This window comes from Camellia sinensis, chromosome 9 (genome assembly GCF_055761805.1).
Source record: "Camellia sinensis isolate YWXY chromosome 9, ASM5576180v1, whole genome shotgun sequence".
Lineage (NCBI taxonomy): Eukaryota > Viridiplantae > Streptophyta > Magnoliopsida > Ericales > Theaceae > Camellia > Camellia sinensis.
In genome coordinates this window covers 15,167,263-15,239,351 of record NC_138969.1, presented here as the reverse complement: position 1 = coordinate 15,239,351, position 72,089 = coordinate 15,167,263, and the positions used below count along the sequence as shown (strand labels likewise).

Sequence of the window (72,089 nt, the reverse complement as noted above, 5' to 3'; positions counted from 1 at the left end):
AATGTTGTAGTTTCAATGAAATTTCTAGGTTTCAAAACGAGTAATTTTATAGTTTAAAAAAATTGAGATTTCTCAATCTTTTTTTACAAATTTTCATATTGCATTTGGATCTTATTTGATAAATTTGGTCATATAAATTTTATCAAATATGGATGTTTAGAATGAAAGTTTTTGGAATTATAAAATTTTGTAACCAAATAATAATCTTAATCTATACTATTATAATAAGTAAGGCCCAAATTTAGTGTAGTGAAACTTTTGCCATGTGGAATTTAATTGATTAAAAAAAAAAATCTATGTTTTTCATCCCAACTAACTCTATTCTCGTACAATTACTCAAATTTTTCATCCCAACCAACTCTACATTCCTACAATCACTCAAATTTGGCATCTTGCAAAAATAAAAATTTAAGAAAAAAACAAAAACCCCATGTTTTCCCTATAAATTTTCCTATCTCAACTTACTCTACACTTTCACAAATCGTCAGTTACTTTCATCATTTTTTTTTCACTTTTTGATTTCTTGCTCTCTACTTTCTGATTTCTCCTCTCTTTTTACAATGGTATCCAATGATAATTGCAACTAATTGAGAATTCTGAACCGCAAAAACCTTTGTCCCTTTCATTCCAATCGTTTCGAATCACGATTGAAGTATTGATGGTGGTCCTAATCTGTGAGTATTCGTCGACAAAAAATTTGTTTCCACTAACAACAAGTTCCTTTCTAATTGTTCAACCTGTAAGTGTTGTAATAATAATAATAATAATAATCTAACATGTCACACAGAATTTTACGAGCGCAACTAAAAATTTCAAAACAGAAAAAAATAATATTCAATGCAATTATATCAAGAAAAATAAATAAAGGTTAACAATAAATTCTAGATCTAGAAAAAACAGAAATATTCTGCAAACACAATTTTTCAACCAAAAAAAAAAAATAAAAAATCTAAAATGTTATTTGCCTTGACCATTAGTAAAGCCACTGCCAAATCTTTCTTTCATCCTCCATTCATTCATTCGAAACACATCAACAACAATATATGTTTGGTGGGGAATATAAAACAAAAACAATTAGTAAATAATTTGAATTCAAAGAAGACTTGATATACTAATGATGCGATAACACACCATGACCAATGACCAAACATCTATAGAAACATCAAATCATATCATGTGTATGATTTGAAGGATTTGAGTTAGATAAGAAGAAAAAAGAAAAAGAAAAAGCTTAAAGCATGATCATGATCATGAGGCTTAAAGCTTAATAGGTCATTAATCTTAATACTTTGTATGTAAATAATGTATTAAAATTTTAATTATTTTAACATTTTCTCCATGTTAGTAACAAGGAGTCATTATCTGCCATTTACCTTGTTTGAAGCAGCTTTTAGAGCTGTTTATGACTTTTTGTTTTAAGAGTCTTTGTCAAACTATTGAATACAATTTATATAGGTTTCGTTTGGATAGTGGATTGGTTTTTTAACTTTTTAATTATTTATGTCTGGGATTAAAAAGTTTCATTTGGAAAGGACTCTTTGGTTTTTTTGATTTTTTGTGATAGAAATAATGTAATGATTATGGGTTGAATGTGATATTTTACTAAAAAATCTATTTTATCTTTTTATGGCTAAAATAGCCCCAAACCCAACCAAACTCCTCTTTCCAAACTAAGCCATGTATAATTTACAAAGTAAAAATATCTTAAAGAAATTAAAATTTTAATTTTTTAAAAATGGACAAATTACAAATCAATGGTAACCTTTTAAAATAGTTACATATTCATGAAAAAAATGCAACATTTTAATTATTGAAGTTTGTAAACTTTATTACTAATTTGAAATCTTTTTTTTAACTTACACTGAATGGTTAATTCTCCTTAAAAATTAGAAAAGTAATGTTAAAAAACAAAAGAACTTACATCAAACATACTTATTTTGTGCATATCAACAAATTCAAAAGTATATTTAGTTTCGTCTTCATAGAATCATTACAACTACAGTCTCTCCAATAAACTCAAGTGCCCAAAGATTTCAATACAACACATAATGACTCTAACCCCCATCAATCAAAAAAATGAGGTAACCCATTACAAAACAAACTTTAGACTGTTCTTTTTCCTCCAAACGAAGTGACTTCAATTGAAATGTGTTTTGAATTTTTTTTTTTCAATTAAAGTTGATGGATTTGACAGAACTTAGGGTCACTGTGCTTTCAATAAATTGCACAGAAAATTTATTTCTATAGACCACACAAAGTTATATGAATTTTCAATCATTTTGAAGGCAATTTCTGACATGTATAATTAATATGTGAGAACACTTTGCTATAGGGTACCTCTGTATTTCTTCTTCATGTTCATCTACAAGAAAATATTTTTATCTAATTCTTTATTTATAATTGTCTATCGAACCAGAAACAAATGTTGAAAAAAGTACATGAATTAACAATGTTTTATTCATGTTCAGGACTTGTTTGGTAATAAATTATTTTAATAATTTTTTAACCTTCTACAAAAAGATATAAAGAAAAATAAAGAGAGTGATATAACAATTTAAGGTAACTTTTTAATTTTTTGACTAAAGCATATAGTTACCAAACGAGACCTCAATGTTTTAATTACCTATTTTTTCAGTAATTTTCCATCTTCCTACTAAAACCAATACTCTGTCAAAATTTGATAATGCCTTCGTTTGACATAAGTTAAAATGAGATTTTTTGGCTAAATAGCTATAAAAAGATAAAATAGGCTTTTTAACCCAATAAAATAAAATATCACATCTAAACCATAATCATTTTATTTTTTCTTTCATAAAAGTCAAAAAAGTCAAAAAGTCTATACCAAATGAGACTATTTAGCCCCAGACTAAAATAGGCAAAAAGTCAAAAAGCTAACCCACATCCTAAACGAATATATTTTTCTTTTCATTAATTTTATTTGTCATGTTGGTATCTTGATAATATTAACAATCGAATCCTTTTTAACCAACTAGGCTTAGCTTAGTTGGTCACCATGCATTTCTTTGGGCTTAGTCCCAAGAAGGTCATGGGTTTAATCTTCCTTCTGAGTTGAATTAAGGAAGTGCAATCACTTAGATATTTTGCCAAAGGATGGGGGGTTTTTCTCCCATAACTAATCTAACAACTAACATTTGCCAATTAAAAAAAAAAAATCAAATCCTTTTACAATAAGAAAATGCTTAAGTTTTTTAAAAAATTAACCAAAATTTAACCGCAATGACGTGAATTTTGCATACAAGTTATTTATTTATTTAGGAATAGGAATCAATCAATTAAGATTAAATCCCTAATCATGTCAGTATGGATAAATTTATAAATGATTTAAGGTATCTAGCATTGCATTTTTAAGGGAACACATAATGTTATCATATCTATAGCATTTTAACCTCAAAATTCATGCCTCAAAAAAGTAAATTAAATTAAAAAATAAAAACCCTCAAGATTCATGTGTTCCTTCAAAAAAAAAAAAGAGTACTAATCATGTGTAATTGTGTATAAACCACATGACATAAGAACAAAATTTAAAACACAAACAGTGAAATATTAGAACCTATAACTTAATGATACAATGGAAAAGTGAATATTGAAATATTGGAAAGTACAAAAAAAATAAAAATAAATACATACACATTACTTTAAGAAAAGCTAATGAGAGTTTTTTCTATAGGGGTCTTTCATAGGGATTATCCACATTTCTATAGAAGCTGTTTTTATTTTATTCAACTATTCAAAAATTATTTAAAATTATTATCTTATATGATTCAGATTTATTCTATCTATAAATCTTACACTATACAAGTTTAATCTCCATTACACAATCATCCATTTAGAAAATTCTGGGTGATTTGGTCGAGTTTAACAGACTTTTTCCAATTGATTTCCCAATTAACTTGCTATTTGCGAGATCTACCAACAATTGAAGATTTCCATATAAAATATCATTTGCTAAATCAAGTTTTCAATTTTTTACTGAAATGTATTATATAAAAATGTGAGTGGTAAAAGATATAAAATCATTTCAAAATTTATTAACCCAAAATCCTTGCCATTTTTTGGCTAGACCTACCGAAACTTCAACTCTGATGGGCTTCCAAATTCATAGTCCACTTATAATTTTGTCAAATTTATACGAAATTTGGTATAAGGTTTGGTATCACATCAACTGATCTGATGTCATGATAGCGAGAAAGGGTAAATGATAATTATGCCAAAAAGTAATTTGGAACCATTAGATTTACGTTATCAAAAAAAATTACAAAATCACACTATAATTTATCTAAAATGACTTTGAATTTGCTAATTTAACTATTAGAGATGCTCTTGTCATTTGTTTATCAGATAGACTTTAGACCGCAGGTAAATTACACTTTATTCCTTTTTTATTTGGCTATTTTCTCACTTTGATCTCTAAATTTTTTCCCCTCAATTTGACTTTTATATTCCAAGTTTTTCTCAATTTATACCAAAACCTAATTTATATCCAAAATTAGACAAAAAAAATGATAGATTAATAGCTGCATGACATAAAAATATTTTATTATATAATTCACACCGCTGACACAAATCTAAATGTAAATATAATAATATATTTTCTATGTTATGTAACAACTATTGTAGTATTTTTTTTTCTAATCTTAAATAGAAATTAATTTTAAAAATAAATTGAGAAAAACCTCAAATATAAAAGGTTAAAAAAAGCACTTCAAAAGTCAAATAAAAGGGACGAACTGCAATTTATCTTTTGAAAGCAACAATAAAAGACAAGGTAGGATATTAGCTTTTCTATCTCTTAATAGCAACCCTATTATGGATAAAACAGTTGAAGTTAAAAAAATTCAAAATATACACAAGTTGAATAGATTTATAGTACTAGGAACCCAAAGCTTATACATACATATCCTGCTTTACGCATCGCTAGAAAAGACTGATAAGAAAAGTCATGCTTCTATATAATATTTTTTTTCTTCCCATCTCTTGTCATCTTTCGTGCCCGCGGTGATTTTTTTTTTTTTTGGTTCATAATTTAGTTTTGAAGATGCTGTTTGAATTCATAGTGTTAGTATAGGTTCGTTACACTGATTTGAATGGTTCATTATCAACTATACAAAAAATTACATTAATTCATTAACCGTAATTTATTTGATTTTTCTCATTAATTATAAAAATAAATAAATAATTTATTTTTAAAAAATATAATTATCATCTGTTTTTTTAACAAACGTAATAAATAATTAAGGCTAGGTTTGACATCTTTTAAAAAAATCAAAAAATCACTATCATATTTAAGTCACATCATATTATTTAAATCACACCTCTCTACCATTATTTCAAACATAACTCATATTTCATAAAAAATTAAAAAGTATACTTATTTAGAACATTTCAAACAACCCTTAAATCAACTTCTTTTTTTATATATAAATAACATACATAAAATATTTAACAAAATAAATGATTCAAATATCAAAACATAATTCACGATAATTCTCACAAATGCAAACAACACTTCCCAATTAAATTATGAGCCCGAGGAATCTACCTCGTTTCAGCTACAAAGGTTATGTTTGGCATAAAAAAATTTGGATTAAAATAGTTAACAAATAAATAATATAAAATATCACATTTAAATTATAATTATTTTATTTTTTTACAAAAATTAAAAAAATTAAAAAATTTATCTCAAATAAAACTTTTTAATCTCAAAATAAAATAGTAAAATTTTTTTTAAAAGAAATTAAAAAATCAATTTACATTCCAAACAGAAACTAAAGCAAATAAAATTTTAAAAATAAAAAATATTTTGATATACCCACATGGGCAAAGTGGGGTCAGGATTGAATAATTTTCCGCACTCTGAAAGATGAGAGAGGGAGAGAGAGAAAGGGGTGAGTAGAAAGGCCGAGAGTCCCATCTTTACATCAATCTCTCACCATTGAGCTTTCCAGTCATGTCTTGTAGATGTACTTGTTTAACTGTTGAACCTTCTGTTCCTCAGCTTTCTGTCCCATCCAGCAATATTCCCAAATGGAATGTGGGACTCCCAATCAACCATTACTCGTTTTTTGTTTATTTTTATTTTTATTTTTAACTTCCCTTCTTCTAATCTCCTGACTGTTCTGGTAAATAACTACAAGAAAAGGTGATTTTAGAGAACTTTCACACTTCAAAAACTCCAACTGAAATGGGAAGGTCTATAAATTGTTAAAAAAAAATTAAAAAAAAAACAAAGATAGAAATAAAGAGAAGATAGCATGACGATTGAAATTACAACTATAGTTCTAAAAACTGGTTAATACGCTATGTATCAATTAATTCGTATCGAAAAAATAAGGCATCACGACGACTATAAACCAGTATGTTGCTGAGATTGAAAATCATAGGAGAATCGGTCGAGTTCTGATATGTATTGGTGTGTAACCATTACACAAGCCATTATACAAGTCGCGACAGACCGACACTCACCGGTTTGAACCGGTACAGGAAAGAAAAAATTGAAAAACTTGTGAAACATGGTTCTAAATACCGGCCGATACATATCGAAAAAATGGGGTGCCGCGACAGATAAAGGCCGATATACCGCTGAGATTGAAAATCGCAAGAATATCCGCCGAGTCCCAGTACGTATTGGCCTGTAATCGTTACACAAGCCGCGACAGGTCGATATTCACCGGTTCAGACCGGTACAGGAAAGAAAAAGCTAAAAAACATGTAAAATGATTTTTAAAATTTCACCGCCGCGACACCCGATCTCTGATACGTATCGATTGATACTACCGATACCGATATTCCGTGACCGACACCGTTATGTTACCTGATACTGCGATTTAGAACTTTGCTATGAAATGATTTTTAAAATTTCACCGCTGCGATACATGATTCCCTATACGTACTTACCAATACTACCGATACCGATAGTCCTTAATCGATACCATTACGTTACATAATACCGCGATTTAAAACCATTTGCAACCCAAAAAAATAAAATAAAAACCACCATTAACGAAGTGTTTCGCATTGATGATGTTTAAATTGTAGCTGCATATTTTTTACGGTGGTGCTACATGCACCAATGAGTGTACTAATCAGTATACCAATACTAGTTATAGCATTATTATTGACGTCACTCATTAATCACATTACAAATACCAAAAATTTTTTAAATTATGTCACATCATCAATTGGTACATTAGTTAGTACACTAATTAATACATATAGCATTATTCTATTTTTTTTTACCCTTTTTGTCTTTTGGAATTTATTTTTAAAAAAATTTTGTTAAAAGTTTTTTTTTGTGTTTTGCGATTTTTTTTTTTTAATCCAATATATTAATTTATTTATTTTTAAGGTTTTTAGTAGAGTAGAATCCAAAAACTAAAAAGATTACTAAAAACAAAAAAAATAATAATAATAAGTAATAAAAAACTAATTCAAAATACATTTACCAAAACCAATCTAAAAATATAGAATTAGAATACTGAATAGAACACAGACACTCGCAAATTTATGTGAACACATAGAGTCTATTTGGTACAATTTCTTACAAGTTGAGAATTGATAATTAGAAAATAGAAATTAACAACATTCTTTCCCCAACTTCTCGATAATCAGTTTTTCATTTTAGCTTATTTAAGTTATTGTTAACTTATAAACTGTAAATATAAATTGCACCAAATATTTTGACACATGTCAAAATATTAAAAAAAAATTATAAACATGCCTATAACTGCACCAAATAAAACCATAATAGGTTCATAAAATTGTGAGTGTCTATCGCTCCATCTGTGTCCCAATGTGGGGGGTTCACAATCATCTTCTGTCTGTGTTCCAATTATGTGCTCTCACTCTCAGTGCTGTTCTCAAAATCCACTAACCAACCATATAACAGTGAATGTTTCAGTGGGGGTTTCACTCTTCAAACTCTTGTTATAAACCCCTTTTAGCTTCTCCAAACTCTGTGTTGTTGATGTTGCTGCGATTGTTTCCATTCCATTCAAAGAGACTGCTGAATTGATCCAACACCTCTTTGTTTTCTCTCTCCTCATCTCCTGAAAACCCTTGGCTGAACAACAGGTTTAATGGGTCAGCTTCAATCTCTCCCAAATCTGCAAAAAAATCTTGATCAGACTGAAAACTCTCAGGCAATGCGGGCCGATAAGAAAACCCTTCACTGAATTCACCATCCTCCATCTCTATCTGCTTGTCAAGGTCTTCCACCATCTCTTCCTTCACCGGTGTTGTCGATGACGACACGGTGTCAACATTGTCGCTGCTCTCCTTCTGTTCTTGTTTGATTCTTGGTGAATTCTTTGAAGCTGAATTGTTGTTGTTGTTGTTCTTTGATGGTTGGGATCGAGTAGAGCCGGCTAGAGCATTTCTCTGAGTTGGCCATGGATGGTTGTGCTCTGAAGTGTAGGTTATGACTAACATGTTTGGATCTGTTCTGCTTCGCTCCACTTGTTTTCTGGCTGAACAACCCTTTGAGCTGCTGCATCTGTAATAGCCCCTGGAGAGAGAGAGAGAGAGAGAGAGAGAGAGAGAGAGAGAGAGAGAGAGAGAGATGACATGAATTACAAAATATTGACAAATTGAATCAAGTTATTAAAATCTATATTTGACTTGCATTCCAATCTAAATGACAATTACAGTATAAAAGACTACTCCAATCAATGGTATATCAAAAGTCTATCATCATTAATGGTCAAACAGTAGTAGTTAATGCGTGTTGGGTTTCGTTTTTCTTTTTTTAATTTTTCAAAAACACAGTGGAATTTTCTGATTTTTGTTTTTGATTTTTAAGAACTTTGTAAATTGGAAATAAAAATACATTTGACAACTAGTTTAATTACTAAAAGATGGAGACAAGTATTTTTTAATGAATTTTATTGAAAAAATATGTTTTCACTTATTTTCTAAACAAATTTCATTCATTTCCCTTGTTGATCGGCTATCATTCTGAACGCCACACCCACTCTACTCTCGTCTTTCTGCAATTCACTAAACATAATTTTCTTTATTTTTGTTTTAGAAAAATATGTATGTAATGTATCAAACATTTTAATATTTTTGTTCTAGTAAAAAACACACACAAAAAAAATTCATGTTTTTCAAAGTTTCTAAACATAAAACTGATAATGTTACAAAACACAACCCAAACTAACATTGTTGCAACAAGAAAAGAAACATACATTCTTTCATGCCAAAAATGAAGTCAAAATTAATGTAATTAATAAGTTGGGCAATTAATGTTTCTCACAGCATGAAACGCAAATTGCAGCTTCGGATCATTATATGAATGTGGAATTTTCTTCTCTTATCAAGAATGACTGATAGAAATAAGACCTAATCTTGAATTACTTACCTTGGATAAGGAGATCCTTTGATAGGCTTCTGACCGTACTTTCTCCATGCCCACAGATCAGATGGAACCACTTCTCCACTTTGCCTGCTGTTTGCAGGTGCTGGTGCTGGTATGCAGACTACCTTCTTTGCCTGGCTCTTCCTGTATATAATATATATATATATATATATTCAAATCAAGATTGGTTTTTCGCTAACTTTCGTAAACCAACTCCAACAAGCAACAAGACTAATAACAAGATGTACTTGTGTATTACCACCAGTCGGTTTCTGTATTCGTAACAGAACTGTCTTACTTTCCTCAAAAAAGTAGAAAATTGTAGCAAGTTCTTTAAGAAAGGCCAGAATAAAACACAAATACTTTCAGATGCGTTTTTGGAGAAAAGTAGATATAGATAACTTCATGAAGCTAAGTCTGAAAATACCATTGTCATGCTTTCACGGTGGTGATATATTGGCCGATATCACACAGTATGATGAACAATACCGACCAACTTATAGGTGAATATGGTATCGGAATTTTGAAATTCCGAGGTCGATACCATAGTTATCATACCAGTTGAGCTATATTTTCAGGCTGATGAAAAATTCAAAACCCATTAATGTATTGAGCAAGTTTTGGTTCCTCATAACTCTACAATGAATTTCTACATAAAATATGAAAATATACACTATACCCAACAAACCCTATATTAATTTCCTAATACTCAACAGTATTTATTATTTGTTTTTGAAGCCAAGAGTACTTCTCTATGATCTGTGAACTATATGATTATCGTTATAAAAAGAATATGTAGCAACTTGAAATCAATTAAACTGTTTGATAATTAATTCAAACAGTTCTCATTTCTCACCTTCTCTTGATACCCGAATTTCGCGGAGACGAGATCTGCACACCAGTACTCTCAACCAAGCAACTCTTCGATGTATTAGCACTAATCAAATCATTAGGAACAAAAGCAGAAGCCTTAATCCCCCGAGGCGAAGCCACCGCTACCACCGGCGACTCACAAGGCGAAACGGGCAGCTTACTATTCGGCGAGATCTGAAGCATCCTTGAGAAAATATTACAAGGTCTCTTCATCTGCTCATCAAGGATCTTGTGACCAAGAACACCACCAGCGCCACCACCAAAGGCGGCGGTGGTGGTTGGGTCTCCAACACCACTTTTGATAATTTCTGTAGAATTGTTTGAGCTGTTGAAAAACCCTGAACTCGGCATATTAAGCTCGTGAAGAAGTGGATCTCTCATGTTAGAGAAGAAAGGATCGCCAAAATCATCGACCGCCGGTTCTTCTAACCCAGATGGGTAATTCATTGAATGATCTGCTGGAAACTGCCAGTCAGACACCGGTACTTCGCCGGAAAAGCCACTACCGCTCACCCCACCGCCGCTGGCTCGGACTATGTCAGCTAAATCACCTTGGTAATTTTCCATAGTTTGGAGAAAGAAACTACACATGCTTTGGAAGAAAAAAAACAATAGAAATGGGAACAGAAGTAGAATTAGAAGAAGAGCCTCTCATTTGACCTCTCTCTGGTTTGGTATGTTTTGCGCCAAACAGACGTAAAGGACATGCACTTGTATGTATGTGTGTGCTTCAAAGTGCTTTTTGATCAAGCACCTGTGAAAGAGTTGTGGGTAGATGGGTCTTTTGCTGTTTAGGAAGCATGTAAAAGCACAACCATGTTTTGAAGGTTGAAACTGGTGTTTGTTATCTTGTCAAAAAAAAAAAAATGATATTCTTATAGAATTCATAACAACAATAATGTGATAACAGTATTTTTAAAAAAATAACATATAAGTCCTTTTTTTTATATATATATATTTTTAAATTTAATAATGTGTAAGTGAAATAATTGATTAATAATTAAAAAAATATGAAAGGGAGAGAGAGAGAGAGAGAGTTACCTTAGATGCCGTTTGGCATGTGGCTTTTTTAGTAAGTTTTTTTTTACTATTTAGGCTCTGGTTAAAAAGTTCATTTCGGTGGGCTTTTTTGATTTTTTTTCTACTTTTATAAAGCAAAAATAATATGATTATGATTTGATGTGACATTTTATTTTATTGATTTTTTTATCTTATTTTATCTTTTTATAACTAATTTGGCCAAAAAAGCCAATGCCATACAAAGTAATTGATTGTCATATCGTCAAACTTGAAAATTAAAAAGTCTAATTTTTAGACTTGTACAACAATACATTTTAAAAATATATATTATCTTGATCAATCTTTTACTTTACATTCTTCATTTAATTTTATATCTTTTTTATTGTATAGCACTACTCAAAAATAAAATTACTATACCAACAGAAATAATATACAATACACACACATATATATATATATATATATATATAATGATGTATGTATCTTCCATAAAGTTTGTATGTGTGTATCATCAATAAAGCTTTTTCTTTTGTCGTTCAAAAAAAAAATGATGTACGTATCAAAACAATTACTGTAATATTATTCCAATAATGTTACAGTTATACATTTTTATATTTTATTATGTTTATCATCTTATTTATTAACACAATATTAATATAAGAACAATAATACTAAAGTCCACTTTCTAAACTTATTTTTAAGACTCAGTGATGTGTGAAATAAATTATTAGTTGATGATTAGATAATATATGAGATAAATAGTTGTTACTAAGCTAAGTAAAACTGCTACGAGTGTAATTAGTCTCATTACTTAGGTATATATCTAATATAATGTTGACAAACGCATCATATCTTAAGACATAATAGTATAAATAAATAATTATTGTAATAATACTCATATTATTTTTAGTGATTAATTTTGTGAAAAAAATTCTAAATTTTTTTCAAAACCAAGAAAGAATGGTTTAAGAGAGAGAGAGAGAGAGAGAGAGAGAGAGAGAGAGAGAGAGAGAGAGAGATCGCTGACTTTTTGACACATACTTCTCCATACGCAACAAAGAAAGAAAACAAAAGAGTTCTAAACTTTAAATAATTAGCCTTAGCCTCCGTTTGGGAAGTGGGTTGGCTTTTTGGCTTTTTGGCTTTTTTGGCTATTTTAGCCTGGGCTTAAAAGCTTGGTTTGGGAAGGGCTTTTTGGCTTTTTGGCTTTTTTGAGTTTTTTTGTGAGAGAAGAATGTAATGATTATGGGTTGGATGTGATGTTTTGTTTGTTATGGCTAAAATAGCCTATTTTGTCTTTTGTGGCTAAAATAGCCAAAAAAGCCCAAGAACCAACTTGCCAAACAGAGGCTAATCTACAACTTCTTGAGCTGGGTGATTCATAATACATAAATATAAAAATGTTTATATGATTAAAAGAGTCAATTTTTTGCAACTGTTTCTGTTATTTTAACACATATTTTAATATTTTTTTGGGGGTGGTTCTCTCTCCGATAGTGTTATATGTATTAATTAATGTACTAACTAATATACTAACATTAGTTATGACATTATTATTAACCTTACTCATTATATAAATTATAAATACTAAAAATATATTAAATTATGTTACATCATCAATTAATATACTAATTAATATATTAATTAATACATATAGTATTGTGCTTCTCTCTCTAAGTATTTCACTCAGTTAGAAATTTATTTATTTATTTATTTTATTTTTTATTTTTTTATTTTTTTTTAGGGTTAGAACTTGGCAAAGCCAACAAGTAAGGAGTGAGTTCACAAAAGTCATTTTTCGGAAAAAAGAAAACAAAAAAGAGGCGGCAAGTAGCCGCATTTCTCGGAAAAACGTTTCGAACCGCGGGTCGATCCGTTTCTTTGCCTCTTCCCCGTTTCGTTGTTAGTGTGAGGATTTATTTAATTATTTAATTATTTTTGAGACAGTGAGATATTCCAATTATTTAATTATAAAGATTACATACAAAGACGTGTATATATAGATAATTATATTAGTATCTTACCTTACCTATCAATGTGATGCATTTGTTAAATTTAAAGGATCAAGATGGAACCCAAAATGGGTGAAATAAAATGAATGAAATGTTGGAATAAAATTGTGTTTTCATAATTATCGGATTAATTTTATTTTTTTATAAACAACTTATATATATAGTTATGAAATAAACGTATCGAATTATTTAAGTGAGACTCGAAATGGGTTGAAAGGCTTGCACTCGATCTGCCAATCTACATGATAAGCTTATTTAGTTTAATTTATTGTAAATTGAAAATTGATATTCAAAAAATTGAATTCAAATGTATTGCTTGCTCAACTTTTAAATTATTAGTTTTTTTAATTTATTTAATTTATTTCTACTCAATCGGTTGTAAGCAAAAGTTCCACCAAATAATTTAACACAGACTCCCAAACTAAGCCTTAAGTCTCATCAAGTGGAGTTGGCTATATGAATCTTTTTTCTCCACTCAACTCAATCAATGGACATTTGATTAGTCAAATTATAGAGATTCATATCTCTATTTACTATAATAGTCTACGTAAATCTAGGTTTATCCCTTCCCCTAACACTCTCATCTACCATTAGTATATCGCATCTCTTCACTACTAACTTTGTTAGTCTCCGTTATATGTGACTAAATCATTTCAATCTATTCTTTTTCAACTTATCTTCTATTGGCACTACTCCTATCCATTCACGAATATACTCATTCCTTACTGTCTTCCTTAATGTTGCAACAAATCCACCTTAGTCTAATATAAAAAATTATAAATAATTTAGATAAATAGTACCAAATAGTCCAATAAACAAAAGACGAGCCATCCCCAGATTTTAAAACACAATTTGATAGTAGAAATAAACAAACGAAGATGAAACCTTGAGATGCACCTTGAACGTGCAATCTCGTTTGAGATTGTTCCACTTGTGCATAAATTTGTTCCCTAGCTACAGTAATTTTTTTTTTTTTTTAGGATAACTCAGCAATATAAATATTAACTAATCAGAAAGTCTTACATCAGTTGCAAGTTGGTGAGCAGCATGAACCACATCACGGTCCACTTTTTGCAAAACAACATAATCAAAAGATTTACATAATGACAAAATATCAGCAAGAATGGAGTGGAGACTCCAATCAGATTCTTGAGCATGGTGGTGGAGCAGCAGAAGAAGGACTAAGCAATCTGTTTGAAGAAGCAGGGAATTGATACCGGAATGGACTGCCCAGCGCATAGCATGGAGAACAACAGCTGCTTCTACTTGTTGAGGAGATAGCATTGAAGGTCCCAAAATAGCTTCCTCATAGACCTGGTGATCATCAGAATCGAAGCAAACCCACGCCAGACCAATGCGCTCACCTACAGCAACCCAAGAGCCATCCACAACAATACGCATACGCGGACCAGCAACAATGCAAGGCTTAGCAGTCTGCAATATAACCTGCTTAACAAAACTGGTTTGAGGAGAAGAACTAAAGTGAGAAATCTCATAGGGAACATTGTGCAGGGGTGAAATAAATAATGTTAGTAACTCGGAAGCAAACATGATCGATCGTTCTATGGACACCTCAACTTTATGAAATTCTACAGAGTTACGTTGCATCCAAATGGCCCATAAGACAGCAATGGAGTGTATTACAATCTCCGAGTCATGTATTTGTTGCACTCAACCTTGAAACCATGAGAAAAAGGATAGAGGTCTTGCCACCCCAAAATCTAAACCCAAAGTCGACCCACGCCAAATCCGTTGTGAAATGGGGCAATCAAAAAATAGATGTTCAAGGGATTCCGCATGCTGGAAACACCTGGAACAAATAATATCAATTGGCATCCCCCTTTTCTTTAATTCAGTTTTAACCGGAAAAATATTATGTAGGCATTTCCACACAAATAAGATCCATTTAGGGGGGATCTTGATCTGCCATAAGCGTTTCCAAACTTGCCAATCCGGATCAGGCCTAGAATGGTCGGGAAATTGTCTTGTCAACGCCTGCTTATAACCCGATTTGACTGAATACTCACCACTTTTGGTCGGTCCCCACACCATTTTGTCCTCAATATCAACTTGAGAAATGTGCATTGATACTATATAAGGGAGAACATATGCAGGAAAGAACAATTTCAATAATTCAAGACGCCAAGACCGTAGCAATGGATCTATGAAATGTGCAACCCTTAACCCAGGACAAATATCAGTCCAACCTCGGCCTCTACAAGGATTTGAAACAATCGGAATCCATTGATCCTCAAATGGGTTAATACGTTGTCCATTCCCAACTACCCAGTGAAGCCCCGAGGCAAGTAACGAACGGCCCCATACAATACTCCGCCATCCCCATGAAGAGGACGAAGATTGGCGAATGTCAAGAAAAGAACGCCGTTGACAATATTTACCGAGCAACACTCGTGAAAGTAATAAATTAGGACATGAAAGAATCCGCCATGCTTGTTTAGTGAGCAAAGCTTGGTTAAAACACATAAGCTTTCGAAAACCCAATCCACCCCAGTCTTTTGGGAGACACAGATATGTCCATTTTTTCCAAGATATCCCATTACCCCGGGAAGAGGCCCAAAGAAACTGACGAATAAGAGATGTAAGCTTATCCTGGAATGATTCAGGCATGCGAAACACAGTCATAAGGTACACCGGAATGGATTGAAGGACATGTTTGACCAAGATACCCCCGCCTGCAAAATTTAAAAAATCACACTTCCATCCTTGTAACTTGTGGCTAACTTTACTCAGAATGGAAGTAAAAATGTCCGACTTTGAGCGCCCGGAGAAACCCAAGTTAGCCCCCAAATAGATGCCAGGTTTTGGGACAACTTTAACTCCAAAGAGCGAAACCAGCCAGTCCCTATCCAAATGTGAGAAATTGGGACTAAGATAAAGCTCTGATTTATGAAAATTTATACGCAGCCCGGAATAGTGACAAAAATCATTTAAAAACCAATGGAAGCACCAAATTTCTTCGATCTTATAGTTGAGGAATATAAAACAATCATCAGCAAAGAGCAAATGTGAAATGGGGGGCGACTGCCGACTAATAGCAATACCACGGCAGATGTTAAGAGACGCCAGATGCGCAAATCCTTCCGAAAAGACATGCATTACCAATAAAAACAAATACGGCGAAAGGGGGTCGCCTTGCCGCAGACCCGCAGCAGGTTCAAAAAAAACCGACAGGGTGCCATTAACCAAGACAGCAAATTGAACCGTAGATACACATTGAGAAATTAATTGAATCCACTTAGGTGAGAAGCCCATTTTAGCCATAACCGCTTCAAGGAAAGCCCAACTCACTCTATCGTAGGCTTTATTCATATCCAACTTTAAACCAAAAGAGGACAAACTCCCCTGTTTGTTGCGCTTTTTAATATATTCAATAACTTCATGGGCCAACAAAATATTATCGGATATAAGTCGACCCTTCAAGAAAGCACACTGATTATCAGCAAGCAAATCCGGCAGCACTAGACTAAGTCTATTAGCCAGAACTTTAGCGCCTATATTTGTAAAGCACATTGCATAAACTGATAGGCCTATAATCATGAACCGTCAAAGGACTCTTCATTTTGGGTATAAGGCAGATAAAAGTTTTGTTGAGCGGTTTGAATAAGAATCCAGTAGTGAGAAAACCCAACACAGCCTCAGTCACAGATGAGCCCACAATTGACCAATATTTTTGATAAAAACCAGCTATAAACCCATCTGGCCCCGGAGCCTTAAACTTTCCCATTTGAAAGACAGCCTTTTGTATTTCCTCAGGAGAAAATGGATTGTCCAAGAGAGTAGAATGATAAGGAGTCAATTGAGTATTTATAACACTAATTAAATTAAAATGAGAGGGAAAGGAACCTGAGCCAATGTGAGAGGCCGATGACGATGAAAAAAGTTGCTTAAAATGCGCGACAAAAGCTGTTTGGATATCCTGGGGCTGAGTGAGAACATGACCATCCTGATCTTGGATGAGAGCAATGCGATTCCGACTCCGTCTCCAAGACGCCATCCGGTGAAAGAATTTTGTATTGCGATCCCCCAAAGACAGTCAATGTTGTTTAGATCGCTACGCCCAATAAAGCTCCTGCTTCTGTAACAAAATATCAAGATGTAACCGCAGCTCCTGTTCAGTAAAATGTAAGCCTAGTTTTGGTAGCGACTCTTGGACCTGGCGGAGACGAGCATGAATGTCGTCAATTTGACCTTGGAGACTCCTGAATGACAAAGCATTCCAATTTTTCAAATGTCGGTAAACAATGGTCTGCCGCTGAACACATGAAGCAACATCAGGAATGGGGCTTTGCCAAATTTTTTGGATAATATCATGAGTAGACGGATCAGCTAACCAAACTGCCTCAAATCTGCCCCATTGCGGCCCAAAAGGTTCTATTCGGCTAGTGTCAAGGAATAGCGGACTATGGTCAGACCGGTGAATAGGCAATGTTACGAGTGAAAATTTTGAGAATAGTGCTGTCCAACTAGTTGAAGCCAGCACCCTATCCAATCGCTCATAAACCGCTTCAGTCTCCTTGCGATTATTACACCAAGTATACCACACCCCTTGAGAAGGGAGATCCACCAATCTATTGCGAAAGATTAAATCATTAAAAGCCGGTGCTCCAGGAATGAATCCTTTATGTGAACTGAGTTTTTCGGCCCAACCTCGAACCTGATTAAGATCCCCCATAATAATGAATGGCTTATGAAGTTTCTGAAATCTGGTTTCTATACTACTCCATACTTGACCCCGAGCTAGAATACAGGGAGAACCATACATGAAAATGATGAACCAATTTCCCCTCACAAAATCATGAACCTGTAAGATAATGAAGTTCGCATTCAGTTCGCATACCTCAAGCAAAGTATCATCATGCCAACCAACCCATAAGCCACCAGCTCTACCATTAGAATCCACACCACAATGATGTTTAAAACCCAAAGAAGCCCCAAGCGGAGAAGCCTGCAGCACAGTATGTTTGGTCTCCATAAAGAAGCAAATATCGGGCTTAAGCTTACAGATCAAATTACGAGCTGCTTGAACTGTCAGGGGATGACCCAGACACCTGCAGTTCCAGCTAAGAAGCTTCATGGCGAGCGAGGAGGCTGTTGTGGGACAACCTCCTGCGAAACCCGTCGAATCGACCCAAGGCTAGGATCTAAAACCAAGGCCATAAACCGGCTTGTTTGATGATGAACCTGCACTAAATCAGATGGAGCACATGCCTGCGAAACTTCAGACTCGAGACCACAGCCTTCCGGTGAGCTGACCCCCCTATCGTATCCCGATTCGGAGGTGATGACATCCTGCACAAGATGACCCGTAGTAAGAGAAACCCCCCTCCGATGGCCACGAGAAACATGTGAGGAGTGACCCCTACGACGCCGAGAAGAAGAGCCCATTGAAGAACTCGTACCAGCCAGGAGGTGGTTTGACCGAAGATGTAACTTCTGACGGCGCCGCTGTGGCATAGATCTGGCCGACGCCTCTTGTGATATATACGGAACAGCATGGACAGGGGTATGCATGATTGACTGAAGAGAGTACCGGGCTTTCTTCTAACGACGGATATGCTTACGTAAAAGCGAACCCAAGCTCTGGGAAGGATACGCAGAATCTGAAACCATACCGGAACCATGCACAGACGAATCAGCCGGACCAACCTGTAAAGGGCTATATACCATATCTATAACCAACATGGGCTCTGTATCATATAATAAGTCAAAACCGGACTCCATTTCCCTTAGCCGTTTCCTGATTGAAGGCCCACGAACCAGAGAAATAGAAGAAGTAGGATTAGGAAGTGCAGCTACTACAGTAGGTGTCTGGGGTCCATTAACCAACATAAAGCTAGATTGGCCAACTTCAAGATTGGCCAAGCCCGTAATTGTCCAGCTACTTGGGCTTTCTCGGACAAAGGCCTGAGTGGTAATTGGGGCCTCGCCCATAGGAAAATTCAACCGTGGGCCAGGCCCATTGACTTGAATAGCTCGAATAACATCCTCCGTTGAAGTAAGTAAAGGGCTTTGACCGGGACCATTAATAGATCCATAGTTAATGTGCTGTTCTTGACGCGGCGAAGCTGTCAACTCGCCAACCCGTTCAGTCACCAACTGCCTTGGTCTGATGCCCATTGATGAGAGATGACCCTCCCATTGATGCCACATTACCTCCAACTCACCTACCGAATCCACCGGAGCTTGACCCAAACCCGAAAGAACATCGGACTCAACTAACCGATTCGGTGGGGAGAAGGCAGGCGGAAGAACTCCATCCCGCTGGACAACGGCCGTCGGTGACGCACTCCCCGCGGGTGTCCCTTGTTGTAAACCGGCATCCCAATCTTGTTCCCACATAGTGGCAAAATCCGCATCCAGATTAAGATCCTGTCCATTGGGAGGTGGAATCACTGCTTCAAGGATCTCCATATTAGAATGTGTGGACTGTTGAAAAATTCGAGTAGTACGACGTTCCGGCCTATGGGCATTAGCTCGAATAGTAGCAGAGTACATTAGAGACGATGCTTGAGTCATCACCGGAGAATGGAGGCGTCGACTCATGTCTTGAAGATTATCATCAAGTTGCCGTTGAGCCTCTTCAAAGGACAGAGCACAAGCATTGATCGTATGACCTATACGACCACAGTTCCTGCAGATCTTACAAACCCGCTCGTAGCGACAACTAATCCAATGTTGTTGACCATTGGGGAACTTAAGGAAAAAACCACTGATCAATGGTTTATCCAAAAAAACCCACACTCGTAAACGCAAAAATCGGATATTGCGAGGCATGAGAGAATCGATATCAACTTTAACCACCTCGCCAACAGCACGTCTTAGACGGACCCCGGCCTCTTCAGTGAAGCATTCTAACGGTAGTCCATACAACTGAACCCACACCAACATTTTATCGAAAATCAACCCATCGAGAACCAAATCCGGCTTCCAATAATCAACAATGAGAAGTGCCCCTTGAATAGCATATGGACCATTGTCGACGATACGATGCATGTCGCCTACTCTTTCGAACAGAAAAACATAGTGATTCTTACTTCGACCGTATACATGCACGTATCCTTCCAGATGCCATAGATCATTGACATGCATTTGCATGAGATAAGACCCAAAACGCCGGACATTTGCTATGTAGCCTATCAAGCAACGACCCAGCTCATGTTGTTCTAACTGCCAGGTGGAATCGTCCAATTCCATACTCAGACCGCTCCAAAAGTGGTGGTGCGAAGGAGGATGAAACACCTGATTGGGTCGAAGACTTCGCCTTTCCTCAGAATATTCACTCCCAACTTCTGTGCCACTACTATCAGTCCAACCTCCCTCACGTAGGTAAACAGTAGCCATCAGCTTCCACGTCGAGGGATGACCTCACTTCCCTTTGGGGACCACTCGAAGTACCACAGCAGGAGCACTTACGTCGGTTGACCCGAAGAATCCAACCAAAATAAAAACCGAGGGACCTACTACCGTTGACACAACAGACTTTAGCAAAAACCACGAGAGAGTAACTTCAACACAAGAGAAAAGAAAGGTATAACACAGCGAAGATAGGGCTTGAGCCACTGCATCAATGATAAACAGAAATACTACCGAGAACGTGAGACAGAACACCGATAAACAACAACCAATAACCAACGTGATCCAAAATGACAAACAGAGTCCTCGCCGAGAGGAAACCCAAGCTCTCTAGAGAGAGAGCTGTCTGTATTAGACTATTAGCTACCAGTAATTTATGTTAGGTTACTACCCGTATATATCAAGCAAATTTAAGGCATGAAAAATGAAATTTAAATGTGCATCCTACCTAGATACCTAAATCTAGCTAGTAAATTAAAATTTTAGTTTCATTGTTTGAATCACCAATATATATATATATATATATATATATATATGTACATGGTGTAATTTGTCTCTCACATCAGTTTAGTCCTTATAATTATAATTGCACAATTATACCATTGAAATTGTCAAATTGTATGTGTAAAATCTAAAATTCTGAAGATATTGATGTGTAATTATGTATCAAATTTAAGCAGTAAATAACAATCCAAATAAAAAAAGCAAGACAAATCAACACAATGATTTTACGTGAAAAAATCACGAGCAAAAGTCACAAACAATCCACTAAGAAGACATAAAGAAATTAAACAAGTGTGCTCTCAACTACCTAACGAATCCACGCCCGAATCAAACCGACCCCTATGTGCCTCTTCTAGCCCCGTCTTCACCTCAGAATTATCTTGCCCAACGTTGAATCCACAACGCCGATGTCGAATCATGACAATGAGCCACTCCAGAATCCACCAAAACTTCAGGCCCAAATTCTCCGAAATCCACTGAAGAACAACTTTCTCTTTTTTGAATAAAACAAAACAAACAAACCCTTTGATATAATCAACTCAATTCATAATTAAACTCTCACAGATATCAAAGGAAACAAATAAAGAAGCTTCAGATGAAAACCTTAATGCCCAAGATGAAAATCTAGAAGTCGTAACCCTAAAATCTGATAGAATCACATATTTATAAAAAATAGGGCCGCAATCCCCGCTCGAGCGTCAGAATGGCTGCTCGAGCGGATTGACTAAAACACGTGTGACTAAATAGGGTCTACGCTCGAGCGCAGGAATGGCTACTCGAGCGGAAAAAAACAACTCCCACTACTTTTGCAGGCGAGTGAAACTTCTGAAAAGTTGCAATCTCCGCTCGAGCGCAGGAATGACAGCTCTAGCGAAAAAACAACATGATTCCCGACATAGTCAGCGAAGTAGCAAATATGATAGGATTAAGATCACAAACTTCTCTACATAGGCACAATTCAGATTGGATTCGCATCCAAAGCACATAGCCTCACTGAAATAAAAAATCGAATAAAATTACTACTGAAATGAGTTTTGTCAAACGGAATTATCAAGAATAAAAACCTAACAGTGTGAATTTAACTAAATTGATAATACCTTTTGAAAAGTTATATTGAAATCAAGGGATAAAATGGTCTATTTAATCTTCTTCTTCTTCTTCTTCTTCTTTTTTTTTATTGGCAAAAGAAAACCTTCATTGATGAACCAAGAAATCATTACATCAAGAAAGGAAAAGAGTTGGGTGCAAAAAAGCACAGCTTTTTTAAATTGACCTCTATTCAATCTTCTTACAATGATTGAGGGATTGATATCTAATTTAAATTGACTTATTTAGTAAAATTGAGGGGTTGACACAATTCAGTTAGTAAAATTTTGCGAAGTCATAAATATTGATGTTGCTATAAATCAATTAAAAGTCTTAATTTATTTTAATAGAAAAATATAGAAAAATGGTAAATATGTAATCTAAATTCTAAACAAAATTGCATGCTAAAAATTTAAATATTTATTTGAACATAAGAAGCGTCACTTTAAGATTTTGCTTAGGCGTCGAGCTGCAACTTAAATTAGTTTCTCCCATCTCCTATCGTTACCTTCAATATAGACACAATCACTCTTCCTACCTTGTATACTTACTGGGTTTTTGTTGTATATTATGAGACCATCTTTATGGAATTTTTTTTTACATTTATTAAATGTCAAAGCAACAATGCTATTAAAACTCATTTTTCTACTAAACTACTCCATTTTCAAAGTCAACATGGGTTGTTGACTTCTCAAGCACTAGCATTGCTTTGTATTGCAATGGTGCTTTGAGTAGGCATGGCAATGGAGGTTAATGGGGTATATATTAATTTTTCATCCTTATTTTCTTATAATAAATTTTTTTCATTTTTTATTCCACATCCTCATTCCCCATGGGTACCGCCCTCTCAATTTCTTAATGGGTTTGGATTTTCCCTAACCTACTTTAATCTCATTTTTATTTTACTTTTATTTTTTATATTTAATGTTAATAACTACTTCATTATTATTATTATTATTATTATTATTATTATTATTATTATTATTATTATTTTAAGGTTCACAAAAAAAGCTAACTATACCTTCAATTTTTTTTCTTTCTTTTTTAATATATTTAATGTTAACAACCACTTTTTTTTTTTTTTTTTTTTTTTTTTTTAAGATTCACAACAAAAGCTAAATATAACTTCAATCTTTTTTCTTTCTTTTTTAATATATTTAATATTAACAACTTTTTTTTTTCTTTCTTTAAAGTTTTAGCTAAATATACCTTCAATCTTTTTTCTTTTTTTTTAAATATATTTAATGTTAACAACTTATTTTTTTATTTTTTTTAAGGTTCACAACAAAACTAAATATACTTTCAATCTTATTTTATTTTATTTTGTTCAACAACAAAATCAAATACATATTAATTAATTAATTAAAAAGTTTGATTTATAATAATCAAATATATAATTTTGAGACAATCAAATAAGTTTTAGTAATTAAAAAAAATGTGGAAGAACGTGGAAGATTAAAAAAAAAATTACAACCATCTCTCTCTCTTTCACTCTCACTCTCTCTCTTACATGTTATTAGAACCTGTTTACAATGTTATAAGAGCCTGTTTGAAGAAATAAAATGTGAAAGAATTGTTTGAAGAAAGTGCTATAAGACCCATATTAAATTGCATCAGGGCATAAACAAAGAATTGTTTGTTGATCTCTTAATTAGCCACAGACATTTTAGACATTAAACCATTTTTCTCTTAGCAAATTTGAACCATTCATTTTAATTTATCCAAAATCTAATTATACCTTTTAACAAATCTGAACCACTCATTTTAAGATATCTATGTCTTACCATACCCAATCCATCCTCCATCTTCTTCCTTTAGTCCCCCCCACGAATTTTGTTGTTTGTTACTTTTAAAAAACAAAAAAATATTTTTTCAATTAAATTTTTACTAATTTCAAAACACCATCACCACTATTCTCACTTTCACTATCACACTACCATCACCATAGCCACTACCATCATCACTGTCGCCATCACCCCACCACTATGTCACAATCTCTACTTTCACCTTCGTTCCATCACCACCACCACCAAATATAAAAAAAATATATTTTTAATTTTTTTATAAAAAATATTTTTCATTAAAAAATATTTTCTATCTAAATAAATGAAGCATAACATTGGGAAACAAGCTGATTTCAGTTAAATCTGTTCATAACTAAGAAAAAATCATTTAGTAAGACTTTGTATCCCCTTTTTGTTTTTCCAACAAATAAATCTTTGTACCCATCCTTTCTAACCAATCACGACTCATGCTTGTTTCGATTCTCTACAATTTCCTTATTTTCAAATACATTCATATATATATATATATATATATTGTATAAATTGTGTGATAACATAAAACAAATAGATTCATACTCGTTAATTGAAATTTCAGAACAAGCAAACTATTCTGAAAATTACAATACATAACAAAATAAAATAGCATAGAAAAGCAAACCGAAACCTGCACTAGACAGTGTCCTTAATTTTTTTAAATAAATTTAAAAAATTCTAGATATGCATAAAATTTGACAAGAATAATGTGACAATGTTAATTAATGTGTATTTGATTTTATTGTTGAGCCAAATAAAATAAAATAAGATTGAATGTATATTTAGCATTGGTTGTGAATCTTATAAAAAAATGGTTGTGAACCTTAAAAAATAAAAAAAAATAAAACAAAAGAAAAAAGATTGAATGTATATTTAGTTTTGGTTGTAAATCTTAAAAATTAAAAAAAAAATGGTTGTGAACCTTAAAAATAAAAATAATAAAAAAAAAAGATTAGATGCATATTTCTTTGGTTGTGGATCTTAAAAAAAAAAAAAAAAAGTTAGTTGTGAACCTAAAAAAATAAATAAATAAATAAAATAAAAAAGATTGAATGTATATTTAGTTTTGGTTGTGAATCTTAAAAAAAAATGAGGAAATTAGTGGGTACTCATTCCCAACCTATTCCCTGTGGATATTTAAAGAATATCACTTACCTTATTCAATGGATAAGAAGAAAATGAGAAAATCTATGTATTTAAGTTGGATTTTCATGAATACTCACAGAATAAGTTATCCATTGCCATCCCTTCTTTGGAGTGTATCTTTGCCTCTCATCCATTTGAGAAACCCACTTTATAGCTTCCCACTCAAATGTTGCAACAATTTCAACCACTTTGCATGATGTGTAGAAGGGAGCTTTCAATTATGACTTTGAAACATAAATCTTTGGATGTCATAATTAATGATTTGTAAAAATGCATGTCAGGTTTGTAATGCATTAAACAAGTTTGTTGAATATGAAGAAGGTCTTGTGCGATGATTAAGCTTTAAAAAGGTGATTATGATTAGACTTAGGCACATAATCTAGGTCCTATTATAGTATGTTGGGATGAAGAAAGACAAAAGATTAGTTTTTACAAGTCTAAACTATATGTGCTTTTAAAAGTTTCAATAGGCATTTCTTTTTTTTTTTTTTTTTTTTTTTTTTTTTTTTTTTTTTTTTTTTTTTGTAAAGCTGGAAGATTAGAGGAAAAAAAAAAAAAAAAAAAAGAAGAGGTGGTGAGATAATGTGCTTTTGTTTTAAAGTTTGGTCACTTTTGTATAGTTTGGTCTGACTTATTCAAAGATGGTGCTCAATTTTACAACATAATTTAATCTTTTTTTAATTCTGCTAAAAATACATAAATTAATATTTTACAAAATTTATTTTGAAATTTATATGTAAAAAAATTTATTCATTCATCTACCTTCTGTCTCATTCTATGATCCATTTTTATAACATGTTCAAAGATGGTGCTCATAAGATAATATCTTGTTTTTTAAAATCTATTGATGGATGAGTTGTTTTTTAAAGAATGTATGAAACGTTTCTCTATAATATTTTAACGGTGGTGTTATATGTATTAATTAATATATATATTAGTGTATTAATTAGTGTTATGTCATTATTACTGACCCGACCTATTATATAAATTACAAATAAATAATGTTATATGCACTAATTAGTGTACTAACTAGTGTACCAATTGATGATCTGATATAATTTAAAAGGTTTTTGATATTTGTAATATAATTAATTAGTAGGGTCAATAATAATATCATAACTAGTGTTGGTACATAATTTAAAAGATTTTTGTTATTTGTAATGTAATTAATGAATAAGGTCAATAATAATATCATAATTAGTGTTGGTACACTAATTAGTACACTAATTGGTGCATGTAACACCACCGATTACAAATACTCAAAACTTTTAAAATTATAATATATCATCTATTAATATATTAATTAATACATATAATATTATTTATATTTTAATATTTATACAAATAAAGAAAATATAATTGTAATAATAATGTGGAGGAGGGAGAGGTGGCATTTGTTTAGTAATTGAAAGATTGAAGGTTTCAATGGGCCAATGATCATAGAGGGAACCACCGACCTCTTCGTTTTTGATGGGACATTTTGGCCTCGAAGTTCTTGAAAAGACCCCGGCTAGTCATATCCTCTTCCACCACCATCTTCTCTTAATTCACTCTCATTAACTATAAAGACACACACTTTTTTGGCAACATCTTTCTTTTCTAGACCCCCCAAAATAAAAATAAAAATGTTTTCAAATTTATTTATTTTTTTTAGACGAAGACTCTAATAAATAAATAAAAAAGAAAAAAAAGAGAAGAAGTTGTTTTGCAATAGGAAAAAAAATTATTAAAAAAATAAATGGTGTTGTAATTGTGTGTGCTTAAGACAAAATGTTAAGCACACATTAATAAAATCTAAAAATAAAAAATATATATATTGTTTACTAAACACAAGCTTTTTAGAACCTTTTTTTTTTTTTTTTTCAAAAATCAAAACAAAATAATTCCTACAAGGCATCTATTTCTCATTATATGCTATTTAATTTTTTTATTTTTTTATTATAAAAATAGTCATCAAGGTTGTTTGTGACATCTCTCTTTCTTTCTGATCTCCACACACAAAACACGTAGTGGAAAGTGTTACATCTAGTGGTCATACATGGAAATAAAGATTAGGAAAGAATATAGACCATGTTCAGCTAAATAAATTCCCCACATGAACTTGGGAATTGAAGAATGATGCCAATGGACTATGCATAGATTAAGGCAATCAAGTTAGCAACTAAGAAGGACCTAATATAATTTTCACAACTTGGTCATGGTGGTCCTTTTGTTTCATTTTTGTATATTTATATGTGCATTTAACTGACTCCTATGCAATATATAAATTTTATACATAGCCCTCTTATATAAGACAATAGATTTCAGATGATTCTATTACGAATACAGAAATCGATTACAAAATCAAATATAAAATATATAATAACAGATAAGATTTTTATTTACTTTTGTAATCGATTTATGTATAAAAAAAAAAAAAAAAAAAAAAACTCCTAATTTTTAAAGTTTTGAATAATTGATTGGCTTAAGACAACACAGACCCCCACGTTCCTGCATGACAAAGTCCTCACAAGAAAACAAATTAACACTGGGATTCTCTGAGGAAAACTAATGCCAGAACTTGTCCTCCATCCCTCAAGAAAAGAATCAGAAGCATCCTCCCATGTGAGGCATACCCATTAAACTAATCACTTATTATTATTATAATATTAATCCTAAAAAATATTTAAGTAATCTCTCAAATAATGCCAACCTACCTAGATGCTTACGACTGCTGAGCAATTTAATTAATTAATTAAATCAAAGGACTTAATTAAAGTCAATGTTTAATGGCCCCTTTGGTCTTGGCTGTGACACAGGTGTTGATCCGCATGCGAGATACTTGCCTAAGCATCTGACACCTATCGACGTCAGCCGTCTACCGGCTAACTCATAATCGTTGCCGTTGATATTGTCTACATGGACGGTTAGGATCGACGGGCCACCTGTCTTTTTTGGCTTAAACTAATCATATTAATTGTAAGTCCACCCCATCTTAACTGGTCAAAGTTAGGGGTCCATTTCAATATGCCATCCTGCTCTATGTGAGGTTGCCAATTCTTGAGGTTGGTGTTTGATCTAATCTTCACAAGATAAATGATACAATTACATGTTAATTTGTGTAGTTATAATATATAAGCAGAAATTGTATGTAAAAAATATATAAAAAAAAATGATTTAACAAAATGATGAACTTGCCATTTTAAAATAAAGAATTTTATTATAAGATGATTTTTAATATTTAAACTATTGTTGACGCATTATTTTGATGATTAATTTAATATAAAAATTCTAAACGAATAGCGTAACACAAATGGGAAATTTTTATTCTGTGTGGGAGCCTCTAAATGCACTCCAAAAAAATTATTGAACCCTCCACATTTGTTTGTAATTTTTTTTTAATATCATTATAGTTTTAAATCAAATTACCAACAAGGACCAAATCTTAACTCTCTATGAACTCCCATTTCTCTCTACACCTATCCTTAGCCTCCAAATTCTACCTTTCTGGCCACCACCGTCAGCCACACTAGGCCCTCCCCACCTAGTCTCTCCACTACCACCATTTGTTTATAATGTTAAAAGAAAATCTATAAAGTACAAATTTGAAATTGGATTGTTCAAAAAAAAATGGGATGGCTAACAAATTTTTGGGAGAAAATGGTTGTTGGTTACAAATTTTGTGGTTCAAATGGCGCGAAAATGTCGTTTTGACATTTTCGGAGTTGTTTTGTACTCAAAACGACGTCGTTTTGACATTTTCGGGCCATTTGAGTTACAAAATTTGTGGCCACCAATCATTGCCGATTTTTGGGGGAATATTTTGAGGCTTTTGCATCATGTAGCTTTGCCTATGTGTGTGTTGCTCCCAATAAATGAGGAATTACAAAGCAAATGATCATTTTTTATCTCATGACTGTTTAACAAATTTGAATTAATATTATCTCACTCATAAAGTTTTCTGCTACTTCATTGGTTAAGAACATTATGTGGATAATGTCATATGATACTCTAAAATTTCATTGGTTAAGAACATTATGTGAACAATGTCACGTGATACTCTAAGACTATTGAATAATTATTTAGTATTTTACTTTAAAGTGATAAAAAAATTGTCATATCATTTTGTATTATTTTTGTATAATTATTTTTGTTTATGTAACACTATTCCTAGTTAGGTTAAACCCTAATACTATGTATTAATCTGCATAATGCATTAATTTGCTTAAGCAGCTTCTTCCCGTGGTAGTCCAACTCTAAGTTGGAGGGAAATGCGATAATCACCTAGAAAACATAAGAACCTTAATACTATATAATTATATTGGGAATTCGAAAAATCATAATATTTTTTCATGTGATTAATTTAGATTATGGACAATTAAGCCCTCGGATTGTGTGGCACGTGGCCTTTTTCCATGTGATCTAAATGACTTTACTTCCAATGAGAAAAAGTCGAGCTTTTTTCCCTTCATTTTGGGGATTGTTTAGAGATCTCATGTCCCTTTAAGTGCTTTTTAAGTTCAAAAAAACCATAGTTATCCAATACACATAGTTTTATACTATATGTTCATCGCTGTCACTTCGGAAACAACATGAAAAGTAGTATATTTTTGTATTCAATGCTGTGTCTCATTGGGATTCAGGGCTTAACATGACTTAGGTTTTAGGTGCCAATAAGGTTTTTGTAGGTTGATACATGTTGTAGCATCAATTCTGGGCTTTTGTCAGGCAATTTGTTTAGCAACTGCTTTTAAATTATGTCATATTTTATTGTATAGTAGAACGGAAAATTATTAGATGCTCTCGGGATATCTTGTCTATGTAGTATTTGGTTAATTAGAAACTAGCATATCACCCGTGTTATGCACAGGTTGTGTTTCACCACTTTGTCTTTTTTTATTTTTTCTTTTTTTATATTGTATTAAAATTTAATATTTTGATACTAATCATATGTGTTGAATTTTTTAAGAAATTCATATGTGATGGACTTTTCAATGAATTTTTTTCATGCTTGTTCTTAATGCATTAAAATGTTATTATAAGGGATAATAATCATGTGTTGGATTTTTCAAGGAATTCATATGTACTTCACAATTATTTCTATATATGTGAATTGTGATTTTTAAATGTCTTTTTTTTTTAAATGTCTTTTTTTTATTATATTATATTAATGTGTAATATTTTGATAATAATCATATGTGTTGGACTTTCAAGAAATTCATAGGTGTTAGACTTTTCAAGGAATTTTTTTTTTATGATTGTTCTTAATGTATTAAAGTGTTATTATGAAAGATAATAATTGTATGTGTTGGGACTTTTCAAAGAATTCATATGCGTTGGACTTTTCAATTTTTTTTTTTTTTTTTTTTATACTTGAGGGTTAGGAGAAGTTAATAAATGCTAAGGTTTTTTTTTTAAATAAAAAATCAAGAAATTTAGATTAGGATATTGAAACTCCCACAAGACTTGAGGGTTAGAAACCCCATTTTTCTTAATATATAGACTAGCTTATCACCCGTGCTATGCACGGGATAATTATAGATATTTATATTTGTTTTAGATTTTTTTTAATATAGAAATTATGTTTTTTAAGATTTTTTATAAAAATAATTTAACAATCTTATCACTAACCATAGTGTATGAAAAAAATTGAAAGGGTACTTCAGTAACTATACACAGATTATATCTATAATTATTTGTATGAGGGGATTTTAAATATTGATCAGGAGATTTTGACCAAATCAATAAATGTAGGCATGTGAATTGAAAAAAGTTAATAAATGTTGATTATGAGATTTTGATCAAATCAATAAATACTGATTTTTTTTTAATAAAAAATTTAAAAAATTCAGATTGGGATATTGAAGCTTCCACAGGCCTTGGGGTTAAAAACCCCATTTTCCTAAAAAACCCCCCTTGAGTGTTTATATTTATCTAACTTCAATCATATTAAAAAATCAAATTATAAATAAAATGAGATAACTTCAATCATACAAATCACATTTTTTTTAATGCTATCCAACTACAATCATATTTTTCTCATAATAAAAAAAAATTCAAAAAAAGGACCATTAAAATAGTAAATAAAAATATTATTTAGAAGTATCATTTTTCTTTTTTTGAGTATTTATGTTTATCTAACTTCAATCATATTAAAAAAATAAAATTATAAACAAAAGGAGATAACTTCAATCATACAAATTACATTTTTTTTAATGCTATCTAACTACAATCACATTTTTCTCATAATAAAAAAAATAATTCAAAAAAAGGACCATTAAAATAGTAAATAAAAAGATTATTTAGAAGCATTGAACAAAAGACAATCACATTTTTCTTTTTGTGAGTGTTTATGTTTATCTGACTTAAATCATATTAAAAAAATTAAATTATAAACAAAAGAAGATAACTTCAATCATACAAATTACAATTTTTTTAATGCTATCTAACTACAATGACATTTTTTTCATAATAAAAAAATAATTGAAAAAAATAACCATTAAAATAGTAAATAAAAAAGATTATTTAGAACCATTGAACAAACTACAATCACATTTTTCTTTTTGTGAGTGTTTATGTTTATCTAATTTCAATCATATTAAAAAAAAAATTATAAACAAAAGGAGATAACTTCAATCATACAAATCACAATTTTTTTAATACTATCTAATCATCATCAATAATTAAAAAAATCAATCATAAATTAAGTCACTTGATAATTAAAAAACACAATAATTTATTTTTCAAAAAATATAGTGAGTTAAAAAGATCAATTACAATTTTTTTTTGTCAAAATACAATCTAATCATCATCAATAAGTGGTACATTATGTGACCCTAATGAGTACAATCTATTTTATTTTTCAAAAAACACAGTGAGTTAAAAATCAAATCACAAATTAAGTGAATTGATAGTTAAAAAAACATAATAATTTTTTTTCAAAAAACACAGTGAGTTAAAAAAATCAATTACAATTTTTTTTTCAAAATATAATCTAATCATTATCAATAATTGGTACTTTAAAAATCAAATCAGAAAAAAATCAAATGAAATCACAAATATTTTTATGCTATCTAACTACAATCATATTTTTTTCATAAATAATTGTAAAGAAAAACCATTAAAACAGTAAATAAAAGATTAAATCACATTAAAAAAAAGAACCATTGAACAAACTACAATCACATCACATTTTTTCCATAATAAGAAAAATAAATAAATGAAAAAAAGAACCATCGACTAACTTCAACCACATTAAAAAAAAAAGAACCATTGAACTAACTACAATCACATTTTTTTCTTTGTGAGTGTTTATGTTTATCTAATTTCAATCATATTAAAAATAAAATTAAAATAGTAAATAAAAAGATTAAAAAAATTAAAAAAAAAATCCATTGAACTAACTACAACAATCATATTAAAAAAAAGAGCCATTGAACAAACTACAATCACATCACATTACAATCACATTTTTTTCTTTGTGTGTGTTTATGTTTATTTAACTTCAATCATATTAAAAATAAAATTAAAATAGTAAATAAAAAGATTAAATAACATTAAAAAAACCCATTGAACTAACTATAATAATCATATTAAAAAAAAAGTGATTGAACAAAGTACAATCACATCACATTTTTCCTATAATAAAATAAATAAATGAAAAAAAAGAACTATTAAACTAACTACAATCACATTAAAAAAAAAGAATCATTCAACTAATTATAATCACATTTTCTCTTTGTGAGCGTTTATATTTATCTAACTTCAACCATATTAAAAAAATCAAATTATAATTTTTTATTCGCTAGACAAATCACAAATATTTTTATGCGCTATCTAACTACCATATTAAAACAGTAAACAAAAAGAAAAGTCAAGAAGGAGAAAACAAAAAAAAAAAAGACTTACTGTTTGCATACGTGGTCACTGAAGTTGAAAGTGTAGAAGTGAGAAGTCAAGAAGGAGAAAACAAAAAGAAGACTCACTATTTGTAATATGTATGTGAAAAGTTAAAAAGAGTGTGTGTATTGGAGAAGTTAAAAAGACTTGGAAGAATTTAATAAGTGCTAAGTTTTTTTTTTCAAAAAAAATCAAAAAAATTAAGAAATTAAGGTTCAGATATTGGAACTCCCACAAAACTTGTGGGTTAGAGATAGATATAAATAAATAGATAGATATAGATATTTATATTTGTTTTAATTTTTTTTTAATATACAAATTATTTGTTTTGAAAAAGATACTGCAGTAATTATGAGAGAAGTCAAAAAGTCTTATGGGTTAAAAGAAGTTAATAAATGTTGAGGTTAATTTTTTTTTTTTAAAAACAAAAAATTAGAAAATTAGGATTGGCATATTTGAGCTCCCACAGGCATTGGGGGTTAAAAATCCCTTTTGCTTAATATATAGTATAGATATATAGATAGATAGATAGATAGATAGATAGATAGACATATCTTTTTATTTTTATTTTTATTTTTGTGTGGTTTCTATTCAGGTATTTTTTTTCAATTTATTTAAGATGGAGTTGTGGATATCTTTCTTTTTTAATTTAATTTATCTGTGGTTTCTATTTGTTTTTAATTATTATTATTTAGGTAAGTTATGATGCGAGTTAGATATGTGATAGACATGTGAGTTTTATTGATTTAAAGTTTATTGAGATAAACTTTAAAGATTTTCTTTTTAGTTATATAGTTTTTTTTTTGTTATGTTATAATATAATATATAAAATATAGGTAGATATCTACAACTTTAATAAAAAATATTATTTGATTTTTTGGGAAGAGAAAATGAATGCAAGTTTTAATATTTTTTTTTTGAAAATTTGTGAGAGAGATTAGGAGGGAGAGATTATGAAATATTTTTGTTATTAAATAAATAAATCAGTCAATAGTTTTTTTTTTAATCTATTTTGTAAATTAAAAATCAATAATTTTGGAAAATTGATTAATTTGTCTCATTAAGTGATTTAAAATTTTGATAGATATACATAAAAAAAAATACATAATTATATTATTAAATAATAATTCAAATTTAGATGTTATATCTTTATAGCTAAATTCCTATTTTTTTAAAATTATTTTTAGCTAAATTCTTATTTTTTAGCTATAGCTAAATTCTTTTTTTTTTTTTTTTTGTGTGTAACTATAGTGTATGAGAGAAATTAAAAAGGGTGTTGCAATAATTATGAGAAAAGTCAAAAGAGATTATGGGGTGAGAGAAGTCAATAAATGCTGAGGTTGGGTTAGGAGAAGTCAATAAATGCTGAGGTTTTTTTTTTTTAACTCAAAAAATTAGAAAATTAGGATTAGGAGATTGGAGCTCCCACAGGCCTTGGGGTTAAAAACCCCCTTTTGCTTAATATATAATATAGATAGATAGCTTATCACCCGTGCTATGCACGGGATAATTATACATATTTATATTTGTTTTAATTTTTTTTAATATATAAATTATGTTTTTTAAGATTTTTATAAAAATAATTTAACGATCTTATCACTAACCATAGTGTACAGGAGAAATTAAAAAGATTACTGCAGTAACTATGCACGGGCTGTATCTTTAATTATTTGTATGAGAGGATTTTAAATGCTAATCAAGAATTTTGACCAAATCAATAAATGTAGGCATGTGGATTGAAAAAAGTTAATAAATGATGGTCAGAAAATTTTGACCAAATCAATAAATGCTGAGATTTTTTTTTTTTAATCAAAAATTTAGAAAATTAAGATTGAGAGATTGGAGCTCCCACAAGGCATAGGGTTTGGAAACCCCATTTTCCTTAATATATTTACAATTAACTATATATGTGAATTGTGATTTTTAAATGTCTTTTTTTTTTAAATGTCTTTTTTTTTCCTTTTTTATATTATATTAAAGTTTAATATTTTGATAATAATCATATGTATTGAACTTTTTAAGGAATTAAATGTCTTCTTTTTTTATTATATTATATTAAAATTTAATATTTGCATAATAATCATATGTGTTGGACTTTTCAAGAATTTTTTTTTATGTTTGTTCTTAATGCATTAATATTTTGATAATAATCATATGTGTTGGGACTATTCAATGAATTCATATGTGTTGGATTTCAAAGAATTTTTTTTATGTTTGTTTTTAACGCATTAAAATGTTATTATGAAGATAAGACTTGGGGGTCGGGAGAAGTTAATAAATACTAAGGGTTTTTTTTTTAAATCAAAAAATCAGGAAATTTAGATTGGGAGATTGGAACTCCCACAAGACTTGGGTTTAAAACCTCCTTTTGCTTAATATATAGTATAAATAGAAGATAGATGGAGTTGTGGGTATCTTTTGTTTTAAATTTAATTTATCTGTGGTTTCCATTTGTTTTTAATTATTATTATTTAAGTAAGTTATGATGTGAGTTAGATATATGATAGACATGTGAGTTTTATTGATTTAAAGTTTATTTAGATAAACTTTAAAGATTTTTTTTTTAGTTTTTTAGTTTTTTTTGTTATGTTATAATATAATATATAAAATATAGATAGATATCTACAACTTTAATAGAAAATATTATCTGATTTTTTGGGGAAGAGAAAAAGAATGCAAGTTTTAATATTTTTTTTTGAAAATTTGTGATAGAGATTAGGAGGGAGAGATTATGAAATATTTTTGTTATTAAATAAATAAATCAGTCAATAATTTTTTTTTAATCTATTTTGTAAATTAAAAATCAATAATTTTGGAAAATTGATTAATTTGTCCCATTAAGTGATTTAAAATTTTGATATATATATATATATATAATACATAATTATATTATTAAATCATAATTCGAATTTAGATGTTATATCTTTTTGAGATCTATAGCTAAATTCTTATCTTTTTTATTTTTATTTTTCTGTGTAACCATAGTGTATGAGAGAAATTGAAAAGGGTGTTGCAATAATTATGAGAGAAGTCAAAAGGGATTGTGGGTTGGGAGAAATCAATAAATGCTGAGGTTGGGTTAGGAGAAGTCAATAAATGCTGAGGTTTTTTTTTTTAAATCAAAAAATTAGAAAATTAGAATTAGGAGATTGGAGCTCCCACAGGACTTGGGGTTAAAACCTCATTTTGCTTAATATATAGTATAGATAGATAGATATAGATAGATAGATAGATAGATATAGATAGATAGATAGGTAGATATCTACAACTTTAATATAAAATATTATCTGATTTTTTGGGGAAGAGAAAAAGAATGCAAGCTTTAATATTTTTTTTTGAAAATTGGTGAGAGAGATTAGGAGGGAGAGATTATGAAATATTTTTGTTATTAAATAAATAAATCAGTCAATAGTTTTTTTTAATCTATTTTATAAATTAAAAATCAATAATTTTGGAAAATTGATTAATTTGTCCCATTAAGTGATTTAAAATTTTGATAGATATACATAAAAAAAATACATAACTATATTATTAAATCATAATTCAAATTTAGATGTTATATCTTTTTGAGATCTATAGCTAAATTCTTATCTTTTTTTATTTTATTTTATTTTTGTGTGTAACCATAGTGTATGAGAGAAATTGAAAAGGGTATTGCAATAATTGTGAGAGAAGTCAAAAGGGATTGTGGGTTGGGAGAAGTCAATAAATGCTGAGGTTTTTTTTTTAAATCAAAAAATTAGAAAATTAGGATTAGGAGATTGGAGCTCCCACAGGCCTTGGGGTTAAAAACTCCATTTTGCTTAATATATAGTATAGATTATAATATAGACTAAGTAAGTTATCTTTTGTCTCTTAACTATCTAACAAAATCGAATTAGTGTATCCCACTTGTAAAATTTTTTACTATGGCTCTGTTTGTTTTAACATAAAATATTTTTATCAAAAATATTTTCTTATTTTCCGTTTGGTTAAACAAATATTTTAGCATCATTTTTTCAAAAATGACTTACCTTTAAAAAGTCCGTAAGTCAATTTTTATGGAGTTGACTCTCACTCACTACCTTTTCAACACATTTAGCTTTTTCAAATAAGTATCTTAACTCACTAAAAAGTCATAAATGATACTTTATTGAATCAAAATTTCTCTTTTAGGCAAAAATATTTTGTTTCAAGTGTCAACCAAACACCGAAAAATAAAAACAATTTTTTTTTGTGTAAAATCAATTTACAAAAAAAAATATGTAAAATATTTTACGTCGAAACAAATGGAACCTAGGTGTCATGGTTACTCTAACACTGCTAAATAATTACTCTTTAAATTTTATCATATTTTATGGTGTAGAATGGGCTTATATCTCATCAAGTTTGAGAGTAAACTATCAATAGGTCTTAATAGTTGAATTTAATTCTCATCAAGTTCTCTTGAAAATAAGTCTTAGCAAATTTGTCGCTAAAAATATTTTTTTGTAACGATGTTTTGCATATGTCGTTAAAAATATACAATTAGTGATTTTTTATCACGATTTTATAAATTGTCGCAAAAACTTACAATTATTGACTTTTTTATGACGAATTTTTCAACTGTCACTAAAATTAAAAATTAATGACTTTTTTTGTGACAATTTTTTTAAATTGTCACTAGAACTTATAATTTTTTTTTTTTTTTTTGATAAGCAAACAACTTTATTGATGAAGGAAGCAGAAAACATTCCACCTTACAACAACAAAGCTGGGACAAAACCCAAGATTGGTGAGAAACCAATCGAAACAGCAAAAAAAGAAAAAGAGAAACAAACATAGCAGCAGTTGTAACAGAACTGCAGAAACTCCCCTGTAATGACCACAAACACTCCCAGAACAGCAAAGGTAGTAGCAGCAACGCAAAGGCAGTAGCAATACCACAGCAGCTCCCACAACAGAACAGCAGAGGTAGTAGCAATACCACAGAAGCTCCCCTGAAGTACACCTAGCTTCATAAACCAGAAGAGACACAAACACCACAGACATTCCCAGAACAGAATGGCTATGCCTCTGTAGCTCAGCACAAAACATCAACCAAAAGGCAACCTACTAATTCCAGTAGAAGCCATAATCTGATACAAATTAGTGACTATCTCCTGCACTGAATGCATCCCCGCGATATTCAATTTACTCCAAAGGGCGAACCTTACCTTCACTAACTCTGCTAAGTCTATCCAATCTACTGGTTTGCCACAAAAAAGACCTTCATTCCTTGCTTTCCATAATGACCACAAAACAGTTAGAGGTACCACTTTCCACAATCTAAGAATCACCTTACTGAATTTGACTCCTGACCACCAGAGTAACAGATCCTCAATTGAACCAGGTAATACCCACACCAGACCCCACCACTTCATTATATCAGTCCACACCTTCTATGCAAATGGGCAGAACAACAACAGATGATGAACTGTCTCCTCCTCTGATTTAAAAAACATACACAGTGAAACTGATTCCTCATTTAACACTCCTAAATTTTTTAGCACAGCTGCAGTTTTAAGTCTACCTCTCCAAGCTAACCAGCCACAAAATTTTACCTTGGGAGGAGCAAGATTTTTCCACAAAGCCTTTGTAACAATGAGAGTTGGACCTTTTGAAGACATCCACCACTCCTAGGCTGCTGCTACTGTAAATGACCCATATGGATTGGCCCCCTGTAGACGCGCCCGCGTGGGGCCCCGCGCTACAGCTCGGACTCGATTTGTGTCACAGTTCTTAATCTGAACCAAAGAGTCCAAATCTGGCAAATCGTTTTGAGAAAACAGATTTTTTGAAAAAAGTGCCAAACATGGACTGCTTTGCCAGATACAGAGTCGCCACCTAAATATTTTATTTTGGGGAAATTTAGGAAACCCTGATTCGGTGCCAAAGGCCACATGTCCGTCATCACCAAAGTTGCCTCGGCTCGGGAACTTGGGTACAATTGGGGAAGGTCAGCTATGAGCACCCCCTTTCGCCCGATCCGAAGATCAGCCTCTACTAACCGTGATATCTTGTTTTGAAAGCATTATGTGTTCTTATTCCGGTTATTAGCCTAGAATTACTATGTTGTGCGCACAGCAAACAAGTATAGACCAAGTCGCCTAAATTGGAACAAAACATTACATATCCGTTTGTTTGGAAAATGTTTTGAAATTTGCTACTCACGAGTAGGCTAAAACACGGATTTTGATGAGTTGTTCCAACTCAAACAATCCAACCTTCACCCGCAGGCATCCAAACAGTTTATCACATAAGCAATTAGCCACATGGTAAACATGCTGTTATGATAGCATTCACACACATGCGATATGCTAAAGCATAAAAATACTTACATCGTACTCCATGCCAAAACAATAAACTAGTTAGCCAACATGCATGGTCCTAATTCATGTCAAATTGACTAATGCAACACATACATGATACAATTGGAGCAGGCTCGGCTAACCTAAACATGGCATGTGAAGTACAATCAATTGATGCACGTATTCAATTTGGAATTGAAGTACAAATGCAGTTAGCATGATGTACCGAGCCTGGTGCATGCGAGACAAATGTATGGATGCACGCATGCATAGCATATGGTATGCTAATTTAAACGTGCTCTAATCTACCTTCACAAGCAGGTAAATAAAAGGGAAGAAAGAAGTGGGGGTTGGGAGACATGCACACACTCACCCACACTTATTACAAATTTGCCCTCGCTCAGAGGGACCGAATAAATATTACAGATAATTAACCTACAAACTAATTAAATATTACAGGCCATCTAATTAGCCAAGCAAATTAACTAATCTAGGGAAAGCAGATAAACCGCCTCGGGAAGAGAGCCCAATGCAATGCATGCTCGGTCCTGCTCGGAAGTGCACTGCCATGCACAAGCTGCCTCTGTTTTCCCTGCTATACTCCTCTGAAGGCTACCAAAGTCTTAGGATTGCTTCCCTGGACATTGGGAGACACCACCGGCTGAGTAGAATGGCCACCGGCAGTGGTATGTGATCACCGGCTGTTGGTGAAGCTATCGGCCCAGGAGGGATTGCCGGTCGGCACTTAACACGGCCGGTCGGCAGAAAGTGCCTGCAGAACCTGCAATTGACAGCAGCAGAGGGCAAGGCAGAGCATGGCAATGCAATTCAAGCAATGTATGCACCAATCCTATCCCTTATCATGTGTATGACTCAAAGGGGTATGGTTCTTGGTTCTCGGACCATCAATCGCGCATTTCCATGCGTGATGGCCCAAAGAATCAAATGTGCATTTTGATATGGAATGCAATGCACATAAGCAAACCAATGGGACTCAACCTCTATCACATGCATTTCAAGGGGCCAAGCATGCATGCAAATGGAATGCAATCCTAAGCATGTGAACTAAGGATGCGACATAGGAATGCAAGGATGCTACCAACACGCATGCAATGTGTAGTGCCAATGTGCACACATGTGAGGCATACAACAAGTTAGACAACTTTGCAAGGAATACATGCTAAATGTAATACCACCATAGAATGTAACAACATACCAAAGGGGCCAAATGTATTACAACATGCAAGGTAAGCACGCTACAACATATAAGAGTGGTCTTAGACTACGTTAGGCAGCCCTAACTAGGCCCAAAAACAGTGGCCAAAAACTTAAGAAATGGGACCAAACACACTTGCACACATGCACATGTTAATGGGCCTATACTTAAGCAAACAAAGGCAACTTTCAAGCACATTTAAAAGAGGCTAAGCATGGACTAATGACATGCAATGTAAGCTCTGGAATCATGTTAAGATGGTGCCAAACCAAGCAAACAAGATAGGCTAAGCATGCAACATGCTCCAAAACTTAAGGCTAACAAACCAAAAATGCAAAGGAGCTATGCAATGCATAGCAAGTATGACTCAAGCAATTTAAAACAGAGCTAAAGCATACAAAAACATGCACTAAAGTTTCACAAAGCTAGGCCTAAAATATGCTAGAACAAGGACTTACAACCTAGGGCATATTAAGGCCTACACATGGCATTACAAGGTAGGTATGCTAAGCATGCATGGTGTACCAAAACCAATTAAAAACAGAAGCATATTATGACATAATAGGCACAAAAATCAGCTAAGGAATGGTCAACAAGAAGCTTAGCTGGGTGCTCCCTCAAGAGGCCAAAAATGGTCCATTTCAAGGACAACAAGGAGAGGGGGTGGCCCTCTCCTCCCTAGGACCTCAAGGCATCATCCTTACCTCTGAAATCCCTCAAGATTTCAGTGGTGAGGAGGCCCAAACACCAAGGTCCCGGAGCTCACTCAAAATAGCACAAAATGGGGCCTCTCAAGGCCTAAGAGGGGTCAAACACCTCCAAACCACAAAACACTCTAAACAAACTATTTAGAGGGCCTAAAAACAGAACTTTTTTATATTATACACTAAGCTCAAAAACAGTTCTAAGATAGGCAAAAATGTAATGCAAGAAAGGGGTAAAAAGGGGCAAGATTGTTACCCTTGAAGACCTCTTCAACAATGGTGGACCAGCTGCTCCTCCAAGCTCAAAACCACCCAAGAACCTCAAGAACAACCTCTTAGAACCTCAGTAGCCAAGGGAAGGTGTAACACTATGTGTTTGTGTGCAATAGTAAGACACAAATGCACTTATACACACACAAAGGTAAAAAGAAAGAGAGAAATAGAGATAGGTGAGACACAAACCCTAACCCTAATCCAGAGCTCTCCTCTGTATATTTTCTAACCTTTTTGTCCAACACTAAAGCCAAGAGAGGAGGGCTCCTCTTATAGAGGAGCCAATCTTGTAAAGCTTACAAGGTAAGCTAACAAGAAGGCCATCTCTCCATACACGTGTATGGAGGGGAACAAAATGCCATACAATTGTATTAAAATATCTGCAAAAGCAGATGAACAGTAGTCGGCTGCTCAAAATTGCCATTTTGACAAAATGTACTGCCGACCGGCAACAAATAATGTCGACCGGCAATATACATTGCCGATGGCAACAAAACACCAGCCGGTGGCCTCTGGCCATGGCCGGTGGTGTGTGGGGATGCCTCACAAGGTATTCCCTGCCCCTCCAAGGCAAAACACAAGTGTTTGGTGCAAAACCAGACACTAAACAGTCGAGTTCGAAGATCCTGAGGCAAGGCGCGTAGCCGAGACCTCCGGGAACTCCAAACGAACACAAACATGGATGATCACCGGGTGTTCAAACGGTGACGTCCAAGTCTTGAGGAGGGTCAAAAATGGGGTGTCTACACCCCCAACTGACAATAATCCTCAGACTCCAAAGAGAGATTAGGTGTTACCCTAAGCAACTCATACAATCTTTATACCTCCTCTTCCTCCCATGCTAACAGTGATCTTCTGAACATTAGGTTCCACTCATTTGAATGACCCCTCATTTGGTAAATCTGCTGAACAGAGCTACATTTTTCCTCTGACAAGCTATACAATCTAGGAAACTCCTCTTTTAGGCATAGGTTGTTCATCCACTTATCATACCAAAACTGAATTCTACCTCCATTCCCTACTGATATTTTAAGGTTTAATAAATAAAACTCAACCAAAGCAGGTCTTCTATCAACAAGTTTGAGGATATCACTCCAAACCTTGGACACTGAAGCAGTAGTAGAACTAAATGGGACCTACCTGCCCCCTACCACACCATACTTACAGCATATAATCTGTTTCCGCAGAGCTCTATCCTCTAACCCAAACCGTCACCACCATTTAAGTAGAAGACAATCATTGACCTCTCCAAGATTTCTTACCCCCAAACCCCCTTGTTCAATGCTTACTGATATCTCCCTCCAGTTGATCATGTGAAGTTTCTTTTTTGTATCAGAATCTCCCCACAAAAATGCTGCCTGAATCCTCTTTAACTGCTTAGCCACACCCACAAGTAGTTTAAAAATTGATAGGAAATATGATGGTAGACTGGATAGAACTGCCTTAATCAATGTGATTCTACTAGCAAAAGAGAGCATTTTTCCTTTCCATGAAGCCAATTTCTTCTTGATTTTCTCAATCACTAGTTTCCAAGTACTCTTTCTTCTTGGATTTGCCCCAAGAGGTATACCCAAATAAGTAATAGGAAGCTTTTGGCTATGACAGTGCAGAACTGAGACAAAATCTTTGATATCCTCCTCACTAACACCAACCCCACTCAACACACTCTTGTGGAAGTTAATTTTTAACCCAGACACTAACTCAAAACACCTTAAGATTCTCTTTATAGTGACCAATTTCACTCTATCCGCCTCACAAAAAATAACAGTATCATCTGCAAATTGCAAATGAGAAACCTTCAAGTCATTAGGCCCTATAGTTACCCCTCTTAAATAACCCAACTCATTTGCCCTTTCAATCAGTAAATTCAAACCTTTAGCAGCAATGTTAAACAAGAATGGTGATAATGGATCACCCTGCCAAAGCCCTTTTTGAGGTATAAATTCAGCAGATGGCGAGCCATTTTACCAATATAGTGATCTTAGCTGCTGATATGCATGTTTTGATCCACTTCACCCATTTTTCTCCAAATTCAAAATTCATCATCATTGAAAAAAGAAATTCCCAATTTACAAAATCATAAGCCTTTTCAAAGTCTAATTTCAAAATAATACCTCTCATTCTAGATGATTTCCACCAATCCATCACTTCATTAGCAATTAATACGCCATCTAGGATAAACCTTCCTCCCAAAAATGCTGATTGGACTTCACTAGTAATTGATGGCAATATTTCCTTTAGCCTTCTAGACAAAACTTTAGCTAAAATTTTATAAATTGAACTAACAAGGCTGATTGGTCTGTAATCACCTAAATCACTTGGGTTCTCTTTCTTTGGTATCAAAGTGATAAAAGAACTTTCAAACCTGAAACCAGCTTACCATTCTCATGAAATTCAGTCATGAACTATAGAATCTCACTCTTCATTATCTTCCTGCATTTCTGAATGCAAGCCATGTTAAACCCATTTGGCCTAGGAGCTTTATTCCCATCACAATCAGTATAGCTTCCCAAATCTCTTGCTTTGTGAATGCTGCTACCAGATTATCATTCTGCATAGAGTTGATAGATGAAAATATGCCAGATAGTTTAGGCCTTGAACACCACTCCTCAGTAAATCTTCTTGCAAAGTAATTAAACACTGCCTGTTTAACTTCATCCGATTCCACCAACCTCACTCCCCCCTTCCACAATCGAATCTAACATATTTTTCCTTTGCCTAGAACTTGCCATCATGTGGAAAAACCTTGTATTCTTATCACCACATTTAGCACACAAAATTCTAGATTTTTGATGCCATAAGCTCTCTTTTCTCCTTCTCAAACTCCACACAAGACTTCTTACAACCCTCATTCTAAGTGTTTCAGACTCAAATAGAGTCCTTGATTTAGCTACCAAATCAAATTCATGATACTCCTCATCTGCCCTCTTTAATTGAACATCCACATTTCCAAAAACCTCAGAATTCCATTTTTTGAGATGGGCCCTCAGATTAGCTAACTTCCTCTTTAGTCTGAATCCAGCCCATCCTGGATCAACAGCTTCCTCCCAGGACTTCTTCACTTCAACTATGAACTTAGGGTGGAGTAACCAAGCATTAATAAACCTAAATGGTTTTGAACCCCAATTTCTAACATCTCCCTTTAACAATACTGGGCAATGATCAGATATACTTCTAGGCAGTCCCCATTGCTTAAATGAATATTCCTCAAGCCACCTACTATCTAAGAGAAACCTATCTATCTTGCTCCATCTCTCCCCATCTTGAGCATTACAGCATGTGAAACTTCTTCCCAACATAGGCAGGTCCACTAGACTTAATTGATCAATTAACCCATCAAAATCAGTCATGCCTCTATCCTTTCTTGAGCATCCCTTTCTTCACTAATATGCCTAATCTCATTAAAATCACCACCCACACACCAAAGGTCAGTGTAATGGGTTTTTAGTCTACCTAGAGCTTCCCATAATTGCCTCATCTTAACTACATCATTTGGGGCATAAATATTAACTATAGTGTATTTAAAATCCACTCCAGTAATTCCTGAAAGCATAACAAACTGTCTTGAGCTACAGCACTCCTCAAGTCTGAATCTATCTAGATTCCAAATGTATAACAAACCTCCTGCAGTACCTTCTGCATCCACCCCTATGAACTCCATCTGCTCAAATGGCCACATCTGCTTCATGAACTCTTCATCCATGCTACTTCTTTTTGTTTCTTGTAATAGCACTACATCCATTCTCCCTCTTTTATCACTGCCTTTATTTTCCTCTTTTTTCTGGTCTTGTTAGACCTCTAACATTCCATGTCATTATCTTCATAAGGAACCAAATATTACACCTGCTGCCCTACATTAGCTACTTAGGTTTCAACAGCCATTCCCCTCCTTTCAATCCTTTCGAAATCCTGTTTTTCCATCTGAATAATTTTGTTTATAGCTTCTTCTTCTTTGCCTTCAAAATTTATGCCAAGTTGCTACCCCATCTGGACTGTTGCCTTAGCTTTCATAATCATCCTTCTGCTTCTTCTACTGGACTTAGTATTCATTGCTTTGTGGAAGCACCCTTCCACTATGTAAGGGCAATGACTTACCTTTAAACCTAACTCCTCTATCACATCTCTTATTTCCTTTTACTCTACTGAGAACCCTTCTTCGAACTAGTGCACAACTGCTCTCTCCATCCTTTTGGGCTGCTTGTGAGCCTACTTGATTGAACTGTGTCTGGCCTATACAATCACTCAAATTTGACCACGAATGTCCATTGGGCTTACTTTGATTGGCTTCACTTTGGGCTCCATACAGCACTACTTCTAAATTAATATTGGGCCTACCCATTTCAGATCCTCTCAGGCTCTTCATAAGCCTTTATGTGAATATATTGGCATCAACATTTCGAATGCTCCCATTCACCTTCTCTCTTGACTTTTCCACAGACTTCATTATTCGATCACAACCAGAGCCCCCACCTATTGAGTTTCCCAAGCCTTCATCTACATAGCCCAATGATCATGCTGCCCCTTCTTTCTAGCCTTGATGCTCCCCTCTCCAATGTGTCCTTAACCCTACTTGCCACTTATGCACTAAGTAACACATCATCACCACCTTCACCTTCCTTGACCAATTCCTTCTTCCCTATAATGGTGCCGGATACCATATCCTACCTACTGCCAGAATGAGAATTCATAGCCTCATTAATCTAAGTATTGTCCAACCCTGTGTTTATCCCTAATGGGAAACTTAACTCTTCACACAACCGAACTAGATAATAATTTCCTTTACATTTAAGTGTTACCACTTTGTTGATAAACTCTCTGTTTTTTGTGATTATCCTTACTTTACCCCATTGAAAGGAAACTGGGTTGCTTGTATGCTCATCCAATTGAACTACATCACCTCAAACTCTCCCAATGTCATTAAACATTCTTCTGTTCCACAAATTAAAAGGTATGCCAAAACAAAATAACCAAACACACCTTTCACTTTCAACCATTCTCCCCTTTTTCCATTCCTCCATTGACGTACACCACTCATATACCCATTCCTCCAATCTTATATTCCATTCATTCATCTGTTCCACAAACTTGAATGTTAGCAATGCACTTCTACCCCCCTCCCCCCCTTATCTCTGACATTCACATCCTTTAACCCTCTTTTACGACACTCCCTTTTAAAATCAACAAAAGTAAAGAATGTTTTTAACTGTACTACTAAACTCTCGTAGAGCCAGCCATTACCAGTCTCTTCATCTTGAACAGAAAGCCTGTTGACATCTTTATTTAACCCTCATACTGTATCCACATAAGATCTCTAGCCTTTTTCCCCCTCTGCTGGTTGCCAATGCACCCTCTGTTGGTAGGATTGGTATTCACCTTTCTTGGTTCCTGTATCTTCGAATTATGATCTTGACTTCCATACGCCGCTAATCGTACCTTCAGTGCCTTATTATCACACCATAACCCTTCAGCTTTTTGAACTGCCATGCTTGCTGCAACCTGACAATCATACCTCACAAACCCAAATCTTGTACCCAAAATTTTTTTTCTCTTCTTTGAAATATAAACATCCTTCACCACTCCATAGTTGGCAAATAGATTGAACAAATCTCTTGGTTCTATCGATTCTGGTAGATTATCCACAAAAACGGTGAACATTCCTGGACCTCTTACTCTAGCTTACTAATATCCCGCGAATCTTCTCCTAACCACGGGTTTCCACCCTCCTCATTCCATCTCGTTAATCTCTGTTACCAGATCAAGATCGCTCAGATCTACCTTCGAGAGAGATCTGCCTTCGAGAGAGTTTTTCAACTTTTCTTTAGCTTGTCTTCAGCTTCTTCGCTCAGATCTCATATAATTTATATCTTTATAGGAAGAAACATGGAGAGATGCATTATATAAATCATGCAGATCAGATGCTAGATTAAACGTGGATAAGTATAAATGCAAGAATGAATGACATATAGAAGGGTCATATAATTTACACTTTAATCAACTCCAAATTTTAAAACACTAACCAAAAAGCCGCAAGATCAGTGGAAGCATCCATTAGAACTTATAATTAGTGACTTTTTTACAACAAAATTTTCAAACTGTCACTGAAAATTAACAATTATTGACATTTTTTAATAGTGGTTGATAAAAAATATAAATAACCATCATATGACCTATTGAATAATAAATCCATCTATTAAAATCGAATCCCTCTATTTAGTTTTCGATTTAATGTCACCACACCCACCCATATTATGGTTGACAAGAGCCATAAGAGAAGAGTATAACTACAAAATTTATACCTATATACATTAATAATATCCATGTTAAAGCATCTCTAACTCAGTAGGTATATAATGCTTGTTACTCAAAATACCCAATATATCTCACTTTTTTTTTAACTCCAATACACTTGGCATATGATTAGGCATTTTAGCTCAACTCACATTCACTAGTTACATTTAGCTAGCCTTCAAAAGTTAGGCAAAATGTATTTAATCATTAAGATCACTTCTCTCTATTTTTATTACTGGTGTGACATTCTATAAAGTTAATAATATTTGGATGAATAGCTAAGAGTATAGTTGGAATAGAAACATAAAATAATTGATAGACAAAATAAAATGTATACTATATAATAATGTTTAGATAGGTAAAATACCTATTAACATTAGAGATGCTCCAATACAAGTTTTTATTGCTCATTAGCCAATCAAATTCAGCCCACTCACTATATAAAAATTGGAAAATGCTATAAGTCCCAAATTTTCTACCAAATGAATGACCAAATATCTCACATGAGTGTGAGAAAAAAAAGTAGCATGTTTGGAATAAATTTTTGATTTTTTACGAAAAGATGTGCAAAAAATAGAAAGAAAATGAAATCTTTGACTTTTTGGTATAGATTATAAGTTTTTTTGATTTTTTTAGTAACTTTTTGACTTTTAGACTAAAATAAGCACTTGTCAAACGAGGCCTAAGCCAGGCATATATCTCCTATAGTGTGCCATTTTAACTATATAGCATCATATAATTATTTTTCATTTGTTCATCTCGTTTGGGAACAAGTTATTTTAATAAATTTTTGAATTTTTACGAAAAGATGTGCAGAAAAATAAAGAGAGTAGTGTGACAATTTATAATGACTTTTTGACTTTTTAACTAAAACATATAGTTGCCAAACGGGACCTAAGTATGTGTCCCCTTCCTATAAAGTAAGCATAGTGCACAATTACATAGGCTTGTTTTGGGAATTAAAAAAAAAAAATAAAACAAAACAAAAACAATGGTTTGAGTTTTCTGAATTAAGTTTTTTGAAAATTAAGTTTTTTGGTTTTCGTATTTTTTTGTTTTTAGTGAATATTTTTAAAATTTTAAACATTTTTTTTACTTTTTTAGATGCACCTTACTTAGATGTATCTAAAAAGTAAAAAATTTGTGAAAAAATATTTTTAAAAATTAATAAATCCATAAAAATAAAAATAAAAAAATGCACTGAATTCTTGTATTTTTTTTTATATTTTTGGTATTTAGTGAATTTTTAAAAGATTTTTTTTACAATTTTTTTACTTTTTAGGTATATTTATGTTAGGTGTGTCTACAAAGTAAAAAAAAAAATTGCTTAAAATATTAAAAAAATTCAGTAAAAACAAAAAAAACACGAAAAATAATAAAGTAGAATTTTCTGAAAAGTGTTTTTTGAAAAATGAAAACAAGCAAGTTGACTCTTTTTTTTTTAATGTACAAAACAAAAATAGAAAATTAATGTGATCTAAATAAATCAATGTACTGACTTTTATCTTAGTTGCCAAAATAAGCCATAGTAAGTCATACCTATTAACTTGATGAAGTACATCCAATTAAGGTCTCGTTTGGAGACTAAATATTTTAGCTAAAGTTAAAAAGTTATTATTGTAAGAATTTATTCTTAATTAGGCTATCATTGACTATATTTTGTTTGGTTTGTGAAAAACGGGTTGAACGTGATTTAGATAGATTGATTACTATGAGCCCAAAATTATTATTGTGATTCATAAAGTTTGGGCCATTGTCATTTTAGTGTATATATTATTTTATATGTGGATATGTGATATGGAGGTGTAAGGCCTGTTTTAAGTTATTTGGGTTCCTTAATGAGAGGACCCAGTAATTGTTTTATTTAGGCCCAGTCCCCTCTCCTATCCTTATTAGGGTTTACATATATCTATATATATGTAGATCAAAGGGTTGTCAGCTCCATTGAAAAGACAACAAAAAGATTAGGAGAAGGAGGGGAAGAGCTGGTGCTAAGGTTTTCCAATTATGAATGCCATATTCTTTCAAAGAAGCAAAACTCAAGACAATAACGGAATCAAACGGTATGTATCTGAGTTTATATTTTAGTCGTTACTTTTATTCATAGTGTTTTGATTTCTAGTATATAGATCCTATAATCTTGCATGTGGTATCAGAGCAAGTTTATACTAGAATCAAAATCATGGCAGATTATTTCAGTAAAATTATTTTATATAATGATAAGGAATAAATTAATATTTCTTTTACTGAATGATGTTTTTGCATCTCAAAATTGTGCTTTAGTAATTTCAAGCAAACTTTTTCAATGTAACGAGTACGTACTGTTTGAGTATTGATAATTTGCTTCCAATTGTATTATATAAAATAAAAGTAAAAAAAGTAATTTAGATCTGGTAGTTTTACGAAAATTGTGAAGTATGGACGTGTGTATATTGAATCTGTATTGATATATATATATATATATATATTTCAAATCTTACCTAATCAAATATTTGCAAAACATATGAAACATATTCGTTTTTATGACTTTTACATAAACATTAAGATTGTTTCAGAGTTCTATATCATGTATATCACTTTGGTGTATTTTTTGTAAATTCATATGCGAATTTTGGTTGGCCGTGAGCTATTATTTTTGAGTAATTGTTTAGTAGTGATTCGTAATATGATATTATATATGCTTTGATGGGTTACAGATTGCATTATTGTTAATAAATAAATAAAGTTTTAAAGGTGGACAAATATTTATTTTTCTAGTCTCAGTTTGAAGATTTTTGAATCAATATGGGTGATACTGCCGAAGTGGTTAACATATTGAGATTTAAAGTGATTTACCAATAAGGATTCTGGGAAGCTCTTCTAATACTATATCACTCAATTACCTACCCAAAGGGGGTTAATTGAGTGTATTAATTTTAGAGGTAGTGTGAGCCGCTAGTAAGGGAAATTTTATTGTTTTTGAAAGAATTTATCTACCCAATGGAGATAATTTCTTGATAAATCGTTCTTGCTAGTTGACTTATTTATAGGTGTTAGAATGTGTCTTATATATTTAGCCCAAAGGTATTTATATGATGATATATTCTGAAACATCTAACAAGATTGTTAAAGTTTATTTGCAGCCCATTGTTGTGAGATTATAATTATTGCCCATGTATAATTATTTAAGATTATATTGAAGTTTAAAGATGTTGATTGTATTCTATATATTCAACCCAAAGGTGTTTATCTAGTGATACATTTTGGCACATCTGAGAATATTGCTAAAGTTTATTCGCAGCATATTCTTGTGAGATTATACTAATTGCCTATGTATAATTGAAAGTTGGAGTTGTGAACATGCTTTCTATATATTTAGTTTAAGAGTGACATATTTTAAATATTTGAGAATATTAATTGTGATTATGAGATTATTATTGTCTATATATAATTGAATGATATTATATTGAATTGAAAGCAATGAAGGGAGACATTTTTATAAAAATCAAATTTACTCCATTAAAGTTTTGATTATGAATCGGTTAAAAGATATTGAGTTAGCTTTAAGACTAACTGATTTAGATATTGACATACTCGAGAATGTGTCTTCTTAACCATTTATATTAAGACCTCAATATAGTGTGAAAGATTGAAATTTTATTCAATGTTAACTATTTAAGAAAGTAGAGTTTTAAAATATTCACTAGGTGATTCTTATAAGAAAATCTAAATTATACTCTACAATGCTCTATATAATACATTCGACTTTTACAAATCGTTATCTCTCTTCAGTATTTTATGTTTTCCTTTTCAGAATATTCCGCAAATCTCTTTATATGTTATTAACTCAAGTAAGAAAAAATCTTTAGAATTTTTTGTGAGTTATGACGCTCTTCCCACCTTTGGAATCTCCTTATTTATTTTTAAACTGCTTTAAAAAAAATGCTTGTGTTAATCAAAATTTTATTTTATGGTCAAGTTATTTAAGTTATAGTTTAGTACTGATCTTATTTTAAAGAATGTTATTTTTATATTATCCATGAGATACAATTCAATTTTAATGTCAACAAAATAAGCATTGTAATTATTTTTAATTTTGGTAATAAATAAAATAAAAATAATAATAATTGAAATAGATTTTCATTTATCATAAGGTGTGTGGAAAAAATTATTTTATTAATTTCATAAATGAGTATTGATGTTATGCATTTGTCTAATCTCATTTATGTTGAAAAACACACTGATAAAGATTTTAAAATTATTAATTGAAAATCGATATTATAGTGAACATGATAATTTTGGTTAATATGCATAACCTCTTATTAATTTTTTTTTATAAAATTGTGGAATCAATTTAAACATATCATGCTTGTAACTTCGAAAGAAAGTTGAGTACTTGAGTGTCGTAATTGGACTCCAATAAAATGATGAGGTGTATGTTAATATATTTAAATTATACAAGTTTTTGTGATAAAATATTGCTATGTATACTTGTGTATACTTTACATATGGTTACTAAGTTAAAAATATTTTTAAAACACTTTTGAATTACGAACTAATATAAAATTTAGTTAGAATAACTTTTGAGTTTGGGATTGTACAGAAGTAAAAAAAATTTTATGATATATTTTTGAAATCAAAATGGGACCTATAGCTATTTGTTGTTACTTTGTAAGTTGTCAATGGTTCTATTATCTTGGTTCTGACATAAGAATCTTTTAAGCTTTTAAAATGTGAAGTTATTAGATTGATGAACAGTTTAAATATATAAATCTTCCTGTATACTTGTGCCTATTATAATAAATTGGTCCGTTTCATTCTCACATAGAGAAAGTGAGAGTGCAAGTAGAATTTGAAGTGTCAGTCTATTGATAAAAGTTGAACATGTATAACATGTGCAACCTTCTAGACATTCTCATACAATTAAAAGATCCTTGCGATTATATTATTTTTCTAAATGAGCAATATCAATAGATTGAAGAGATGATTGTTACGTATGATGAAGATATTGGCAATTTGTAATATGGTAAATGAATTGGTACAAATTATTAATTAGATATGAGATCATGTTATACTTTTTTAAAAGGTTTGAAATCTAATGAGTATTTTTTTTTTTGAAGGTAAATAAATAAATACAAAGCTATTGTAAGAGGTTGCGATTTGAAAAGAGTATTGTTCTTACCAATGTCATAATTATAGGTTTATAATGATTATAGTGGTATTGTGACTTTTTTTTTATCTATTGCTTTGCCAAACAAAACAAATTTGATTTGTAAGATAAACAAATTTATCTATGGTTTTAAACGAATTTCTGAATAATGATATTTAAAGGTTCACCAAATATTATTACTTCGCTTTATGGATAATACTATTAATTTATGCATACATCTCAAGGTCAGTGGGAGCAATTTATTTTTTCTTGATCCTTTATAGCGATGGAATTTTACTTATTAGTAATAATTTCGAATTAATACTTGATGTGAAGATATTGTTGTTAATAAATTTTTGGTATAAAATATCTTGATAAAGTATTTTATGTGTTTGGCATTGAGATACTTGAAAAATAACTTAGAGGATTATTTATCTCATCTCAAAGAGCATACCTAGATCACATTTTTACTGAATTTAATATGCAAAATTGAAATCTTTACGTTGCTCTTCTTAATGATCGAGATTAATTAAGTAACATTCAGTATTCATAAAATGATTTTGAGAAAAAGTTCATGAGGAATGTCTTGTATGCTAGTGTTGTGAGAGTTTAATGAATTATGAAGTTTGAATTAAACTTGGTGCATATGCAATTAGTTTGTTAGACAATTATTATTTTAATTTAAGCATTGACCATTGGGTTGAAAGACATAAAGTGTCATGATATTTATAGAGAATTAAAGATTATACAATTAGCTGTGGAAGAATTAATCATGTTAATATTATTGGTTGTATAATGTCGACTTTGGAAATTGCTCAAATGATATATAATGTCTGTTACTAGTTACATTTTTTATGTTTGCATGAGATCTTGTTTCATGAAAGAGTTTCATAAAATCTCTTATAATTTTTCACTATACAAACATGTTTTAGAGTTTGACTTGAGTTATGTAATTAAAGAATTTTATTTCAGAGTTTGGAATTGTTAATTTCATCTCCAAACCTATAAAGATGTATTATGATATATGGTTTTAATTTTCTCTATAAAGAATAACAAAAACTCTGATGGTGTTAAATATATAATTTTAAAGTACTTCAGAATTAGAGAGTTGTTAAAGATGATATTCTTTATGAGCACATGTTATAGAATACATACTAGTTGATCCTCTAAATATAGGGCTTAGGCCAAATTTTAATTTGCTAAATATATTGAGCATATGGGTACTTTATAGTTTTTTATGTGCTTGGTTAAAGAAATTTTTTACCCATGAATATTATCTATGGTATATTTCAGTTAATAAAGTTTAATGTGTTTATTCACATTTTGTTTATAGTTATGTGTGTGTACACATAAATGGTAATTGTCATATATGTATACCTCTTATATGAGCTCTTACAGTTATGTTTTAATTTTGAGATATAAAGATTAACACTTTAGTTTAGAAGTATATATGGATCCATAAAGTATGATGCTTGGTTTAAAGCATGAAAGACCTCGATTTAGAGGAATAAAGGCTTCTTTTGGAAGTGTAAAATGGAATAAAATTCCTTGCAAGGTCTTGTCAAGACCATCCAGAGGACTGAATGTGGAATTAGCATGTTATATAATTTTTGGATCAATTATGCTGAAATTCCACACTACACTTTATCACATATAGGAATCCATGTTGGTGAGATATTAGTGTTTGTAATTGTGGAAGGTGTTATGTTGTTCAATAGCATAATTACCGCTACAGTTTGATATTAATATTTCTCATTGAACGGGATTCTGTGCTGAGATGTTTTTATTCTGAATCATGTTTATGTGGCCACTAAAGTTGTTTAACCCGAGAGTCATTTTTCTTAAATAAAATATTTTTTTAAAGTAGTAGTCAATGTTGCCTAAGTGGGAGAATGTAAGAATTTATTCTTAATTAGGCTGTCATTGACTATATTTTGTTTGGTTTGTGAAAAACGGGTTGAACGTGATTCAGATAGATTGACTGGTATGAGCCCAAAATTATTATTGTGATTCATAAAGTTTGGGCCATGGTCATCTTAGTGTATATATTATTTTATATGTGGATATGTGATATGGAGGTGTAAGACCTATTTTAAGTTATTTGGGTTCCTTAACGGGAGGGCTCAGTAATTGTTTTATTTAGGCCCAGTCCCCTCTACTATCCTTATTAGGGTTTACATATATCTATATATATGTAGATCAAAGGGTTGTCAGCCCCATTGAAAAGACAACAAAAAGATTAGGAGAATGAGGGGAAGAGCTGGTGCTAAGGTTTTCCAATTGTGAATGCCATATTCTTTCAAGGAAGCAAAACTCAAGACAATAACGGGATCAAACGGTATGTGTCTGAGTTTATGTTTTAGTAGTTACTTTTATTCATAGTGTTTTGATTTCTAGTATATAGATCCTATAATCTTACAATTATAAGTTGTCACACTATTCTCTTTACTTTTTTTGTATATCTTTTAATAAAAAAATAAAAAAATTATATATTTCCAAACAAGATCTTACTAGATAATTTTTCATTAGGCTTAAGTTCGACTAGAGCTATTCAACTCCCCTTTGCTGAGTGGCTTGTATTTAGGGATGTCCCTGCCTGTTAAGAATGTAGGATATGGACAATTTTTTCTTTTTATTCTACACCGCTTCCATTTTATTAAATTTAGTGATAATTTGTGTTATGTAGGGAACTTTATAAAAAAAAAATTTAAAATTATTATAATTATCTTGAAATAATTTAATATTTTGTATTGTGATATACATGAAATTTGTATGTTAACTTTTAGGATAAATTACACTGACCTCCCCTGAGGTTTGTCTTAATTATAGGTACTTCCGTTGTGGCTTTGAAAATAATACGGACCTCCCTTATTTTTCAAACTAATATACAAAGATCCCCTTTCTGTTACCCATCCGTTCAAATTCAAGTTCCAATACTACCCTTCAGGGGAGGTAAGTGTAATTTACCCATATATATATATATATATATAAACACATACATTTCATCTCTCTCTCTCTCCTCAGAAGTTTTTGCCGCCGACTCAATGTAGGTTCGTCTCTACCGTCTCATCTCAATCGAGTAATTTTCTCCAATACCCAAAAAAATGCTAGTCTTCTTCAACCTCAAAGCTCTCTTCCATGGGTTCTATCGTCTCTGATTCCACAATCAGAAACTAATCCTTTGCCGAAGAACAACGATGCCGTTGCTGGCGCTTCGAAATCGCCAGAACACGAAAGCTCTACTTGATTATTCTCGATTTGCATAGTCTAAACCAGAAAAGGCTGTGAAATTGATGATACAAGTTCGAGAATCGGTGAGCGAATATGAAGATCCAATTGAGAGAGTGGGTTTTTACTTCACTGAAGCACTCTATTCCAGAGTGTCACACCAAGCTGAGAAGACCCTCTCTCTCCATATATAGATAGATAGAATAGGGATGAATGAGACGGGTTTTTTTACCTTAAGGGGTGGGTTTTGCATAAAAACCCCAATTGATCAAGATTTGGTACCTCCTAGGTTTAGGGCAAATAAATTTAATGACAGATATTCAATTCTTAATGGAATTAAATCAAGGAGTTCAGGCAAGACTGATGGAAATTCTTGCCCTAATCTTGATTCTAGGTTTGTGAATGGGAATGGGTTTTCTTTGGGTGAAATTGCAGAGATGGTTTCTGCCATTAAGGTGTTGGGAGAAGGGTTTGTGAAGATGTAAAAGATGAAAATTGAGAAGGGTCAGTTGTGTCTTTTCACAATGTGGTTCAAGGGCATTATAGTTAATTTGGCTATCAAGTTAACGTCATTCATGCTCTTTTAACGGGAATAGAGAATCTATGTATTATTTTCAAAAGTATGGGAGGTCAGTGTGATTTTTAAAACTACAGGAGAAGTACCTGTAATTAAGGTAAACCTCAGGCAAGGTCAGTGTAATTTACCCTAACTTTTATGTTTATAACTTTTTAAATTATTAGTTTAAAAAATTATATATATATATATATATATATATATATTTAGTGCAATTTTGATAATTTTTATTAAAAAAAAGTTAAACCTAATTAAATGACGTTAAATGAGTTATGACATATCTTTTCTAGTTATGAAAAATATAAATTTAAAAGTTATAATTAAGACAAATATACAATTTTATTATTAAATGTGAAGTGAAGTAACAATAATTGATATGATGTTTCTATTATTAATCCAATAATTCAAGTTAAATTTCTTTTGATTTCAATTTCATAACTAAAAATACACTATAAATATAATACACACGCGAATTTCTACTCTCTAAGAATAAGAATGTTTCAGAATATTTCCAACCTTTCATCATTTTCTTTTAATTTTTTTTTATCTAATTTGATTTTAAATTTGAATAAAAAATTTGATTTGATATAAATTTCTTTAACTTTTTCATTAAATTTTTATCAAACTTTAGAAGAACTTTCATTCACATCCCAATTTTTTATCTTTTCATCAATTTTGATTGAAAAAACAATAATTTTCAACGCTTTATCTTTTTAAATTTTTTTCAAATTATAATTTGATAAAATATATATATATATATATATATTAAAGGTTGAAGAGTCTCTTAATTAGAATTATAGTAAAATAACATCTTGAAATAGTGAAAGTTTGAATTTGTGGTTGGTTAAAATGTATAATTTGGTTAATTCTCTTCTTATATTTGTATAAAAATTGATACTTATGACCACATTATTATAAGTCGGATTATGAAAAAAAATTGAAGGTGTCAAACATTTTCTATTTATAAATATCCTACATATTAAAAAATATAAATAAATAAATAAATAAATAAAAAGAAGAAGAAAGGGAAAAAAGTATAGCTTTTGGAAATGTGTTTATCAATTTTATTTTGTGGACATAAACAACTTATAGCGATCCCGGTTATCCCTTTTCTATTCTGTTATTTTCCGGACGCAGTTCCGTGGAGTTGGTAGTTGTACCTATCGTGTTGTCAACCTTTAAACTCTTTTGTTTGAGTTTTAGAACAAGTTGGGCTCGGCTGTTTCAGGTTGGTAGAGCTTTAGCTCCCATTGTTGTTGCCCAGTTTTTGAGTTGTCCGCTCGAGCGGGTCTTCTTGCGAGCTGTCCGCTTGAGCGGGTCTTCTTGCGCTCGAGCGGGGTTTTCACAGTTTCAGTATTTCGTGCCTCTGCAAAACTTCTGCAGATGTGTTTTCTACGCTCGAGCTGATTTCTTGTGCTCGAGCGGATCGCGCTCGAGCGGGATTGTTACCGCTCGAGCGGGTTGTACTTTTTGGTGTAAGTTTTGGGAGGGAGAAATATATGCTCGAGCGGACTGGTTTTCACGCTCGAGCGGATGTACTTTATTCTTGTGTCTTGGCGCTCGAGCGGGCCTTCTTGCGCTCGAGCGTACCTAGCTTTTTGCCCTTGACGCTCGAGCGTTGTGTTCTCCGCTCGAGCAGGAGAGTCGTATATCAGTTGACAGCTAGGCTATTTTAAGTCACTTTTTACATTTCCTTTCTCTCTCTTACTTTCCCAAAACCGATTTTTGAGAGCTCCTCACTCTAAAACCTAACTTCTCTCTAGGGTTTGATCTAGTAGAAGTGTTTTTCTCACCTTGAGCCTTTGTAAAAAGTGTGTTGATCGTCGAGGGCTTCGTTTTGTTCCGGAAATTTTGAGATTTGGAGCAACTTCGAGATTTTCCATCTTCTCCATTTGAGCTCCGAACTTGAGGTAGGGATTTTCTTGTTCTTTGTCAATACTTCGTCTATAGATAGACATGTGGTAATTTTGTATTGCATGAAAACCATATCCATGTTGGATTTGTTTGAAATCATGAGAAGGAACCTAGGGTTGGGTGTTTGAAAAATGGTTATGTTATCATTGATGGTTGTTTTGGGCTAATTGGAGTGTAATTTAGCATGTTGTAGTTGATAGAAGAAAAAGCCCTAAATCATATTTTGATTGATAAATTAAAATGGAGGATAGTGAACCCTTTTGAAAATCTCTATTGTTGATGAGGGTTGGGTGAAGGTGTTAATACCTAAGGGGTTAACTTTGGCTTTGGAATGGTTTGAAATGAATGTAATAGACTAATGTGAGTCATGGCTTATTTATCAATGGAATTGGTTTTGTAAAACAAAAGAAATGGATTTAGTTTTGTGACTACAAAAGGGCCGGAGTTGGTTTTAAGAAAACAGAAGGGAAGTGAAACTTGTTTTGTGAAATGGGAAAAGCATTTTTGAAATACGTATGAAAATTGGATTGTTGTTTCTTGAGTGTTGAATACACACTTGTGGGGAATCGTAGCTTTAACTACCATGTTAATGTCGTTGTTGGGTTTGTGGTCTCATAGTAGTTGAGTCCTTAATAGATGTACTAAATACTTGCATCTAGAGGTTTTGTCCTTGGTCATCGGTGGAGGATGACACGGTTGTGTTGAATTGTCGTGCTACATTTGGTTGGTGGTGTTATACCCTGCGCTAATAATCAGAGGTACCGTGACCTTCCAGCTAACGCCTGGAGAACTGTCTGCGCTAATAATCGAAGGTACCATACCCCTCCAGCTAGCGCCTGGTAAACTGGCTTGTTGTTGTGAAAGGTGTATCTTTGGCTTACTACGCACATAGCTAGTAGAGCGAAGTTTAGCTGTTGTTGTTGTTTCAGTGTATCTGAGAACATCATGATTTGTGTTGGTTACTGTCTTAGAGGGCCGAGTTGCCTCATTGGTTTATCTTATGCATGTATAGTTATGATTGAATTGGGAATGAACCAAAATGCCTTTTTGTCTTTTGGTAACGTGAAGAAGATCGAACACTTTAGAAACATGTTTTAAAAAGGGCACATCTATAGTATGTATGGAAAAATGGAAGAGAGTAATGGGCTTAGTGAATTTATTTCCTAAGAAATTGTTAATGTTATGAAAGATTGGGAACAGGGTTTAATGAAAGGAAAAGAAAGATGAATCATTTATAGCATTGAATGAAATGGTTGTTTTCGAGAAAAGTTTACACACACACACACACACACACATATATATATATATATATATATATTTTGTATAAACTATCACATTACTATTCTAGTATGAGATTGAGCATTCATGATCATAACTATCTGTAAGTTGTTATTGTTGAGGGCCATGTTGAGATCCCTACTGGACTATATGTTCATCCCACGTTGTTGAATCTTTTTCAGGTGTTTAGCAGGATGTACTACAAGATTTGGATCTTCTTATTTGTTGGCCACGGGGCCTCTTTGTTGTAGGCGGAACGCCATGTATATGAAAAAGGGTTGCACCCTTCATTTGATTATTTAATGTCGTAAGCCTGAGGGCAATTTATTTATTATACTCATGTTGTATTTACTTGCATTCAAATGAGAGCAATACTATTCACTTCTATGAGTTGAATATACGAGTTTATTTCCGCATGTTATCTCTGAAATGGAATTAAGTAAATGAAATTGGTAATGCTTCGAGTAATAAAAAGTGGGGCGTGACACAACTAATATTTTAATTTAAAAAAATTAAAAAATAAAAAGAAAAAAAAATAGATTGGGTTTTTTTGGATGGATAAAAGAAGCCATCTAACTCCCCTATATACTATTTAAGATGAATTATTTTAATCATATAAAAAAAATAGAAATTATATTTAGAGATTATCCCTATGCTATTATATACAACTATAGCAGTAACAAATTAACTATAATATATATAAAAAGTTATACTAAGTTTTCATTTATAATTAATTGAATTATAATTAACAAACTAACAAATAGTAGTAATGGTATAATGGAATAGATAGAGAATAAAAATAAAGAATACAACGATATTTAAGAGTTTTAAATTTACCTAGCTATACAAAAATATAATGTTATTGTAAAATCTTGAATTGCCAATAAATTTTCACATTTTCTATAAAATAAAATGACAATAAAAAATAAAAATTCGATACCAATTTTTTTTACTTCAATTTTATGGTCTTCATTAAAGAAGACAAAATCCGATCAAAATCCTTAGCACAGAATGGGCATAGATATCTTGATTGCAACCATCATCACTAATAATTCTTCTCCACTATGCAAACTTGTAAACAAACACATAAACCTCACTAACATCGAAACCAAAACCAAACCAGCAGTAACAAAAGATAATCACACAGAGAAAAAAATAAAATTAAAAAAAAATAAATTTATGGAGTGATAGGATGTTATCTCCAACAACTTAGACCTTGCCCGACCCAATTCGTCAGGTCCTCCACAAGTGCCCACTAAGTCAAAGAGTTTAGATGACTAATCAGATTATTCTTTCAACAAAACTTAAAAATTGATTAATTTGTCCCATTAAGTGATTTAAAATTTTGATAGATATACATGAAAAAATAAATAATTATAGGATAATTACAAACACATCCCCTGACATTTACTTAAATTACAAATTATCCCTTGTGGTTCTAGAAATTACGTTATGCCCCCTAAGATTTCTAATTTCATAACAAATGGGTCCTTTTATTAATAAATCATCAAGTTAATTAGCAGTATTTAATAATGTTAAAATTTTATTTCAATTAATAATTCAGATAATTTTATTATTGTATAGGTGAACATTTAGAAATTTCACCTTTTCAATTAATTCTGCTAAATAAAAAATTTTGACAGGGAGATATTTGTAATTTTCCAAACCACAAGGAGCAATTCATATTTTAAGCAAGCCTCAAGGGGTGTATTTGTAATTTACCCATAATTATATTACTAAATCGTAATTCAAATTTAGATATTGTCATATCTTTTTGAGATTCATATCTAAATTCTTATCTTATTTATTTTTGTGTGGTTTCTATTGTTTTTTTAATTTATTTAAGATGGAGTTGTAGGTATCTATTTTTTTAAAAAAATTAATTTATCTGTGATTTCTATTTATTTTTAATTATTATTATTTAGGTAAGTTATGATGTGAGTCAGATATGTTATAAACATGCGAGTTTTATTGATTTAAAGTATGATGGTGAGAGATATTTTCAAATTAAATTTATTTAGATAGACTTCATAAATTTTTAAAATTTAAAATTGGATATTGAGAGGCAAAAGAAAGATTTGAATTGAATAAATAAAAATCAAATTTATTAATTTTATTTGTTTGTATATCTTCTTCTTTTTTTTCTTTTTTTCTTTTTTTTTTGTTATGTTATAATATAATATAATGTAATATATAAGATATACATAGGTACCTACAACTCTAATGAAAAATATTATCTGATTTTTTGGAGGAGAGAGAAAGAATGCAAGTTTTAATATTTTCTTTTAGAAATCGGTGAGAGAGATTATGATAGAAAAATTATGAAATATTTTTGTTATCTTTCTATTTGAAATCCAAAAATTAAGGTGAGAGATATTAGGATAGAGATTAGGATGGAAAGATTATGAAATATTTTTGTTATCTTTCCATTTTAAATCCATAAATTAAGGTGAGAGAGATCAAAATAGAGAGATTATGAAATATTTTTGTTATATTTCTATTTGAAATCCATAAATTAAGGGATAATTATTATTTCTAAAATAATTCGTTAATTATGTGATTTAATTTTGATGATATCCAAAATATTATTATATAAATTGTAATTTTTTAATATACATATTTTACATTCTGACACAAAATATTATCTATTTAAAATATATGGTGTATGATGTAATTTTATAAATATTATTCAAATCGAAATTACAGTTCAAGATCTGATTTTACCAAAATATTTTATAACGTTTAGTAACATTTTGAAAAATACGGTTGGTCACTATTTATCTTTTAACAAATTTGATATTAATTGATTGTATTTGTTTGACAAGTGTGATATTGGTGAGTTATTTTCTTTTGACAAAATTTGATATACTCACATGGAATGATTGGTTATTTTTATTACATGTACCTAAAATCTCTGTAATAATTACAAAGATTTTAAAAGGATATATATTTTATTTAAAGGGATTTTACTATGCATACAAATATTTTAATAGAGAAGTTACTATGTAATTAAATATTTTATTATGCAAGTTACTATGCACTCTTTGTTTTTAACGGTTAAAAAAATTGAATTACTATTTATCGAAAGCGACCATTGTCTATATTTTCAATCCCCGCCTACCATATTTGAAAATGATCGGTGTCCATGCTCCACATATGTCTCCTCCAATAGCGATGAGCCAATGGATATAATTTTATGATTATAAAAAGAATTTTAATTGGAGAAAAATAAAAAGTGCAGAAGAGAAAAATATGTTATATTGAAATACTCTCAAATATTGTATTGTGCTTCGTTGAGTTATATTTTCTATGAGAAAATTTGTTAAGAGTTGAATAAAATTGTAAAAGGATTTTCTATCCCTTACTCTTATTATATTTGTAAAGAATGAGTTTTTGTGAGTGATTTTTTGGAATAAAATCACTTGGATTAGGTGTGACTAGACACCGGATTCAAAACTAGTTGAGAGATTTTTGAGATAAAATCACTTTATAAAGTGTGACTGTACACCGGATTCTAAACTGGTTGGAGTGATCGGGATTGATCACTTGTTATAAAGGTTCATTAGCACCTGTGAAGTTAGCAGTGTAATTACTATTTGAAAAATAGTGGAGAAATTTCCAAGGAGAATACTTGGGGAGTGAATGTAGGCCCGGCGTGTCAAACCATTATAAATTACTGAGTTTGCTTTCTCTTCCATTTGCTCATTTTATTTCAGTACTCTATTTTATATTATTGAGCAAATTTATTTATTTATCATTTGGGTTAATATTTTTAATATGGTGAAAAAAAATTTAGAAACCCAATTCACCTCCATTTTGGATTGCCTGCCAAAGATAACAATTGATATCAGAGTAAAGACTCTTATTTATTTTTTGATTTAACTATAGCGATGCCGGTTTCCCTTTTTATTGGTTGTGGTGTATATCTCGTTTATATCCTTTACTCTTTGTATTTGAGTCTTGGGTTATGTTGGGCAGGAGTATAACAGGTTGGTTGAGCTTAGGAACCAAGTGTAGTTGCCCAGACTTTGACCTTCACGCTCGAGCGGAGATTTTGACGCTCGAGCAGGCCCTTCGTTGTTGTCTGTCCGCTCGAGCGGGGTTGTTGATGCTCGAGTGTAGTTTTCCATCTTCCAGTTTTTCCTCTGCAGTGTTGTGCGCTCGAGCGGGAGTTTTGACGCTCGAGCGGGTTGTTGTGTGTAACGCTCGAGCGGGGAGGTTTGACGCTCGAGCGGAGACCTGGTTCTGTAAAAGTTATGGAAGTGTGTATCCGCCGCTCGAGCGGGATTGTTGACGCTCGAGCGGGAGTCTGTGAGTGACGCTCGAGCGGGGAGTTGGACGCTCGAGCGGGGCGACTTTTATATAAACCCGAGATCCGACTTTTGGATCACTTTTTCAAGATCTTTCCTCTCTCTTACTTTTCCAAAAAGCCATTTTCGGAGCTTCTCACTCTAAAACCGACCCTTCTCTCTTAGATTTGATCTAGTAGGAGTTGTTTGCTCACTTTTGGTCTTTACGAAAGTTGTGTTGATCGTCGAGGGCTACATTTTAATCTAAAAATTTCAGAATTTGAAGCATTTTGGTTTTGGTCTTCATCTCCATTGGAGCTCGAACTTTGAGGTAGGGATATCCTACTCCTCTTTATGAGCTTTGTCTTTAAATTTTAGTATTTTGAGATGTTGGGGTTGGTTTAGTAATTTGCGAAAGTTTGGGGGCTTTTGTGTAAATTTACAAGAGTGGGGTTTTAACTATATAAAACCTAGATACACGTTTGACATGAAAAAGGTGAAATTAATGTTAAGACATTAATGAAAATGGAACCTAAGGGTTGAAATGTAGATTATGAAAAATGCCCTAATTACATTGATTGATTAGTTTGTATAATTAATTATTGGAAATGAGGAATTGAATTGAGAATGTGGAAATTGGAAAGGGAAGGGGTTAAAGGGTGTAGTTGGATTATTTATCACTCACCTAGTTGAAATGTTGATTATATATCCATTGTTGTATTTACTTTCTGTATAGAAATAACTGCTTTGGACTATCGGTGGAGGATAGTCGTGATTGTTGTAGACAATGCATGATGATTAGGCAAACGGAAACTAATCACTGGAATGAGTCATTGAGTATGATGATTGAAAGAACACGTTAAATTTATGTGTTGTGTGATAATGTGTATAATTATTGTTTATATGCATTGCGTTGTGTTGGAGGAGATAGGGGATGTACTCCACGGTTTAGGGGAAGATAGGGGATGGACCTCTAAACCAGATGTTGTTGGGAGGAGATAGGGGATGGACTCCGTAGATAGAGCTCATATGCTTATCTAGTAATGTGTTGACAGAGCTCATATGCTTGTCATTGGAAGTGTGATAGTGCTCATATGCATATCTGTGGAAGTGATGATATAGCTTGTATGCTTATCTGTTGTTGTGTGATATAGCTAGTATGCTTATCTATTATGAAATGGGAAGTGTTTGATATGCGTTACTGTCTCATGTGAGTTGTTGGCCAGGTTCTGAGCCATGGTTATAAATTGAGAATTGAAAGGAACTGGAAAATGAATTGTAACATGGACTTGTATGTCATGAAACTGTAAAGTGTGATAAGAGAAAGTATCAGTGTTGGCCATCTATCAACTGCTAATCTTCTAGTCATTGTTCATATTTGGTTTAGTGTATGTCTATTGGGCTGTGGCTCACCCTATATGGGAATATCATTTTCAGGTGCAGGTAGCATGCCACCTCCAAGGACGTAGCTTGGGAGGCTAGAGGCGGACACACTTTTGTTGTCTTTTTTTTTTTTTTTTGGATGTATTACATGTAAATTCAAGCCAAGGGCTTAATGTGTAAATGAGCTAGTACTCTTTTGTTGTAACCAAGTGTTAACTTGGAAAGCTGTAAGCCTTTAGGGCATTTGCTTTTGTCGTTAACATGTAATACTTTTTGTAATGAAACTCTGATGAATAGAAGAATGTGGAACTTTATATATATATCAATGCATGTCCATATTGATGGGTTAATGTTATTATTTTGAGGGCGTTACATTAACTGTCTTAGAGTTTATCAATGGCAACCATTATAAAAACACAAATTATTGATGGTCACTCATATTCCAACCCCTCATATTTTGCTGGTGATAATTACAATTATTGAAAAAATAGAATGATGATGTATATTCAAGGAATAGACTACATGGTATGGAAGATTATTAAAAATAATCTAATTACTCCTTCCAAAATCATAGATACAAAGAAAATTTCTAAAACATAAGAGGAATGGGATGTGGATGATATTAGAAGCATTCAAATAAATGCTAAAGCAAAATATATTTTATATTGTGCACTTGATCTTGATAAATATGATAAAATTTGTGCTTGTGACACAGCAAAAGAGGTTTGGGAAAAATTAGAAGTTACACACGAAGGCACGACTCAAGAAAATAAATCACAGAAGAAGTAAAATTTGTATGTGGAGATGATGATGATGATGATGATGATGATGATGATGATGTAAATTACCCCAATGAAGAAAGCAATGACAACGAAGTGACAAATATTTGTTTCATAGGAGTTGAAGATGATGAGGTAAATACAAATTCTCCTACATATGATGAATTGTTAGATTTTATTGAGTTACATGATGATTTTCAAAAGATTATTTAAAAACAATCTTTTCTCGAAAAATCAAATAATTGTCTTTAAAATGGAAATGATGTTTTGAAAAATGAAAATGAAATCTTAAAAAAATAAAAATGAAAATAAAACTTTGAAAAAGGAAAAATGAAAGTTTAAAAAAGGAAAATGATTCTACAAAAAAAATTTCAAATGATTTGAAAATTAAAAATAATTATTTAAAAGAAAATATAGAAGATTTAAATAAAATAATTTTTAAATTCACACAAGCGAAAGAAAATTTAAATAAATTACTTAAAAATCAAATATGTGTTTTTGACAAAGCAAATATTGGGTTCAAACCCCACAAGAAACAATTTTTTTATAAAAATTTCTTTGTTAAAGTATCATCGTTTAGTAATCCTAATATTGTATGTCATTATTATTATTATTTTTTTATCAGCAATCAAAAAATTTTATTGATGAATAATGAATTACACCATACATCAATGAAAATGATAGATGCACAAGCATCATAGCTAAGTAATATGATCCCAACTAGGTTGACATCATAGAATAAGCTCAATCATCTGTAGCATTACATCAAGTTGGTGAGGGACCAACCAAAACAAAAACCACCAAAAATAACAACACCACTATTTCCCATCACTAGTGCTCCCTTTTCATGACACTTCAAGTACCCCAAGGCCAAAAGATATCTCTGGATTTACCTCCTTTTTCACCTCACCCCTATTCCACCAATGCAGCATATCGACAAACTGACCCAATACTACTTCAACTACTGCTCAATAGAAGAATATTGCTGCTATTCTTGACATAATACTACTGCTGCTCTCCCACCTTGCTAAAGAAATGTAGTACAGATTATGTACCAGACCCTTCCACATTGCTGCTGCTGCTGCTCTCCATGAAAATGTACTTTCTCACCCTCTCTGATTTTAAATGCTTTTTTTTCACCAAATGAAAATTACTCACAATATCATTTACAGAATAAAAGCACCCAGAATTATGTGATTTCCACCAAAGTGCTGACCTTACCTTTATTGTCTCACATAACTCCACCAAATCTGGATGCTTATCAGAAAAGATACACTCATTTCTGCATTTCCAGACAAACCAAAACACAGCTTATGGAATAGTTCTCCAAAACATCCTTTCTTTTTTATTGAAATTCCAACTCAACCACCACTGCAATAGACACCCTACTGAACCTGGTGTTACCCATTTCAGCCTCCACCACTCAATTATGCATACCCACACATTCTACACAAAAGGGCAAAACAATAAAATATGATTAGAGGATTCCAGATCAAATTTGCAGAACACAAAAAGTAAATCCACATTCCCCCCCAATACTCCAATTCTGAGCAGAAAAGCCTTTGTTTTAAGTGTGCCCTTCCAAGCCAACCAAGTAATAAATTTGGCTTTAGGTGTAGATAAATTGTTCCATATCAGTCCAACAGAGCTGTGTAGAGAAACAAAATCCATATCACACCATTTATATGCACTTTTAACCTTAAACCCACCTATTGTATCAGTCTTCCATTTCACAGAATCCTCATTCTCCATGTCTGCCCTAGGCCCTGATCCCAACAAATCAATAAGTTTTACCAACTCATCTTCTTCCCAAGCATGTAGATTTCTTCTCAAACTAAAGCACCACCTGTCTGAACTGTCTTTTCTTGAAATCTGCTCAGTTAGAGAAGCCTCCTTTGCTATGCATAACTGATAAAGTCTAGGGAATTTAAAGATTGTTTGGGATGATCTAAATAAGTGCATTTTTTGACTTTTTACGAAAAAATGTGAAATATGGGTTGGGTTTGAAGTGATATGGTAGAAAGATGATGTGATTTAAATGAGATGATGTGACTTAAATAGGATAATGACTTTTTGACTTTTTTGACTTTTTATATTATGCCAAATTAGGCCTTAATACAAATACTTGAATCCCCTATCCAATTATCAATCCAAAACATTATGCTTTACCCATTCCCTATTGTTATTTCCATGTTCTCCAAAAATAAGGTATATAATTTTGGATTAGATTGTGATACTGCCACTATATCCCTCCATATTTTAGATTGTAATAGGAATGGTCACTCAATTTTATCATGTCAATTTAAAAAAGAATTACATTAAATAAAAATGAAATGGATTCCAAAATCAAGTAATCTTAAAACTAACAGTCATGGACCCAAAAAGATTGGGGTACCAAAATCGATTTTTTTTTTTTTTTTTTTTTTGTAGGTGATCTTAAAGGTGAAATCCAGTAGACGAAAATAGTATTTTGCACAAAAAAATGTTTAAGACATGAACGGAGATAATTGGTATAGGTAACTTGGGTAAAAATTAGTTTTCAAATCTCGAAATATTTTATTTGATAATAAAATTTCTACTCTCTTGCATATATGAATATCTTATTCCAATATATACATGATTGCCATGCTATACCATATATACATTATATTTTGACCATGACACAAAAGATAGAAGAAAAAAAGAATAAAACAAAGTTATTACTATTTTGATGTTTTGACTAAAAAGATGTTATTTTTTGAAAATTATGATTTTTTATGTGTGCACAAAATGTTTGAAATTTTTTGATCCAATTTCAACTTTAACTATTTTGATTAAGCCACATTATTATTAAGATGATTTTGATGATGTCGTATATTGATATTTTTAATGTGAGTTCATATTTGTTTTATGTGTTACATTTTGAAAAATCCAAAAATAGTATTCTAAACTCTTAATTGATCATGGCACCTATTGAAATATTCTCATCTTTTGAGTTTATCCATTTTTATTAATGATAAAAATGAGAATGAAATATAACAACATTTATTATATGATTACTTAACTTGATATGATTATATTTTATACACTGCATGTTTCGTGTGATTGTTCTATGATTGCTATATCTACACAAAATCGCCATAGAAAAATGAAGCGTCATAACCTCAGGGGGAGTTTTTGTAAAATTATTTTTTGATCATATGCATAATCTCAAGGAGAGTTTTTCTGAAGATAAATTCTGAAATTGCTCTAATTTTTTTTTCTCCTTATCTGCACAAAAAATTCTTTTTATTTTAAAAAATGATAGAGAAATGTTTGCAATTTTATTTCAGAGGGAGAAAATATTTATAGATTACATGTTGTTCTGAGTAAGCTTCACAATTTTTTGCGCTTAACTTTTCTTAATAGATTTTCATAAGCCTTTTGAACTTAAACCTTCCTATTTTCGACCTCTGTGAGTCTTGGCATTATAACAGTTGCATAATATTGCACCACATTCTCTAACTGTGCATTTTTACTCTGTAGACTTCTCTTCACCTGACGAGTTTCAACAAGTTGTTATTTTGAATAGATCATTTCTTCTTTTAATCGCTAATTCTCTTAGCTTCTTGCTTGTAGTCGCTTAGCCATATTGGAAACCGCAATCATCATCTATGTACTAAGTGCCATAGTGTTATTGATAGTTTCTGTATCACTACGATTACCAATACATTGGGACTCTCAGTTATTAGAATAACGTGCGAATGCACTATGGGTAACCTTTCATTTGCCTAAATCTCAGGCACCTCATTCATGTCAGAGACATTGATGGCTAAGGTAAGGAATGACATGATTACACAGACTGTGAACAAATATTTTCTAAGAACACTTGAAAGTTTTGTATCTCTGCACATCATTTATGTCATTTTATACACACCATTGATACTCTTACAATCAGTGCATATCTGCTCAAATCTTTTGATAATCAATATCTTCGACGCCACTACATTTTTTGATAGTTAATATCTTCACCGGCGATAACAAATCTCTATAATGATCATGGAGGAGAAATAAAAACGGGAAAACACCAATAAATCCCAAGTTTAGATAGTTTGAACCATTTAGTCATGCAATTTATTTTGTAGACTGATTGGTCCCATGTCAATATTAATTACACTTGAGCCTCCGAATGTGACACATGGGTTGGCTATTTGGAGGGGTATATTGGGTGTTTAAGTGATGTTGTAGTTACCAAAAAGCCCAAAAGTATACTATAGCATTTTTTTTTCTTTTCCCTCCATTACAAACAAAACGGAAGCTCAAAAATGGGAACGTCAACGTTTCCTTGACGATGTTGCAATGTTGATCCTTAGTTTGTGTGAGTTGAACGCTAGATTTGGGAACGTTACACCCAAAATTCGTTATTCCCCAAATAACATTACAAAACCCCTAAAAAAACCCCTAGAAACCCCTTCTATCAAATTTACAAAGGCGAAGCAGCGTGGGCACTGGGACATCTTAAAGTGCAATTAACATTGAGGATGTAACATCGGCGATTTAAAATTAATCTGTCGATAGCATCGTTGATCGTGTGTTAATGTGATGTCAACAAGTATGGGTGTCTTCGATGTTAGTTTGGTTGTTTGTGGAACAATACGACATCAAGCTTTATGCTCAAAATGGGTTTTTGTTTAATTGTGTTAGGACTCTTTGTTGTCAAATTCCATGGATCAAAACCAAGGTTGTAATAGGATCTAGTTTTCCAGATTTTCCAATTTTGGTCGTTCCGCTCGAGCGGGGAAAGTGACGCTCGAGTGGGGATTGCAAGCTCACAATATCTCTGTTTCGCCTGGAAAAAGTACTGGATAGTGTGATTCGGTGCTCGAGCGTGGCAACTTCCGCTCGAGCGTAAAGCCTACATGAATCACATAATTTTGAATCCTCCGCTCGAGTGGGAAGTCCCACGCTCGAGCGGACCGAGCGAGCTTCAAAATTCGGATTTCTATATGGAATTGGTTTTCTTCCAAAAGTAGGATTACTTGAGATTCTATAAGTAGTTGGTTTTGTTCCAAAACTTGGAGAACTCCTCCAGATCTTTTTTTTGGAAACTGAGGTTTATATCTGGAGATATTTTGCTAGTTTTCTTTGATGTTTTCATTGAGTATTCAACTCATGGTTTAAGAAGCATACATCAAAGGTTTGTTTGTTGATTCTACACAAAAGAGAGAGTTGTTCTTCGGTGGATTCTGAAGAATTCGAGCCTGAGGCTTTGGTGGATTCCGGAGTGGCTCATCGTCAAGACAATTCCGAGGTGAAGACGGGGTTGGAAGAGACACATAGAGGTTGGTTCAATTCGGGCGTGGATTCGCTAGATAATTGAGAGTATACCTATGTAATTCCTTTATATCTTCTTAGTGGATTGTTTTGTGACTGTTGCTCGTGGTTTTTTTATCACAATTGGAGGTGTCCAATTGTGGTTTTTCCATGTAAAATCATTGTATCGATTTGTCTTGATTGTTTGATTGGGATTGTTATATATTGTTTAAATGATACATAATCACAAATCAACATCTAGGGGATTTTTAGATTTTTCAAATTGGTACGTCATGTGGGGTTTTAGGTGATCTTGTTCACGTCGCAGGTTTTGGGTTTATCATTGATTGCAAATGTGATGTTGTGCATG

General features: G+C 32.1%; 3 protein-coding genes across 3 annotated transcripts; all 3 read right to left on the bottom strand.

Annotated features, from left to right (window-relative positions):
• Positions 1-7,521: 7,521 nt before the first annotated feature.
• LOC114273668 (putative WRKY transcription factor 14) lies at positions 7,522-11,146 on the bottom strand. Its single transcript, XM_028215463.2, has 3 exons — positions 10,233-11,146; positions 9,380-9,520; positions 7,522-8,524 (listed from the first exon to the last, which is right to left on the bottom strand). Exons 1-3 carry the CDS (start codon positions 10,838-10,840, stop codon positions 7,945-7,947), a joined length of 1,329 nt encoding a protein of 442 aa, XP_028071264.2. The 5' UTR covers positions 10,841-11,146; the 3' UTR covers positions 7,522-7,944.
• Positions 11,147-20,667: 9,521 nt separating this feature from the next.
• On the bottom strand, positions 20,668-44,886 carry LOC114260849 (uncharacterized). Its single transcript, XM_082888799.1, has 9 exons — positions 44,260-44,886; positions 44,041-44,138; positions 43,702-43,952; positions 42,850-43,460; positions 42,728-42,734; positions 42,412-42,608; positions 38,261-38,482; positions 37,886-38,156; positions 20,668-20,861 (listed from the first exon to the last, which is right to left on the bottom strand). The coding sequence occupies exons 1-9, from the start codon at positions 44,884-44,886 to the stop codon at positions 20,668-20,670; spliced, it is 2,478 nt and encodes an 825-aa protein (XP_082744925.1).
• Positions 44,887-46,867: 1,981 nt separating this feature from the next.
• Positions 46,868-47,242, bottom strand: LOC145799253 (serine/arginine-rich splicing factor SC35-like). Its single transcript, XM_082888798.1, has one exon. The coding sequence runs from the start codon at positions 47,240-47,242 to the stop codon at positions 46,868-46,870; it is 375 nt and encodes a 124-aa protein (XP_082744924.1).
• Between the last annotated feature and the right edge of the window lie 24,847 nt (positions 47,243-72,089).

Bases quoted from the DNA above. Each gene is read 5' to 3' on its own strand.
- LOC145799253 (XM_082888798.1), bottom strand. From the start codon at position 47,242: ATGTTCACCGTTTTTGTGGATAATCTACCAGAATCGATAGAACCAAGA.
- LOC114273668 (XM_028215463.2), bottom strand. From the start codon at position 10,840: ATGTGTAGTTTCTTTCTCCAAACTATGGAAAATTACCAAGGTGATTTA. The intron at 9,521-10,232 runs GTGAGAAATGAG...TATTATATACAG, and splicing joins AATTCGGGTATCAAGAGAAG to GAAGAGCCAGGCAAAGAAGG. The intron at 8,525-9,379 runs GTAAGTAATTCA...CTCTCTCTCCAG, and splicing joins AAAGGATCTCCTTATCCAAG to GGGCTATTACAGATGCAGCA.
- LOC114260849 (XM_082888799.1), bottom strand. From the start codon at position 44,886: ATGTTGGGAAGAAGTTTCACATGCTGTAATGCTCAAGATGGGGAGAGA. The intron at 43,461-43,701 runs GTATTATTTTGA...TTGCTGCTAAAG, and splicing joins GAAATCATCTAGAATGAGAG to GTTTGAATTTACTGATTGAA. The intron at 38,157-38,260 runs GTAAGGTTCGCC...TGGAATTAGTAG, and splicing joins ACTTAGCAGAGTTAGTGAAG to GTTGCCTTTTGGTTGATGTT.